Source organism: Tinamus guttatus, unplaced genomic scaffold (assembly GCF_059628265.1).
Source record: "Tinamus guttatus ecotype Peru unplaced genomic scaffold, ASM5962826v1 Tinamus_guttatus_pri_ptg000456l, whole genome shotgun sequence".
NCBI classification, from domain to species: Eukaryota; Metazoa; Chordata; class Aves; order Tinamiformes; family Tinamidae; genus Tinamus; species Tinamus guttatus.
In genome coordinates, this window is record NW_028288990.1 from 236546 (window position 1) to 308483 (window position 71938).

Genomic DNA, 71938 nt, shown 5'->3' on the forward strand with positions numbered 1-71938 from the left:
GAAAGAAATAAGAGGAAAAAGAAACAACTGTCAGTGATGTAGTGAAAATGAGTGAAAATTTGTCTTTTCACAATCTAAAGAATTTTAAGGAATTCTCCACCTGCAGAGCAACAGTACTTTAAGACCAGAGCAGACACAGTGCAGAAAATCTCAGTAGTCGCTGCCGAAAGGACGAGATATCAGGTGGAATTTTTATTTATTGATATATGTTTTTGGTGTCGATCCTGAATCACACTACCCTGGGAGGAAGCCTCCGCTTCGGGCACAGAGACTGGTGTCGCGGCCACGCGCCACGGGCGCCCTGCGCGGGGGCGGGGTGGACGTCACGTGCCGCGTCAGCCGCGCGGCGGTTGGGTGGCGCCACTCTCGCGCGGGGGCTGTTGGCGGCGGCTGGCGGGAGCAGCATGGCGGTGGAGCCGCCACGGGAGGCCGTGTGGCCTGAAGGCGCGGGCGCCGAGGCGGGCTTCGTGCGTGCCGTCCTCTCGCTGCCCGATAAGCCCGACACCACCGTGCGCTTCTTCGAGCGCGGCGACTACTACACGGCGCACGGCGGCGACGCGCGGCTGGCGGCCCGCGAGCTCTTCCGGACCCGCGCCGTCATCCGGCAGTTGGCGGGGGCACCGGGTGCGTGCGCGGCCCCGCGGAGCGCGGCGGGGGTTGGGGGGGGGGAGGCGCGAGCCGGTGCGCGGCGCTGGGCGCCACGGGCAGGAGCGGCCTCTGCGCAGCTCTGGAGCTCCCATGGTCGCGGCCTCCCGTGGCCTTCCCCTGCCGCTAGGCGCTTCTCATGTTCGTGTGTGACGTTTTGTAGCCTCGTTTAGAATAAGGTGTCTCTGGTGCTAGCTCTTAAAGACAGGTGCCTGTTTGTGGTGAGAGAACGTGAGATGCTGCTCACCTCTTCATGTTCTAGGCAGCTGTATAGTTACTCAGAGGCTCTGAGCTGCTGAAGGGTTGCTGAGAGTAACTGGAGAAATCTGTGCTGCTCTTTCCTACACCTGTAAGAGCAGCAAGATACTAGGCGAATTCTGGATTTTGAGGTTTGCTGTGATTCATTGCTGCTTCAAAGTGAATGTAACAAAAAATGCTCATCTCTAATTTTTTCAACCTCTTGCTGCTCCGAAATAGTAACTAGTAGCCATTCTGAGTAGGGGGTACATGTGAGGATGTAGGTGTACAAATGTAGAAGGTATCTCCAGCAGCACATGTGCATAGTTCTGCACATACACTACTCATTGCAGAACCACCAGAAGTGCATAACTTGCTGCAAGCACAACTTGCTGCATACGCTAACAGCGGTTACTGACATTTTTCTACACCATCAGTGGATCTTTATGAAAAGGATTGCGTGACACCTCTGTGATAACGGAGGACTGCATTTATATAGTTCTTCTATAGGATGGGTGACTGATGAATAATGGTAAAATGTAAATGTGTGGAGTTTCTATTATTAGGTACTTGACTCCCGTTGGCCTGCAGCAGGGAATTACATATTTAATTATGTAATGCGTAGGGCTTTTTCTTTCCTTCTCCCATGGCTTTTTATTTCTCTCTTGGTATAAGAGAGTAAAACTTTCAGACATCAGATGGATGGGCGTCAAGATATATATATATGTATGTATATTCATAAACACAAACTTTAGTATTATTCTATGTGTCAAGGAACTAACTGCACAGTTGTTGGCAAAGTGAACTTGATTGAAGCCTGTTCGTAATGAAAGACATTTCTTACACACCATTGTTAGAAGAGGGATGGTGTTCTCAAGCTTTTTACCTTCTAGTGCAATTGGTTGATACTTTGTGGAGAACTTGCAGAGCATGATACTTCCATGCCTAAGATTTGAAATGATACCTTCCAGACTAGAAATGCATACATTAACCTAGTTATTGAATTCTGCTTAAAAGTAACCACTTGGCAGATGCAAGCCTGTGGTTATCAACTCCAGTATGAGAATACTGCAAACTGTAGCATTATCTAGAATATGCAGTTGAAAGTCAGCATAGATGCAAAAGTAAGAATTTTGCCAGCTTTACACTCACTAAATTAGGTTTTAGGGTAAACTTTATTGTGATTAAGTTTGCATAATATGTTATTTTCTGTGGCAATAGGGAGATGTCTTGGCATGTCTTAGCTGTTTTTGGATGACAGGCTGTTTTGTGCGTTCATTAACACAAAATCCCATAGTTTGTTTCCATCATTCACTCGATTAAAAGATGTGAAAGATGAATTAGAAAAACAAATCAGGAATGCAAGAAGGGTGATAGCGACAAATCTTTTTACGTATGCATATGTATAAAGAAGAGAAAATTTGAATTGAACAATGAACATTGCTTTTTATTTGGCTATGGTGTGAGCTTTCTTCCTTCTTAATGTTGAGTGTTGTGATTTTTTTATTGTTTCATGGATTTCACATGCTTGCTTTATTCACTGCTAGAATAACATCCTTCCTGTAGACTGTTAACTCTATATCCTGTGGATTTCAGTTACAATGTTACTTTTTTTTTTTTTTTTTTTTTTTTGTAGGAAATCAGAAACTGGAGAGTGTTGTGCTTAGTAAAATGAATTTTGAATCTTTTGTGAGAGATTTGCTTCTGGTTCGTCATTACAGAGTTGAAGTTTACAAGAACAAAGCAGGGAGCAAATCTACCAAAGAAAACGACTGGTATCTGGCATACAAGGTGCAGTTTTCCTCTGTCTGGATCTCAGTGATTTTTCAGGGATTGACACTGGCAATTAAGGCAGGATGAGCTTGTGTTATGTTTGCCATAGGCTTGGGAGATTAAGGAAGCCTGAGATGGTTTGTGCGAATGGTATGGATAATATTAATAAAATTATTTTTTAAATTACTAAAACACTACTAGTGGAATACTACTAGTGGAATACATAATACATGTTACTTATTTTTATTCACTGATGCCCTTTGGGAAAAAAAAAATATGTATATGCACACACACACACACACTTGTTCTTTTAAAAGATATATTTCTCTCCTAAATAGGGTTCTCCAGGAAATCTTGCCCAGTTTGAGGAAGTTCTCTTTGCCAACAATGATATGTCAATGGCCATTGGAGTTGTGGGCGTGAAGCTGTCTACTACTGATGGACAAAGAGTAGTTGGAGTGGGGTATGTGGATACTACACTGAGAAAACTGAGCATCTGTGAGTTTCCAGATAATGATCAGTTCTCAAACCTCGAAGCTCTGCTAGTTCAGCTAGGACCTAAGGAGTGTGTGTTGCCCGGAGGAGAGACCGCTGGAGAGATGGGAAAGCTGCGACAAGTAAGAGAATTGCCTGTGGCAAAACCTTGTCTAAAATGCTGTATCCTAGCTTTTTAGCTGGGCTCCATAATTTGTAGAAAAAAGACAAAGGAGTCATTTGTTTGCTAACAGAAATTTTGGTCTATGCATCTAAAATGAATTATTTTTCTATTGACTTGCTTGCATTTTAGTCAGCAAGATATGTGGTAAGGCTAAAATCCTTTCTCTATGGAGCCTAGTCATAAATAGATGAACATCTTTGGTGTTTGCTTGCAAGGGATGAATGCCAGTACCCTGAAAATTGAAAGTAACTGATAACTCTTTATGCACAACAGGTCATTCAGAGAGGAGGAATTCTGATTACAGACAGAAAGAAGGCAGAGTTCACAACAAAAGATATTGTTCAGGATCTGAATCGCTTATTAAAATCAAAGAAAGAAGAACAAATGAACAGTGCAGCATTGCCAGAGATGGAAAAACAGGTTAGTACATAGCGTTGTTTGATGGGCCCATGTTTTCTTTCTGTTGACTTGTGCAGTGAGGTGTACTTCTCTGATACTCTCTATCCTTCCTAGTCCTTTTTATGTTATATTCCCACATATCTGTGGAAGTATGCTGTATAGCCCATGATTCATCAAGGTAAGCTCTTGCTGAGGTGTTTAGTAGTTCTGCTGCCTTTGGATCATTATACTGAAGTAGGATCCACAGAGCATCTGGTGGGAGAGGAAAAAAAAAAAAAAGCTTTGATTATTTCTTCAAAACACTAAACTCTGATAAGCAAACTGACAATATGCAGAAGATACTGCCTATTCATAATTCATCTTTCTTGAAGACTTAAATGCAACCCTTTAATTATTTTGCATGATGGGGAGAAAATATCACATGTAGAAATAAAGTACTGTTTATGCTAAAATTTGGGGAGTAGATTGTGTTATTTTTATGGTTCAAACATGATTAGTACCTGCATGTCAAATGAGCATGGTCAGCTGTAAACAAGAGGTAATTTGCTTGAGATAATATGTTTTAATTTGTTTTTAAATGTTTGTCATTGTACCTTGCATTTGCAATGAGCACCAGCTAAGTTATTCTCCCTTAACGTGTGATTCCATAACAGGTTCAAGTTGTTTGAAGTCTGTTACCTCTAAAAAAGTGAGTCATGCTTTTGTGCTGTCACTAGTATTTGCAAAGCCATGCAGTGAGCCAGATCAGATCCTTTCTCTGGCTGAAAACTAACCCTGAAACCATGGCCTCAGATCTCATTTATCTGCAACAGCTTGTTTGAGTTTTTTAACTTGAAACATATTGATAACAGCTTTGGAAAGCTGGAAAGGTGTGCGCTTCACATCTTACTTTGTTCATCAGATTATGCAGATGTCTAGTTTGTTGCTCTTGCACCTGCCTAGAAAGAAGGTGCAGTGCCCTAGAACGTGCCTGGGAAGAAAAAGTCCTGTCAAACGAGATGAGTCCTGTTTGTCAGTTCCAGCAGGGATGTGACTCAGAGACCTTTTCTGATTATGTTCTTTTTGTTTGTAACTCTATAGGTGTATTTATCGATTGCTCTGTGATTCGAGAGTATTTCTAATTAGAATAACTAGAACTTTTTTTTTTTTTTTTTTTAAACTTCAGGTTGCCATTTCATCTTTGTCAGCCATTATCAAGTTTTTAGAGTTGCTGTCAGATGAGTCTAATTTTGGACAGTTTGAACTGACTACTTTTGATCTTAGTCAGTATATGGTTCTTGATAATGCAGCTGTCCAAGCCCTCAACCTTTTCCAGGTAAGAAATAGATGTTTTAATTGAAAAACATTTTGCAATATACTTATTTAGCTTTTTGATAAGTAACAGCCTGACAATCCAATCAAAACTCGGCATATCTTCATTAATGGTGACTTACTTTTTTCTTTCTGTTTTATGGTCAGAACCTATATTTTTTCAGTTTTACAAAGAACAATTTATTTAATGTCTAGCTACATTTCCACTTTTTTTTTTTTTTTTTTTTTAAATTCAGCCAGCTAGATGCAAAACAGATAAACCTGTTCCTTGCTTGCTCTGTTCCTGGAACTGTAATATAACTGCTTCAGTGCTATGCTGTTTAATTTGTCTTTTTCATGGATGCCAAGTCAACTCAGAAAAGGCACTGACCTGTACTTAGGTAACCAAGTTGAGCTCCATTCAGTGGTCGCCAGTATTCTTCCCTAACTCTCTTTTTCCTTTCCAGAATTCTTTGGAAAACGCTAATACTGCACAGTCACTAGCTGGCTTACTAAATAAATGCAGAACTCCTCAAGGACAAAGGCTAGTTAATCAGTGGATCAAACAACCACTTATGGACAGGAATAGAATTGAAGAAAGGTAAGTGTTATATGTTTGATAGATGTCTGCAACTCAGTAACTATTTTAGCTTTTCCTTCTCAAGCAAAATACTCAATAAAGAAATAACTTTAACACTGGTTTCTTGCTGTCTTACAGATGTGACTGGAGTTTTGTGTGCTATTCTCTAGTACACTGTAGTTAAACAGGACAGAGTCTTTTGCTCTGTGAAATGCAAATTGGCAGGTTACTGTTAGGTTAAATACTTTACAATTATGGCCTTTTAGAGGGAGGGGGTGTGGTATGTGTAGATGGTCAAATGTTCACGTTGCAGACTAAGGCAGGTCTAGCAGCCATTTTCTAATTATTTTCCGTACTGGAAATACTCATTCTGTGCAGTTGTATCCTGAAGCCACTTTTAGTTTACCAAGAGTAAACTAAAGAAAGGAAAAATGAGAGAGAAAAAAAAGTGGTAGTAACTTTACTGTAATGCCAGAAACAAGCTACCTGTTTTTGCAGCTGGGTGCTCTTCTCATTCCTTGCCTTGAGGTTGTAGTCCATATAGTCTCATCTTTATCTTTTGTTGTCTTTCACACTGCTGCCTGTCACAATGTGTCTGCTCTGCTAACAGCCAGCAATATCGGTTGATAAGAGTTTTTACAGAATCTTGCAGATTTCTGCAGAAAATATGCAGATAATTCTCCATTTCACAGAAAGGAGTATGGTCTTTAGGTATTCCTTATGTGGGATGTGTGTGTGCTTCTTGGCTATATTCAGCATGCAAATAAATGTTACACTTAAAAACAAACAAATAAAACCCCCAAAACAACAAAAAAAACTCCCAGTAAAATACAACTATCCTCTTATCACCTCAAACCAGACTGCATGCAAACTCAGGTGAATGTCAGGTTAGTACCTTGCAAAATATATGCTGAGGTACATCTTAACAAAGCAGAAAAGTCCAGAAAACTCAATTTAACTTTGAAAGCTTCTCTAAGGTTCATTTTTCACATGCTGTAGGACATGAGCACGGATCAGTAATGCCAAAAATGACAATTTGAGTTGAGGACATTCATGCTTTAATGAAATTATACGCAAAGAGTAATTTCTCTCTAGATTTTCTGCAGATTGGGTTTTTCTACCTCTTGTTTTTGTTTGTTTGTTTTTTTTAACTGTTTGCAGAATGCTGCCCAGTAAGTTGCTGAAAGTACACTTAAAATATTATTAATACTAATACTGATTGTATTAAGGGAAAAGCTGTATTCAAAGAAGGGCAGTAATTAAATTAAGCTCATAGTGAAATTTTTTTTTGAAGTTGGTGCATCCAGCTGTTAGGACTGTGAAAGAGAGATCATTGGTAGTCTGCATTTTGCCCAACTGTAAAATCATAGGGATTGTAGTTTGTTAAAAGTAGGTTGTTTTACTCTGTACGTATGTGCACTCAAATTCTATAATCATATTTTTTTTCAGCTTTCCTGCAGCATTGTTAGTCTACCTAAGGGCATCTGACTCTCAAGTACTGCTTTGATTAATTTAGTTCTTTGGTTTTGGGATAAAAGTAATGTATTTCACTTATAAGCCATCAAAATCTTAATACTATTCTAAGTGTAGAAGACTGTTCTCTTTTAATCCAAAAGGACAGGCATAATGAAACAAATTGTTAGTGGAGCTGGTGAAATGTATTGACAGATTGCAAGTCTTTTGAAAGATATTTGAATTACCAACTTCTTCTCTGTACACTGCCATATAAATTATGGCTGATTTAAGAATTTAGAAGCACTTTAACTCAGAGTTCATAGATGCTTTGAGAAGGAAATGTCTGAACTCCTTTTTCTTTCTAAATTATACTGCTGCCAGAAAAGCAGTTTTTTCCTTGTCATTAGGATGGGTCACTTCCTTCTTAGCTTGCAGTATGCCACATTTGCATTTCATCCAGCACCAATCGGTGCTAATCTCACATCAGACTAGGTTAAAAAATCTAGGTTTGACTAATGTTATGTGACATTGTGCTTGTGCAGGAAATATTTTGACTTAAATTCCATTAACATAGAATTTAACAATAAGAATCTTGCAACCCTGTGAAACCTGTAGATGGTGCAAGTCATCTTTTGGAGCTAAATGGGGAAACTTCTGTACGCTGTTTGATCAGCAATGTGTTGATATTGTCTCATTCATCTGTAAATGTAACGTGTTGGTATTTCACATTAACTATAGATACAAGATACAGGACCAAGACAATTTTATATGCACAGTACTTATGCTTCAGATAAAATAATGTTTACCTAATAGAGCAGCTGCTAATGAGAGCAAAGAAAATGGGGGTTTCTGATACCTGTCTATCTTGAAAGACATGGGGTTCTGCCCATGCCTGGCTGGTTTTCTGTGATTAAAAAAATAATTATCAGTCATAAGTATACAAGATACAGCCCTGCCCTCTCCCATGGAATGAGTTCAGAAGGCAGGTAGGTACGTGAGGTTCTTGATTGTTGCCTTGTCAGCATAGTTCAGAAATTAAGCTGTAGTTGCAGGGACAGTAAGTGGAAAAGTGGAAATAAATACATTTTTATATATATGTATATAAAATATATTAATTGGATAACATGATTGAGTAAAATACAGCAAGCAACTTCAGTACATTTTGTTTCTTTTTCAGATATTGGGATGTGGTTGAATACTTGTTTTGCTCTGACCTTAGCAGAAAACTTATGCTGACCTGATGCCTTTTTGCTTTTTTTTTTTTTTTTCTTTTTCTGGGAGAAATCATTTTCTGAAGATTCCAACTAACCTTTTTAGTCCTCTGTATATCCTGTGGCTGAACTTCTTATGCATCTATAGTCTATAGCAAAAAAAAAAAAAAGAAAAAAAAAAAAAAGGTGGATTCCAGAAAACCTGCACTCTGTACCCGAATATGATTTGTTCTGAGTCAAGCCTTCACTCAACTGTATTCCTAAGCCTTACTTGGATATGCTACACGAGGGCCGTATTATAGAAACCAGTCCCATCTTTAGTAGAGTCAAGAAATCAGAGATTTCTGGAATTTCTTAGGTTAGGGAGCTTGAGTTGAAGTGGATGGCAGTGTAAAATTTCTCTACATATAGAACATTTTAATGAATCACAGTCCTGACTGAGAAATAAAGTAGCAGCTTGCTTAAAAAATGAAAAACAAAGCCAAAAAAGAACCCAAAACAACAACTTGTTGCTACTAGTGTAGGCAGGCTGGAATCTTTACAGCCCTTTATTTAGTCACAGATTAACCTAACTGCTTTCTGTGGCAGATAAATGAGGGGCAGAGCAGGGGAGTGCCCAACAGTGCCCTTGGGGACGGGGCATGAACAGGCCCTGGGCCAGGTGTGGAATATGCGAATACACAGCCCCGGTGAGGAATGTCCAGGGGAGATCAGAAGTCCCTGGGTGCTTGTGAGGCTGAGAGCGACCTGGAATTACAGAAATGGGGCAAGAAAGCTCCCACAGTGCGAGTACTGCAGTGGATGGTTATGTGCCCTGTAAGAGGGCCAAGCAGGGGAGATGAAGAGGTTGCACTTCTTGCAAAGGAGTGCCTGGAGTGCCCAGAGCTCTGTTTTGGAAAGGGCAGCTGGCCTGTTGAGTTTATGGGTCAGACTTAGAAGGGAGGACAGTTTAGGGGGATGTCACAGTGAGTATTTGCAGCAGACCGGCCCTCTCAAGATGAGGAAGCAGGTAAAGCTTTCTTTAGGTGACCAGCAGAAACATGCTGATTGTGGGCCCTGGCTCTCATGGAGGACTTGAACCACCCTGAAACTTGCTGGAGTGCAACATGACTTGTCCATCCTTGTGCATCCTGGCAAACAAGTCAGTTGAAGGTGAGTCAGCAGTGTCTTTGCAGCAGAGCGGGGTGGCTCTGCACAGGGCTGCGTTAGCAAGAGCAGAGCCAGCAGGTTGGGGACAACGTTTGTTCTCATCTATTTGGCAGCTACGAGACTGCAGCTAGAAAACTGTATCTAGCTTGGAGCTTTATGGTGCAGGAGGGAGGCTGACAAGCATCCCTGGAGAGATCAAAAGCCGTGTGGTCACAGTAGTGGGGAATGTGTTCTCGGTGATCCTGCCTGGGCGGGGGTGTGGGCTAGATGATCGCCAGAGGACCCTTCCATCAGTAACCCATTCTGGATTCAGCAAAATGGGAGTCAGTGCAGCAAAAAGCCACCAAGAATAGTGGGTTGGAGCACATAGTGTGTTAGGAAAGGCTGAGGAAGGTGGAGAAAAGATGGCTAAGGGGGGACCTACTTGCTGTTTTCAACAACCTTGTGAGTTATAGAAAAGGTGGTGCCAGATGTTTCATTAACGATGGGACAAAACTGTTCTATGCTGTAACAGGAAAATTCCAGTTGAGTGTAAGGAAAGAATTCTTCACCATGAGGATGGTCAGACCTTTGAAGGGCTGTGGATCTCTGTGCTTAGAGATGTTCAGAGTTCAGCTGAAATTAGCCCTGCTTTGAAAAGGGCATGGACCCAGAGTCCCCTTCCAACATAAATTCTTCTTGGGATGGATTTTCACTGTTTGTATTCTTTTGTTTTCTAAAACTGTCCCTGCAAAGCATTGCAGGTAGGATTTCTTGCTTCTGTCTTTGTCTGGCAGCTTTGGGAAGAGCATTAGTACCTCCCCAAAGTAATATATTGATTTCAAAGAGTTAAATTAGTAGGTGGTGGCCTGCCTCTTAGAGGAGCAGAGAATTTCTGACTAGCTTGGATTTTTTTCTTCTGAATGACTTAAAGTGTGTTACACATACACACTGGGAGTGCCCCTAACACCTGCGAAGAAGGTTCTGAGATGGAGTTTGAATCTGAGCTGGCTGGGAGACAGATGTTGTTTGCTGTCGTGCTGAGCATGGTACAATCAATATTTTGTGTGAATGAAGTCATTTCAGTGACACAAAATTGTGTTCGCCTCCCTTAAAAACCTTTAGAAGTGCTAGCAAAATCTCACCTTTGTCATTCAAAAAGTTCTAAGTCCATTTGTGGAATGTTTGAAACTTGAAGCACTCAATACTGTTTCTTTAACCCACTCCCCTGCCTTTAACTGTGCTTAATATTTGCAAGGTTCTTTTTAGAGCACTTATATTTTCCTTTGTTTTTCCTCCTAAAACTGAGGTTGAGGATAAGTGCACCCTAGAAACATTAAAAGATCTACCAATCAAGCACATGTCAGACAGGCCACTTCTTTAGGGAAAGAATTTGCTTCCAAATTAGAGGTGCTTGAAGGCCATTTTAAAAGTTTAGATCATTGTGTTGCAGGCTTCCTTATTTGAGGACAGTGCCAGGGAGATAGGAACAAGAGCTGAAGAACTTAACCACCTGAAAAAAAGACCTCTTTTGTGACACCTACAGGTGGTGGTGTTTGGGTAGGAGAAATACCTCAAAGCTGTTTGTTTTTGCATGCTTATCTGCAAGAATCAGCAATCAGCAATTCAAATCTGTAGATGATAGGTGGCATAGAACAGGCTAGTGCAGCACTGGAGCATGTAGTCATTGTGTCTCTTAGCTGGGCCTTTCAGCTGGCCCAGTCCATCCTAAGCAGTCCTTGCCTGGTACAAAACAAATACAAAGAATAAGTTTCAGTTTCGTTCACTTCTGAATTTCAGGCTTAAGTAAAATTAAATTGACATTTAATTGAAAATTTCAAAACCAAGTTTCCTTTCTTTTAAATAAATTTTGCTTTTTATTTAGGGAAGTACTCCTATTTAGGTGACATACAGTTCTATTGTTCCCAGCCTACCAAAAGGAAGTGGATGATAATTGCTGCTGTTAAGTTAAAAATTTAAACTTTGAATTTAAACTCTGAACTGTTGCACTGCTGCAGTATTTGCACTTTATTTATTTATTTTTTAAAACACAGCCGTAAGTGTATGAAGTTTCCAGTTTAACAAGTCAATGATATAATCCATGGCGTCATGGAAACTTTTACTTTGTACACGTGCAAAGCTCTCTGCTTTGTCACAGTGTTCTTGGTAGTCACTACTTTGACTAATGTATGCAAATAAAATGGTGTTCTGTATTTTATTTAAAAAAGAAAAAAAAAAGGATGAACACACTTTTGACCTGTTTATATATTCACAAAAACTGGAAAAGTAGCATGATAGGAAATGGCAACACAAGGTTTTTGCAATATAATTAGATGTCAAGACAAAATTTAATTCAGTTTTCCATGTATAAGAATTGTAAAAGCCTTTTAATGCTTTGTTCACACACAATTGAGACTCATTTTCCTGTGTATGGAATGAATATAAATGAAGAATTGCTGGCCTTTTCCAGCAAAGTGCAAAGAATATACTGAACAAGTTCTGATTCGAGTTTAAGGAAATACCTGGGTTAACAACTTAAAAGAGAATTAGTGTAGATAATAACTTTAGTCTTCATTTTAATAATGTAAGGAGCTTGAAAGGAATAAAAGAATTTAAAAAAAACATGGAAATCTCTTCCCTGAGTTGTCTTAGCCTTTGAAGAACGCGCAATAATGTTTTTATCGCTGGCTCCGCATGTGCTGTATGTAATTAGGAGGAAGACCTGCCCCGACCTCCCAGGTAAGGAGTCGCATGGAGCCGCCGCTCGGTCTCTTCTCCAGCAGGGGTTTCTCGGGCAGGTTTGGGGTGGGGCAGTTTCACTGCACACTCGGACTGTGACTGTACAGTGCTGGAGCACTTGCTCTGTTGCCCTCGTCTCTTTTTATCACATGAGAAATGGAAGTTTAGTAGCAGTTTCTGGGCAAGCAGTTTCTAGGCAGTTGTTTTCCAGAAGCCTAAACCTTACATTAAAAAAAGTATCATGAGACTGACTGTTTTCATCTCTTTTAAAATTAGTAGGGTTTCTTTTCATGTCCAGAGTGCTTATTCATAGATAGTTTTTTTTTTTTTATATGTACGAATTCATAGAATCATTGAGGTTTGTGGGTGTTTTTTTTTTTGGTCTGACTCTTGCACATCCTGCAGCAGCCTGCCATACTGAGAGAGTTGTTTTGTAAATGGCTGACACAGCCACAACTGCTTTAAATGAAAGGGTGTACTCGTGCTGTCCAGGCATAGGTTGTCCCCAGCTCTCTTGTATTGGCTTTGGCACTCGTGGTCATGTGGCTGCTCTGCTCTGCTCTTGATACGGTAACACTGGATAGCTGCTCTTCCCAGCTTTGGACTTCTGCTGCCCCCCAGCTTGGGTCTAGCTATCCTGAAACAAAAGTATAATTTAGTTCATCTGAGGAAAACTAATCCATGGAAAAGCAATGAAGGCTGTCATCTAAAATTAATCCTTTTGCTATTCTGCCAACTGGCCCTTGACCTTCTATTGTCATAAAAATAAAAAGATTAACATTTTCTTAATTGCAAGTCAGGCAAAAGTCTGTTCTTCATATTTTATCATTTGATTTACAAATGTTTACTTTCTATTGCTGTCTTTTGAGCTCACAGTTACTAATTTATATTGAGTTGGATCTTGCAATATAGCTTGAACTTGGATATTTGCCTATCCTAAAATTGGAAAAATGTCCTCTGAATTTGTTAGGTGGAATTATTCATAACCATTGGGAATAATAAAATTAATAAAAATAAATTTATAAATGCAGTGTCTTCTGAATTTATTAACACCGAGACGAAAGAAAGTATCTCCTGTTTCTTCAGAAGTGTTTAGGAGACACTTGGAGAATCTTATGTGAATTGTTTTTGTCTATACAGTTCCTTAAGGATAAGAGACCATGTAGTCTAGCAAGTGTCTGATACATTTTTGAGGTGAGAGAGGATTTAAAATACTTCATGTTCAACACTCTGCTTTGCTGAAGGGCTTCTCGTGTGTCTTTTTTTGTTCAATAGACATGTTTAAGTGCTGGGAGCTGTGGTTTCATGTGAAGTAGCTGTAAAGTGAGAAAATTTTGTTTTTATTCCAGCTCCTCTTTTGTGTCCTGGTCTTTAAGAACCATTTGGTTATTTCTGAACTAAGAACTAGGAATAGTGCATCAAATGTGACTAGTGCTGCCACATCGGTCTTTGCTCTGAGTGGCAATTCTTGGTAATAGTTAAAAAATGAGATTAACTCATTTGGGAAGCAAACCTTCATTTCCACTGCCCCAAAGTTATATTTCTTCTACCTGTAACTTAGGTGGCTGACTGTTACTGTAAGTAATCTACCTAGGCTGTGGTACAGACATTTGGTTCTGTTAATTAACTGCAGTTATGATGAACATACGTGTTTAAATTGGATGTGCATGTTCATGAAAGTTTCTTTTGAATAAAGATGGAAACACCTCTCTCTATTTTAGGCATTTGACTGTTCTCAGGGGGGAGTTTATATGTATGCCTCTGTTGTGCAGTTATTTGGACCTGCTTTCTGGCTAGAAGTAGAGCTGAGCTCTTGATGTAGAGATGCTGTTTTGTTTGCATGTGCTTACAAATGATGCCAGGTGCTCCCCTCCCTCCGTGTCCAAAAATACTGCCTGGCAGCACTCTGTTTCGGGAGCAAAATCCTAATTGCATCAAATAGTATCACAGAGCTAAGACTTGAGATTTATTTTTCTGCTCAAGTATCAGTTACTCTACCTTCCTAATAAGCCCGTATTAGATTTTTTTTTAATACCTTCTTGCTGGCCTATTTCAAAATACATAAGACTATTGTAAAGTGTCTGGGGAAAGAATATTATGTTGGAGGTAATGGTGCTTTTTCTGATAATCCTGTTTGTTTGCTTTTTTTTCTGAGCTCATAGTAAACCTTACAGTCAATACACAGAGCTTCCAAAGCTTTGCTTAATTATTATAGAAAAGTAATTATTATAGAAAATGGTGCCTGGAATCCTTGATGTAATTGCAGGGCTCTAATTTCCAATCTTTAGACTATGACAAAATATGCAAATAACATGTACAGCAGTTCATATAGGGTGAAGAAGAGTGTGTTAACTACTCCCTACTGCATATTTATTTTATGTTATATAAAGGTAATTGATGTAGAAGAGTGAACTTGAATCTCGAGTTCCTTTAAAAACTGACTTAAAAGCAATCCCTTCTGAATTGCAAATGTTGAGATTCTCTTTATGGTAGGATGGTTTGGAGACTAAATTAAGAAAATTAGAAAAGGCAGGAGACGGCTTGGATGTCTGTGTCTGTGGATTGCTTAATCCTTTGGGTTAAACAGCAGGTACCCTGCTATGAAGTGCTTTCCTCTAGCTGCTTCGTAGTCCACGGTGCACCCAGCGCTCCGCAGCAGGTCCCTCGCCTGGAGTTTCCTGCCAGGCTGCGGGAGGAAGCTGGGAAGGGTGAAGCGCGCCAGGAGGGATCTCTCTTTTGGGTGGCAGTGCTGGATTCTGCCAACGTAGTGTCTGGAGGGCTGTGGGCTGGAGATGCGGTTTCCTAGTCAGCTTGAGTCAATATGGGGCCATGTTGCTCATACCCAGCCATAGGATAGAGCCTGCAGGACCTGTGCTGGTAGGAAGCTGCCCCAGCCACAGGAGGGAAGGGTGCGTTTAAGCGGGAGGCTGCTACCAGGAGTATCTTGCCTTCAGTGTCAGCCTTTCCATGAGGGATGGCTGGCTGTGTGGCAGGCGCTGAAGAGCATCTGGTGGGCCTCAGCTCTCAAGCTGCGCCTGGCACATAGGTTACGGTTGATTTCCATAATTTTTATTTTATTTTCTATTCCTGCAGAGGAAAAAGTTCTGAAAATGTGGCTACTTCTAGAATTGGGCATTAACCCACAGTCTTTGAGAAGTTCTTCATAGTACAAAGATCACTGTAATTTTACTAGGATCGCAGCATTGTCTTTGTAAGAAAACAAATGTGTCGGGGAAGTTGTAAAAGATTTTACCATGGAGCACCTTGCTCCTGGTTTGCTGTTTTTGGCAATCTACTCTCTACTACTGTAACAGCGATGCACTTCAAACTGAATCCGTGATGTATGTATTTCTTGTTGTACTCTATGTGCTTCAAAATGATGTTGTATAGGTTAGTTACATTTTCTCTTATTTTAGTTCTAATTGTAACAGTGGTTTTCAGAGGGACAGAGGGAAGCCATAAAGAGATCATATGATAATAAAAGGTATTCATAATATGTTGTTACCAGAAAACTGCCTGTTTCCTCCTGTGTAGTGCGGAAGTGGATACGTTTTGAGAGGCAGGCAGCTCTATGGCAGAGGTAAGGAGAGCAAAACCTTGTGGCTTGTTTGGGTGCCCGCCTCTTGGACGGGCCTTGGAAGCTTGCTAGGCTGCCTGTTTGCAAACTACAGACCTCTGTGCGTGTAGCTATGAGGGAGGTGTGGGCAGGGGAGCTGAAAGAGAAGCTGGTCTAAGGACCAAAAAAAACTTTTACATTTTGGACCCTAAAAATTTTGGGATGCTAAATCATTTCCCTTTACTTAAAAGAAAAATTCGGATTGCCTACTTTGGAGACTCTCTTATATAATTATGCTAGAGAAATATGTGTATACCTCATCTAGAGAATAATTTTCTTTGTTATGTTACAAAAACTCAAGATCTTCAGAAGATCTCTGCTTAGGGCAAGTCCCACGAAGGTGCTCCTGCTTGCGAGGTAAGTATTGCCACCTGCTGGTGGTGACTCACTCACTTGCAGGAGTTGGAGCAATTTCTGCCTGACAAAAATCTCAGGTAACGGAAACTTGTCAAAGTGCCTGGAAAGCTAAGAAGGGGATGGAGAACCTCAGCAATACTAAGTCTATTGTGTTTGTTAACTTGTTAGCTCTATGCAGAGAAGGCTTAAGAAGAGACTTGCATTTTAAAGAAATGTGGTGGAGACTCAATAAGGGTCCACAAGGTGTTTTTAACTTTCCTCGGTACAAATGAAATCTAAAATTAAGCTGATGGAACTTTGTAGTGAAACTTCTATAGTGGAGTTAAAGCCTTAACCTATCTTAAAGCAGTCCTTAACATGTTTCTAATGGAAGTTGAGCTTCCCTGCCAAAATTCATTGTAATCAGATGGAATAGTAAAATAAAAAAGATTTTCATAAAACCATAGAATGCTGAAGGTTGGAAGGGACCTCTAGAGATCATTTAGTCCAATCCCCCTGCACACGCAGGGTCACCTAGAGCACGTGGCACAGGACTGCGTCCAAGCGGGTTTTGAAGATCTCCAGAGAAGGAGACTGCACAACCTCTCTGGGCAGCCTGTTCCAGCGCTCTGTCACCCTCACTGTTAAGAATTTTTTCCTTAAGCTCCTGTGGAACTTTTGATGCTTTAGTTTGTGGCCGTTTCCTCTAGTTCTGTCTGTTTTTTTGTATGAAAATGGCTAAGGTAAGTTGGCTGTTTAAGTAAATACTCTAGTAATAATTAAATATATCTTACTGATATATTATGAAATTGGAATCCATAAATATAATAAAAAGTTCAGGGTTCTCTTTCTGAGGAGAGCTGTTTGGAAGAAATTTTACATCTTGCTCTTCAAAAGCTTAGAAATACAGTTTAACCTTCTATATTATGGCAGCGTTAAGTGTGATAACCTTAAAATTTGGTGAAAAGGATGCATACGTGTTGCAGTGGAAGAAGCATGCTCTTGTGACGTCTAATGGGACGTAAATCTTGGTGATGAGACGTGGGAAAGAATTTCTTCTGTCTTATTAATTAGATGTAAGAGAGAGAGATTGCTCTCTTGTAGCATGACGTATCTGTTAATAGTAGATTGAGTCACGCCTCAAAGCAACATGGGAAAGGATGAAATGCTGGATGGATTGGATTTAGAAATCTAACAGAAACTTGGATATACTGTTTTATAGAAGAGTGCATTAAACTTAATGTTACTTGTTGCTAAATATAATTCAAAGAGGAGAAACAGTCATAGTTTTGAATAGCAAGAAGAAAGAATGTGGGGTATTGCTTCTCATTTCAGGAAAAGTATTTGCGTAGGTTTTGAATTGCATTAGTTGGGATGTTGTTTATTTTTGTGGTTTAATTTGCAAATTTAAACCTCAGTTTTAGAACAATGGTTTCATTTATTTCTTAATGAAGTTTCTCTTGTTATGGTTATCTTGACTGTGATTCTCTAGGTCTGTGGGAACAAGTCTGATTTATTTTCCTTTCCCTTTCTCCTTTGCAGGAGAGACACTGTATCCAATATTAACAGCTGTTGTTTGGTTTTACTTGGATGTTGTGGGGATTTTGTTTGTTTGTTTTGTTTCTTTAGTCATGTGTCTTACACTAAATAAAACCCGCTTGATTTCATTATTACTTACGAGCAATAGACATGGTTTATAGTTGCATTATCTTAATGTAGGCTTTTCTGTTCAGCATCCTTGTATGCATTCTAACAGTACAGGAAATTGTTATGCAAACCATGGAGGGAACATAAAACTGTCAGCCTTATATTTGTGGTTGGCAAATGTAGAGAGGGAGAATAGAACAGTAGCAGGAAGGTCATGAGATATTAGTCTAATTAGCATGAATTTGGCAGAGGGAAATTGTATCTTGCTGATCCGAGAACTCTTTGAACTTGTCATTGTAGTAGACGAAGGGGAGAAAAAAAAAGGAATAAATTAGACCTTTCAGGATGCGTCTGACAAGCTCTTACCCAGGAGGCTGTTTAACAAGCTATGGGATGAAAGTGGAGTAGTTGTTTGCATAGAAGTGTCTAAAAGGCAGAAGTGAAAAAAGTAAAAATAGAAGGTCAGTTTTAATCTTGGCAAAGGTAAACTCAGGGGTCCAAGAGCTGCATTTGAGATGCTCTCTAATGGTCGGAATAGGGAGTTTGCTAATAAGGTATCAACATTTCATTCATAGGTTGGTACATAAATAAGAGCCAAACTTTTTGTAGAAACCAAAACAGGCTGAGTAATTGGACAGAAAAGGGACATGTTTTCTTAATGAGAATAAATATAAAACAATGTGTACAGGAATATAGATTGTAATCTGGCTCTTAGAGAGCTTTGCATGGACTCGGAAGAGGCACTGGACATCTGCAGGGATCTGAACAAGCCTCTGTGCGGTTGAGTTTTAAAAATAAGATAATGTGGTGTTTTAGAAACTGTTGCTGCATTTTTTCTTCCATGTGCAAAATGTAATAAGATTCAAAAGATAATTGGTTATGTATATATGAGTACCAGGAGTATTGATCGAGTAAGGATCTCTTAGGAGGGTTGTTAAAAGAAATACTCGGGACAGAAACATAAATGATCAGAAACCACGATGTAATCTAAGGTAAAGGAGAGACATGAACGTTGCACATTTTGCATGAGCTTTTTTTTTTTTTTTTTTTTCTTTTGTAAACTCTACAAATGTCCTTCTACTGTCTTTGTAGTACTACTTTAATTGAATAAAGGTATTCCCTTTTGGTTTTGTGTGAGTTTTTGCTAAACTAGAACCTGATGCAGCTTTGCAGGTAAGAAAACATGGAGGTAATTGTGATTACTGGTCTCTCTATCTGGAGTGATGTGTGGTAACATTTTGATTATTGAGAAGTAATATGAATTCTGCATATCACCTGGAAAGTGAGAAGACATTCAGAAGGAACTTGACAGACTGGAGAAATGAGAAACCTTATGAAGTTCAACAAAAGGAAATTCAGAGTCTTCACCAGTAGAGAAGTAACTACATGTACCGGTACAGGCTGGGGGTGACCAAATGGACAGTAGTTGTGCAGAGAAGGACAGAGAGGTTCTGATGGGCACCAAATTGACTATGAGCCAGCACTGTACATGTGGCAAAAAAGATCAATCTCATACTGCTTGTGTGGGGAAGAGCGCTGCCAGCAGACCAAAGGAAGGTGATCCTTCCCCTCTGGTGAGGCCATAGCCTGAGTGGTGTGTCTAGGGCTGGACTCCCCAGTACAAGGGAGACATAGGCATGCTAGAGAGGATCCAGCAAAGGACTACTAAGATGATTAAGGGACTGGAGCAATCTGTCATATGAGGAGAGTCTGAGAGGGCTGGGAATGTTCAGCCTGGAAAAGAAGAGGCTCAGAGGATCTTGTCAATGTATAGAAATACCTGGTGGGAAGGAGAAAAGAAGACTGAGACAGACTCCTCTGTGGTTTGAGGTGAATGGACAAAGACGGGAGGTAGAAACTAAAATATGGGAAATTGAAAACATAGTCTTATGTTTAATTTGAAACTGAGAGTGGTCAAACACAGGAGCAGCTTGCCCAGAAGGGCTGTGGAATCTCCATCCTTGGAGATACGCAAAACGCAACTGGATATAGCACTGAGCAGCCTGCTGTAGCTGATCCTGCTCTGAGCAGGACTTTGGACTAAAGGATACCTGGAAGTCCCTTCCAACCTCAAGATTTCTGACTCTGTGATTGAGGGTTGCACAGCTGTGCTGTAACAAAGCCGGCCTTGAGCACAGGCAGCTGAACTCTGCCAAGGACTCTTGACAGTTCAGCCTCTCCCCCATACACTCAGTGTCTATTCTTCCACAGATTAGCAGATGACCTTCTGTGAAGGAATTAACCTCAAAGAAGATTCTGGGCTTCAACATTATCTGCTGAACAGATATTGGTATTTGAGCTTGAAACACTTTGACTCCAAAGTTGTTCATTAGTTATCCCAATTCTGTATGTTGCAAAAGTATAACTTAGTTTAAAACTCCATACTTTCTCAGCTCATGCATTGTTCTAGTTTCATTTATTTATTTTTTATTGTGGAAGTTGGCTGATGAATATGTCCATAGAGAAGGGATAAATAGAAACTTCCAGATAGGTGTTTTCAGTTTAATTACACAAAATTAAACAAAAGCCTTACCACACTAATTCATGTTCTGAACTTTTCGTTTAGGTTGGATTTGGTTGAAGCCTTTGTGGTAGATCCAGAACTACGTCAGTGCCTTCAAGAAGATCTTTTACGTCGCTTCCCAGATCTCAACCGGCTAGCAAAGAAATTTCAGAGACAGGCAGCAACCTTACAGGACTGTTATCGAATGTATCAGGCAATTAATCAACTCCCTAATGTTGTACAAGCACTAGAAAAACATGAAGGTAATGCCATCCCTTGTCTATTTTCCAGTGTTTTATAATGGTGTGAGAGTGACAAGAAATAGTGTGTAGATTTCCAAAGATGACTTATGTGTATTTTTCCTTATCAGGAATAAGGCATAATGATAAGTGAAACGTGATAAAATTGTGAAATGCCAGTCAGATACTTAACAAAATCTTTACACCCCCTGCCCCAGTGTTGCAAATAATGTGCAGCTAAAATACTTGAGCAGTCAGATGGTAGTTCTGTAGTCTTTGAGGTTGACTTATTTACTTATTTCTAAAAAAAAAAAAAAAACCAACTTGGCTAAATGCGTGTGTGTTATGAAATCTCTTTGTACAACATTGTTGTGTTCCTTTGTAAGAGAGTTGTTTTATTTGCTCTTTGAGTTGTGATTAACCTTTTTTTTTCCATCTAAATTTTATTGGTATACTTTGACCTGCATTTATTTATTATTTCCTTTAGGAACTAATTTTCTTCTGCTCTTCATCAGTCGAAAGCTCAATGTTATGACAATTACTAGAAATTAGAAGGATTGCACTTTCTTTATCTTTTCTATATGTTATCGAGAGCAAGCAAGATAAGGTACTGTGCCAGTGTGGTAGGCAGGGGATTCAATGTAGCAGTAGTAGTTCTTTTCATGCCCATCCTATGCTGACAAAAAAAAATTTTTTTTTGGTAGAAGTCCATTCATGTGTTTTGAAATCTCTTTATATGTAAATACTTTTTTCCAAGTACTCTGCCACAGTTTATCAGCTTCAACTCTGTCCCTTTGACACTTGCAAGCAGACTTTGCTTGTTTTTTCCCAGCCTGGAGCTCTGAAATGTCTCCCACAGATATTAGTTCAGCATACTCTCTTGATGTCTCCTCTCCTTTTTCCTATTACTCATTGTTTGAATCAACAGAGTTTCTCTGTTGTTATACTTGGTTTTGAAAGCAATCCGCTTTTAGATGTCTTGAGGACCAATCTGTGAGGCACCTGCTAAGCTTGCTTTATGTGTAAAGAATTGCAAAAGGTTCTTGCTGTTTTACACATAAATTAGTTATCCTTAGTAGGGCGTTTATCAGCAGTGCATCTAAAATAACAATTTAAAATAGGTAAAGTGTGTTGTTTTTATTTTTTCTTTGTATTTGCATGCCGTTGCTTAAAATACAAGAATGGCCTGGTAGTTTCAAATGTGACTGATTCAGACTGCATCTCATGATTTTTCCTGTTTGAAACTATACAAAATCTTTTAACTTACCAGGAGATGGAAAGTCAGAAAATTTCTGGCCTCTGAAAGCATCTGTGAGTTTTGGAACGTTTATTAATTCGTGTTTTTTGAGAGTGGGGGAAAGGGGGAATGAATCAACTGCAACATAAAGCAAGTAGCGGTGGTTGCTGTTTCCTCAATATAAAGCACTGCTTTCCTGAGATAATTGTTTGTATAGGCAATGAAACTTGAGGAGGAGGGGAATGAATGAAGATGACTTTTGTATTTGATAGGAAACAACAAAAAGCACTGAATCATCAAGTTGTTTTGCTGTTGCTGGCAGAAGGGAGCATTTGTTCATTGCTCAAATTATTGGGGCATAAAATCTAGCTACTTACGAGAAGTTTGTCTTTAAGAACCTACTTAATCTTCATTCTCAATTCAGTCTGATGCTTTGTTTCAAGCCTGCATGCATGTAGGATAGAAAAATTGTATGCCATGTTCCAGTGGGATTTCTACCATACTCTGTCCAGTGACTTGAATAGCTCACTATTGCTTTTGGAAATATTTTGGCTGGCGTATCCTAATTCTGTACCTTTCAGGACTGCATTACATTGGTGTGTCTGTCCCAGGGATGATCCATTGTCATTTTTGGCAGATTATTCTCCTGCTTATAGTGGAATTCTTTTGTTTATGGATGCATCTCCTTATTCAGTATTAAATTTAATTTCATTTCTATTAGTCCAGTTTTCAAGGTAATTTAGTTCTGTTATTTTGCTGGTGGTTCCTCCACTGATATCTTCCACAATTTATATAAGCAACCTTCTTTCATTTGTGTGTATATCATTAATCTGCACTTTTTTAAAGGTTTAATGCTTGTATGAGTCCTGGAAGAGCTATCCTGCTGATATCCTTTCAGCACACAGATCTTTTGCAAATCACCATGTCCCCTTTGACTGCCCTTTGATCATTGCATTAACCTGAGTCTTACGTTTTCCATCTTATAACCTCATGTAACACCATGGTGAATGGTCTACAGGAGCCCAGCTTAGATATGCAGGATTTGCTTTGTCTTGTCTCTAAGACAGGCTTTGCATTATTTGGGTGGAATTTACCTCTGGTAAACTTGTACTGTACTTCATCCAACTTCTGTTTTGCTCCCTGTTCTTTCCTCGCTGTTTTTTCAAAGACCTTATGTACCATCAAAATGTCAAGTTTAAGTGCATCACTGTGATATAAATGTGTGGTGTTTTATATGTGTTTGTTTTTTAGTTCTATTCACTAGTCTGCTGACTGGATAAATGTTTAAGCATAAAGTGCCAGGGCTTTTTTTCTTCGGTTTCTAATAAACATTTTAAATTTATGTAAAAGTCTTTAATGCATGTAATAGGCTCTTAACTGTGCTCTAGTAAGGAAGTTATGGTTTAAATTAAAACCTTACCCGGAAGCAGATGAGGTTTGTAATCACTAATTGCATCTCTCCATGCTTTTGGAGATATGTAAAATATATCGTCAGGTATCTTCTATGTGCAGTTCACGTACTAATGATATCAAGGAGGTATAAAATTGGGATTTTTTTTCCCTTTTTTAATAATATCTCTTTTATATGACTTTAGAATACAGGAGCAAAAAAAGTGGAGTTTAATTTAGAATTTTTCAATAATATTTCTTGCTCAGATTCTTTTAATGTAAAGTATTGTGCTTTGATGGACAGCATACTGATACAACTTCCATAAATCCTCAGAATCACCAAATTTTTTAATTCCCCCAGGTCTTGAATATTGAATTTGGATTGAAAAGTTCAAATTACTTCGATAATGTTTCAGTTTGAATTCTGTCATAAGTATATGAAATAAACCAGTATGTTCTAATTTTGGAATTCAGCATCATCCTACAGTGTCTGAAGCTATGCTCCTCTAATCCTAATAATGAAGTGCTCTCATGACACTTCCCTACTTACTCCTTTCAAGAAGAAAATGGTTATTACTGCTCCAAGCTCAAGAACAATCACTTCTAGTTCAAGTATACTTGGCATCCTTACTTGGTGGGTGCTCCGGCATCTCTCTGACGGTGTCTTGGTAACCGTCAGATCCACTCTGAATAGCGAATGTGAAACTCTGCTCTTTCAGTCTCTGCTTCCTTCTTTACTGTCTCCTTTTATTTTCTAGGTTGGTTCAGATCTGTTGTCTTCAAAGTGGGGTGTAGGTACTGGAGCCAATACATAAGTGAGAGAAAGAGATATGAAATAATAATTAAAAGGACTATCTTATTTCAGAGCTCTTAGTTGCAAGTGTTTACAGTTGATTAAGCTCTGTCATCATAGTTCTTTCTTCTATTTTCATATAATAAAAGCATGAATCGCTGTACAGAGGAGACAGAAGCAGCTGTGGATGAACTGAAACAAATAACTGAAGTGTACATAGCAAATGGTCCATTGCTGATGCTGTATTTTTCTTGTATTACTCTGTTCTTCAGTTGAATTAAATATTTTTAAAGACTCCGTTTTTACAAGTTCAGTAGACTCTCAATAACATGAACTTTTTTTCCCCTCTCTCTTAATAGATACTAATCAGTTAAGAGCTTTAATATGAAAAGCTGAGGAAAAAAATGTAAAAGGACTTGGGAGGAAAAGGAAGCAAAAAAAAATATTTGAGTTGCAGAGCTGAGAGACAGAAAGAGAAGGGATAACCTTAAACAATCCTGTCCTGATCATGTGACTTTTATCAATTACTGACAATTTTCTTGGGCAAGATTAGGATCTTTTTCTACCTAGTCTAGTAAGAAATTGGGAAGCTCAGGAACAGTTGGAGCTTAATTCTGCCTCTCTCTGCCTTTAATTTGCAAAGGCTTATCTGTGAAAATCAGGGGCAAATCTTATAATTCTGTACATAGTCCAGTGACTATAGGCTCACAGCACTCAGTTTTCTTTGAGGTATTTCATAAATACATAGTCAATAATGCTAATCTTGCTATGATTAAATTAAAATTCGAAGCAGAAGATTTAAACGTAAATTTATTGACAGTTTTCACAGCTGACTGTTGAATAGGTGCTAATTTCATAGAATCATAGAATGCTTAGGGTTGGAAGGGACCTCTAGAGATCATCTAGTCCAACCCCCCTGCATACGCAGGGACACCTAGAGCACGTGGCACAGGACTGCATCCAAGCGGGTTTTGAAGATCTCCAGAGAAGGAGACTCCACAACCTCTCTGGGCAGCCTGTTCCAGTGCTCTGTCACCCTCACTGTTAAGGAAAAATTTCTTAAGTTCCTCTGGAATTTTTGGTGTTTCAGTTTCCGGCCATTTCCTCTAGTCCTATCAGTGGCCACCACTGAAAAGAGACCATCACCGTCCTCTGCACTCCCTCCCTTGAGGTATTTATATACACTGATTAGATCCCCTCTCAGCCTTCTCTTCTCCAGGCTGAACAGGCCCAGCTCCCTCAGCCTCTCCTCATAGGGCAGATGTTCCAGGCCCCTGATCATCCTTGTAGCCCTGCGCTGGACTCTCTCCAGCAGCTCCACATCCCTCTTGTACTGTGGAGCCCAGAACTGGACACAATACTCCAGATGCGGCCTCACCAGGGCTGAGTAGAGGGTCAGGATCACCTCCCTCGACCTGCTGGAGACGCTCTTCTTAATGCAGCCCAGGATTCCATTGGCCTTCTTGGCCACGAGGGCACACTGCTGCCTCATGGTCAGCTTATCATCCACCATGATGCCCAGGTCCCTTTCTCCACAGAGCTGCTTTCCAGAAGGTCAGTCCCCAGCCTGTACTGGTGTCTGGGGTTATTCCTCCCCAGGTGCAGGACCTTGCACTTGGCCTTGTTGAATTGCATGAGGTTTTTCACCGCCCAGTTGTCCAGTCTGTCCAGGTCCCTCTGGATGGCAGCGCAGCCCTCTGGGGTATCGGCTACTCCTCCCCATTTGGTATCATCAGCAAACTTGCTGAGGGAGCACTCCGTGCCTTCATCCAGGTCATTGATGAATAAATTGAACAGGACTGGACCAAGGACTGACCCCTGGGGGACCCCGCTAGCTACAGGCCTCCAACTAGACTCTGCACCGCTGATCACCACTCTCTGGGCCCTGCCATCCAGCCAGTTCCTAATCCACCTCACTGTGCACTCATCTATCCCACACTTCCGGAGCTTGCCCAGGAGGATGTTGTGAGGGACGATGTCAAAAGCCTTGCTGAAGTCGAGATTGACGACATCCACCGCTCTCCCCTCGTCTATCCAGCCGGTCATTTCATCATAGAAGGCTATCAGGTTAGTCAGGCAAGATTTCCCCTTGGTGAATCCATGCTGACTACTCTTGAGCACCTTCTTGTCCTCCATGTGCCTGGAGACAACAGCCAGTATGAGCCGTTCCATCACTTTTCCGGGGACGGAGGTGAGGCTCACTGGCCTGTAGTTGCCTGGGTCCTCCTTCTTGCCTTTTTTGAAGACTGGCGTGACATTGGCCTTCTTCCAGTCTTCCGGCACCTCCCCCGTTCTCCAGGATCTTTCAAAGATGATGGAGAGCGGCTTAGCTATGGCATCTGCCAGCTCACGCAGCACTCTGGGGTGCATCCCATCAGGGCCCATGGATTTGTGGGTATCGAGGTTCCTTAGGTGCTCTCTGACCCAATCTTCCTCTACCCAGGGCAAGTCTTCCTCTCCACCAGCTTCTTCTCTTGTCCTTAAGGCCTGGGGCTCTAATGGGCTGCCCTTGGTAAACACCAAAGCAAAGAAGGCATTCAGCAACTCTGCTTTTTCTGTGTTATTTGTAACCAGGGTGCCCATCCCGTCCGCCAGTGGACCCACGTTTTCCCTGATTTTCCTTTTGCTGTTAATGTATTTGAAGAATTTTTTTTTTGTTATTTTTAACGTCCTTTGCCAGCTTGCCTTCCAGACGTGCCTTAGCTTTCCTTGTCGCATCTCTCTTTGTAGGCTTGATGAAAATATGTCTTTCACAAAATGGGCAATATATGTGTGCAGTAAGTGAACTGTGAACTGCATAAGTGCATTTTATTGTTGGTGCTCCTAGGTTGTTCTGTGTAAAGAACAATACCTGGCTAGAGCAGGTGATGGGGTTTTTTTAAGCAAGAGAAGGAAAAACTGAAAAAAAAATCAATTTCTGTTTGTGTCCAAGTATGACTTTAATAAGTACTCCCAATTCCTGGAAATTTAGATTTAGGACAAAAAGCCCTTATGTGTAGCTGATCCTTTTTTTTTTTTCCCTCCTCCCTTCATGACTTCATGTTTTTAAAATGGGTCGCTGTAGAAATACAGTTGTAACAAAGCCATTTCAGCTTTCTGTGGGGCAAGAAGAGGCAGCAAATTTGCTTCTTACCTGTTGTTTGCCCATAACTTTTTTCCTATTATGGAGTTAATACAACCAGATATAACTGAAGGTGATAGAATAGGTATGAGCTTAATCAATATAAAAGGGATAATGCCATTAAAAAAAGTGTGCACAAGTGTTGCATGAAATAATTGTGAACAGTCTTAATGGGAATTAACCATTTTTATGGTTGTGCTAATTATTTTGGATAGGTGAATTCTGGTTGACTGTTGGGAAAATTGTGGATTTCTTTTTTTGTCAATGATTGTTTTTTTTTCTTTCTTTCTTTTTTTTGCTTAACAGGAGATCACCAGATGTTGTTGTTGGCAGTGTTTATAACACCACTTAATGATATCAACTCTGACTTCTCTAAGTTTCTGGAGATGATAGAAACAACATTAGACATGGATAAGGTACAAGATGGCACGTGGGAGGGGGTTTATTTAGCAATAGAAATTTTTATTGAACTTTACAATCTGCTCCACATTCACAAAGCTAATTGATCATCTATATTAGGCTATTTTATCTTAGCAGTAAATGAGGACAGATATTGGATAGCAGTTGAATATTAAGAGGATGTTCACCCAGTGACTTAATTATCTAGTCCAGTAATAAAATGGTTGAGATACATGGATGCTATGGTCTTTTCTTGTTTTAAAAAAAAATATTAAAAGGGAAATAGTTTTACCACTCTTTTTTTGTTTGTTTCTTTGTATGTTCAGTGATGTTACTGTGATGCATCTCAAACCTGGGTTATTTAACAAACATACTCTGGCTGTATTTCTCTGCTTCTGTAAAGTTCACTAGAGTTTGTTCTATTTCATAGGATTTAGTCTTCAAAATTAACAATTTACCTCTCTGGAAAATGATTGACCTAGAGATAAAGCTATTTAACTTAATTTGCACCCATACCCCAAACTTGCTTATAAAATAATACTGATAAATCTAAGCTTACACATAGAGAGAAAAAAATGGCCAAACTAAGCCAGAAGGAATATCTCTGGTTCTTAAATCTGTACCAGAGAGGTGATGAGATGAGTATAAATGACTGATTTATCATTGCTTAATATCGAATACAATTCATGTTTTTGGCTGTGTACTTTCACTAAACTGGGTGAAGCAATGTCAAGATTTCTAGAGCATTTTGTATGCATTTTTCCACTCACTTTTTAAGAGAATCTGTTCAATATATTTTCAATTTTTTTTAACAAAATTACTATTTCTTCTAGTTTTGTATAATAACTTATTTAATGTTCCTTTCCCAATAGGATGTTTCTTTTCAAAAAGTGGGGAAGCTTTTTAGGATTGTCATAAATATCACTCAGCGGGCTGAGGAATATGAAATCTGCCCTCACTACCACACTTGGCAAAGGGGTAGGCAAGTTGTGGAACAAAGTAACTTATCAAAACTGGGCAGGCTTCAGAATTTTTAGCATAACTTATTTTGCTGCAAAGGCATGGGTTTTGATACTGCTATCAGTTGCGCTTTACTGCTTACTTGAGGAAAGACTGCTTGACTGACATGTTTCTGTAATTTGTGATATATGCTAATGAAGAAGTTTATAGCTCTATACTAGTTACAGACCATCTGTTGATGCAGTCCCTCAGTCTCTGCTTTCTATAAAACTAACAGCTGTTCTAAGCCTTTACCCTTCATAGTCCATCTCTTCGAATTTCTTTTCAAGTTCTACTTTTAACATGTTTTGTTGTCCTTCTAAACAGAATATTGAGTCAATTATTTTTAATTAAGTCCCAGGAAATCTACTCTTTTAGATTTAGTGTAAGGGGTTTGGTGCTTTTTTAAGATACTGGAATTGATTAAAATGACTATAGATAAATCAACACTGATTTTACTGGAAATATAATATTCTTCTGTTTGAACATTAAAACCTGAATCTTTGACTTGCAATGCCTCTTAGATTCTTAGGAAATTCAAATAAAATACCCAGCTCTATTCTGAGTGTGATTGCAGGATGGGTTGTCAAAGCAACTTAGTTATGTCACTAATCCTTTCAGGATAACCATTGCAGCATAAAAGGAAACAACTGAGTTGAAAAAGTGTGGGATGTGGTTATTCATTTACCAGCTGTAGTAAATGTTGATAAACTGTCACTTCTGTTCCTGTATTTCACAGAATCATGAAATTTGGTTGGAAAGGGACCTTTCAAAGTCATCTTCAGCCATCTGCTCAAAGCAGGGCTGCCTTCAAAATGTGTTAGCAATCCTCGTAAAAGGGAATTGGAGTTCAGATACTAGGAGCATAGCCCTTAACAGAAGGATCTGCTTTTTGTATCATTTAGCTATTTTAGGATACTGCCAGAGTCTTCAAATAATTTTTGTTGTTTCATGTGAGTAACCCCTTGGAAATGAGACTCGTGTCTTACTCCTTCAAGTAGACATATGCAGTTATCAAATCTTGAGAATCTTAAAAGAGGCAGTGGATATTTATTAGAACAAAAGAGAATGCGTAGCTTCCTTTTATCCATATTGAATTAAAGAGATTTGCTTCCAGTATAACCCCTTGTGTTTGAATAATTGCTGCCAGTGTCATGTTATATAGAGAGTGAAGATGGTAATGGAGTATTTGGAACTGTCTTGGGTACCTGTGCCTTTTGTTTTCCTTACTTTCTGAAGCGTACTGAAATTTAGAAGAGCACTGAGTTGTAGTTTAGACTTCAGTGCATTTTACCTGCAAGATCTTGGTGAAGCACCAAGAAACCAAATAGTTGCCACTCTACATCCTTGTTAACACTTGTTTTGCCAGATTGTTGGCCACATTCACCTGGTCACTTCCACAACTGAAGGTCGCTTTAAGCAAATCTCCTAATTATATCTTCTGCAGGAGAAGCACAGCTTGAAAAGAATTTGAGTATAATACAATAATGGATACCCAATGTTGTTATTTAGTAACATTATTTTTAATACATTTTTAAATGATGCTTGTTTGATTTTTCTAACAGTTCAGCTCAACTTTTCATATTAAAATGTTGTCTATTAATCACACCGATTTCTCTTGGATGATGTAATCAGATGAAGTAATTCTGTTCGAACTAAAGATTATCTAACAATTTCTTAATGATAAAGGATCTGCCGATAATAGTTGGCAATGGGTTGTAACAATGGGATGCAAGACATCCTAAGATCTTGGTAGCTACGCCTGAAAATGCCACCAGGCAATTGAGCTTGAGGCTGGAGCACCTGGTGTGCTGTGTGGCTCCTGAACTGCCAAGTTATGAAGGTAACCAGCAACTGAAATAATACTATTTTAATACTGTAGACCAGAAGCTTTGTAACAAACGAATGAAACGAAACAAAAAACCTCCAAACCTGCTTTTCACTTTGCTGTTAACTTAAATGATCAGTGTATGTAAGTACCTCAAGGGAGGCAGTGAGGAGGATGGTGCTGGCCTCTTTTCAGTGGTGACCACTCATAGAATTAGGGGAAACGGCCAGAAACTAAAGCATCAAATGTTCCACAGGAACTTAAGAAAAAAAAATTTTTAACAGTGAGGGTGACAGAGCACTGGAACAGGTTGCCCAGAGAGGTTGTGGAGTCTTCTTCTCTGGAGATCTTCAAAACCTGCTTAGAGGCAGTCCTGTGCCACGTGCTCTAGGTGACCCTAGCATTAAGCATTCTGTGATTATCTCATGAAGTCAGTCATTACTGCAAGTGGCGTGTGGCTGTGCAGTCGGACCTTTCTAGTGTCTGTTTCGGAAACAGTCTTGCAAAACCAGGAATGGTCTTTTCTACCATATGTTCTGTCATAAGCTATTCTTTTTGCAGGTATACCCTTTATTGAGGGGAAGAGAGGAGCAGACCTATCAACAGGGATGTTTCTGGAGAGAATAAATTTAAGCTCCTTTCTTAATGCCTCCATTTCTTAAGATGGCCCTCTTAAAAAATAAACAGAAAAACAAACCTCATGCTTCATCACTCTGTGAAGCCCGTGTATCTCCGGTTAGGTTCCTGGAGAACCGTGCCACTGCACTGTGGGTGCACAACAAAAATGGAACCAAAATATCAGGCTGAGTGAAACACTTTGCAGTGCTGGTATTTGCATAGAGGAAACCAGCACCTTGGTTCAGTTCTTCCTTACATATGCAGCTTCTGTGGAAGCTTTCTTCCTTACATATGTAAGGAAGAACTGGCTTACTTGTCTGGGGAAGGTCATTCCCAGAAGACACTAGCAATCCTTTGAATATACTGTATATTCTGCACTTTCTTCATGTGGTAATTTACTTAGCCCCCATTCCAAATTCAAAAGGCGTAAGTAATCCTGAGGCTTTAATTTCCAGATTGCATTCTCAGAGCTTTGTCCCAAGTTGCTGCAAAACCTGATAGTTTGCAGGCTAATGCTTTTAAAGTTTCCTAGGTGCATCCAGACTTGAAGCTTTTTTTTGTGAATAAAAGCTGGATACCTGCAACTGTGGTGCCAGCAGTTACAGCACCTCTTGCTCGGTTGTTTTTAGTGTGATGTGTTTGTTTTTTAAGGGAACAGAAAAAAGGAACTGCAAAACCTACCCTTTTTTTCCCACCCTTCTTCTCTCGCTAACATGTACTTGTGGATAAAAGTAAAGCTACATGTAAACCAGTATCTTGTTCAAGTAGTTGCAGCAGCTAAGCACAGTTTTGCAGATAATTTCCAGTCAGAGGAAGCTTCATGAAAATAACGGCTTGGTTTAACTTAAATGAGGGAAATGTTTAGTTTCCATGTCACAGAAAACTGCTAATACTTTATTGACTGCAAAAGTATATATATGTATATAATATTTTCTTTTTAGTGACTATAAATATGGGTCTGTAAAGTAAACTAAGGTCCTTAAGGGTGCTCATAATGTCACTGAGAATGCGTAACTAGCAGTGGAAGCATGGGGAGGAGAGAAGGAAAAGGATGAGGTACAACTTAATTCATCAGCACCTCTGAAAATGTTTAGTTGGTGGGGAACTATCTATATGCTTTTCAGCTCAGAATTGGATTGAAATTGGAGAAGATTTTTGGTTATAAAATATAGGCTTACATTCAACTTTCATAAGCTATTAAATGTGTATTGGGACAGGAAATATTCTCAGAAGCTTCCATTTTAAAGACTTGTTTTGAAATGCTCTTTCCTCTTACAGTCTGTCCTGATTAGTAGCCTAAATCTAGGCTGGCAAACAGATTTTGTGGAAATATGTAACAGTGTCATTTCCACCCACTTTGTTTCTTTTTTCTCTCTGTTTAGTACCGCTGTTGCTTTTATGCAAATGAAAAAATGTGTAAACAACTGCATCCATTTCAAAGTAAATGACTCAGTTAAATTGGTATATTTTACTTGTACAAAGTATGTCCTCTGAGGAAGAAATGTTTGAGTCTCATTTGTTTCGTAAGTGAATCAGACTCCAGTCAACCAAGAATACAGTTATCACAAATACTAATGCATTGCAAAATTGTATTTATTTTTGATACATAGAAACACACGTGTAATTTTTAAATACACACACACACACACACATTAAACTAAAGGATTAAAATAAATTCATTTCTATGTGTATGCAAAGGGTGGGAATTATTTATATATTTTTCCCCTAGGTGGAGAATCATGAATTTCTTGTCAAGGCTTCTTTTGATCCTAACTTGACAGAATTAAGAGAGAAGATGAATGAGCTGGAGGAAAACATGCAGTCCGTTTTGAAGAGTGCAGCCAAAGAACTAGGTAGGGTATGAACTGCCACTGCTTCTTGTATTCTTTGTAAAATGCTCTGAGATGAACTAGTGAAATCTATTATAGAGGAGTTCAGGGCTGTTTATTTTATAACTAGTTTTTGGGTGACTTTAATTGTTGCATTTAGTACAGCCTATTGAAAATGGAGTAATTTGGGGGTTCCAAATTGACCTTCCTTAAGGATGGCATCACAGCCTATTTCATAGGTAGCCTATTTCATATTTGCAAGGTACTGTGGAACTTCTTTTCTAGAACCACAACTCATCTAACTCTTGGTTAAATCTTATTTTATTTTTCATCCTTTAAGGATGTACACAGAAACATTTTTTGTCTGCCCATTCTTTTGAATGTTCATTCAGGGCATGCCAGTTTTCTGTGTGAAGCTCTTTGCAAAATGTAATGCGTAATTCTTGGACACAAAATGAGGCATTCAAAGGGTTTTACATAGTGTAAAGTTGTATAGTGAATTGGACATTCAAAGAGCAACTTTAATTGAAATACACTTTTTACATTTTTAATGAAAATATGGTGGCAAGGAAAACTGGCAACACCATAGGTATTTTAGGTTACACCTTTAAGAGCTTGCATATTTTTCAGTCTTGTTTTTTTAGTTTAAACAAGATACCTGGATGCAAAAGAAGGGAAGACAAGATTGCATAGGGATGGAATGAGAAATCTCACCTGCAGAAGTATGTGTTGGTAAAAGAGTCACAAGGCTAAATGTACTGTGCTTATTGCATTAATATAGAATATTCTTCTAATGTGCTCTGAACGTTATTCTAGTTTCTGGGGGAAATGTAAGAGTGCGCTGAGGGGGTACTTGATTTGAATACACAGTGTGAGGGCTTATGAAATAAATGAACCAGTAAATTTCTGTTAGGTCTAGTTACTTCTCCTATGTGTGCAGACCCAAAGCAATATGCTTAATAGCATATCCTAGGTGTGCTATGTAGATGTTATTGAGCAGACATAGCGCAGACTACAGGCTCTTGGGTCATGATTTTCTTCTTTCTTTTTCCTTCTGTTTTTTTTTTTTTTTTTTCATTTAAAAGGTTTGGAAGCTGGCAAAAGTATCAAACTAGAGTCAAATTCGCAGTTTGGACACCATTTTCGAATCACTTGCAAGGAGGAAAAAGTTCTCCGGAACAACTCCAAGTACAAGATAATCGATACCCAGAAGAATGGCGTGAAGTTTACTAACAGGTATGAAAGGATATTGATGCCTTTTTATGCCTGCTGTGAGAGAAACAATTGTTCCTTTCTCGATAGGTATCCCAATAGGCTATTCTTCCTCCATCTTCAGTGGCTGAATTTTCATCTTTTTTAATTAATTCACATATTGAAATGTTGAGCAAGACTGGCATGAGGGAGTCATGCAGTAATGTCTATTACAAGCACATGTATTCATTCCCCTTGCCCTGGTTTCCTTTGCCAACAGTTCAGCTATTCTTGTTCTTTTGACTTTGGCTAATTTCTCAGTTTTAGCTGCCTAATTGCATTCACTGTAACTGTTTACACAGACAGTCTCACAAGCTGCAATAGGAAGAAAGCTACTTATGGTTATCACCAAATGTGTTTTGTTGGTAGCTACCTTTCCTGTTCCAAACTATGTTGTAGCTAATGTTGCTGCCATGCACGGGACTTCTGTTCTGTGTCTCTATAGCTTAGACTATTTCAGTCTGAAGGTTAATTGCCTTGATGTTGTTTCAGTGCCTCCTTGACCAGAGAACAATTCTGTTACAGATCATCCTTGCAAAAAAAATACACTTTTTGCTGTTCTTGTAGGTCTACTTATTTGTTTATTTGTATTTATTTCATGATTTAAAAGTTGCTTTTGCAGAATTGCCATAGAATTAAATCCATTTTCAAAGCTGGACGAAGTAGTTCTATACTTTGGCCAACTACCCATCCTCTAAGGATTAAAATTCACAAGTGAAAACTTTCTTTGATAGATCTTATCAGAATGCCCTTTGTGAGATCTTCCATCTCTGCACCTGCTGCTTTTGCTGTGCAGCTCCAGGAGGAGTCTAAGTCTTCTGCTTACATCCCTTGGATTAGGTAGTCCATGGCAGCATTTGCATCCTCATTTAGCTTCTCTTCTCCAGCGTGAATAAACACAGCTCTCTCAGCTTCTGCTTGTATTTTGTGTGTTCCAGCCCCAAATCATTGTGGGGCCTATCTTGGTTCAGCACCTCTTAAGCTGGGGCTTGAAGCTGGACCCAGTACTGGAGATGTGGTCTCACAGGTGCTTAGTGAGGAAGGATCCCTTCTGTCCACCTGCTGGGTATCCCCTAGCCCATACAGCCAGTATGTGACTGTGAGTCCCTTGGCTGCAAGGGACTTGCTGTTGGCTCCTGTTTGGCTTCTAGTCCACCAGGAGCCCCCAGCTCCTGCTTTGTGAAGCTGCCGTTTGGACACCAGCCTCTGCTCTTGCCTGGGGTTATTTCATCCTAGCCGCTGGATGTCACATTTTACTTTGCTGAAATTTCTGGTAGCCTTTTCTCTCTACTATTTAGATCCTACTGAAGAACGCCCCTGCCTTCTAGCATATTGAGTGCTTGCCTGGAAGTGGTTTTATTCATGAGCCACCAACTGTGTTTGAGGTGCATTCTGTCCCATCACCCAAGTTGTTAGTGAGGGTGGGAACAATATCAGCCCCAGGCAATGCTATGAGTAACCAGCAACCAACTGGATGGTTTGTATGGCAAACCACTACTCTCTGTAACCCTGCAATCCAGTTGAAAAAGCTAATATCCACTGTCATTAGATCACTGTTACTCTGCTGCTTGTGTTCCTTATTTCTCTCTGGTTTTAAGCTCTCCATCATACAGGATGCCCCTAACAATTAAATATACTGTAATATTTTTAAGAGTGGCTCTGTTGAGAGATGTTAGAATTGCTGGTTTGGCCCTTTTGGATGATACTCACCTTGGACTTGATCTTGTCTGATATCCCAACCTGAATGACTCTTAGGTTATCTTCCTAGTTGTTCTTGCATTGAACCCTCCTATTAAAGCGGTTTGGATGACTGGATCTGACTCATGGGTGAGGAGGCCAAGAGTTGTGTGTTGTGGCAGTGAAGACTAGAATTTCACAGCTTCCAAGTATTGTGGTTTTGTTCACAGCAAACTGAGCTCCATCAATGAAGAATATATAAAGAACAGAGAAGAATATGAAGAGGCTCAGGATGCAATTGTCAAGGAAATCATTAACATTGCTTCAGGTGAGTATAGCACTATTGCTCTATATTGCAGTCTGGAGTGCTAGAGGGTTTTGCGTTTTTTTCTACTTCCTTCCCCACAAAATTAGTGTAAAAGTGATTGATTGCATTTAAAAGTTGCTGAAGGCTTGAAATGTGTTGCTCTCTTCTATGGTCAGACCTTTTCCCGGTGTTGCTGCAAATACGCAGCTATTGAGCTGGGTACAAATGCATTAGAGATAGGAAAACACTTTTAAACCTTAAGTATTAATATACTTGAATGTATTAAAATATAGCGGAAATCTTAATGAGCTTTATGAGCTGCTGTCGTGATGAGGAATTTGCTTGATAAGTATGTTGCAAAATCAGCAGCTAATTGGATCTTTCATTTTTCTCTTAGCAATTGTCAGGTGGTATTTTTTGTTTGTAACACATTAAGGCTTTTATATTTATGTAGAAAGCTAACTGACAGGATTAGCTACAGTATGCCATCTGCCTGGTATGTTTCAAAGTAAGATTTCTGCTGCTGCAAAAAGCTTCTGTGGTGTGCATTCATAGACTTAGAAGTGTATACATGTATTCAGAAAGCATTCTTCTCCCTCATGCCTAGAGTCAATATAACAGAAAAGATGCTGGATCATGTGTGTAATTCTTAGGTAACTTAGTCTGAGCTATACCTAACCCATTTTAGGGACGACCTCAAGAGGCAGATTCAGACTGCCTGTCACTATATGGTGAGGTGCTGGTGAGGCACTGCCAGCTCTCCATAACATCATTCACACAAACTTCAGTAGTTGCAGAGTGCTGTCTCAATTGCCTTTGCTTTCATGCACATCCAAATTCATTGTTCCACGAGGAAGGAAATTTACAGGATTTCCTGCCATCTTGTAGTTTGAAGTACTTGCTTTTCCATACTAAAATACACACGTATCTGTCTAGTGTTAATGTGAAACAATCAGAATGGCCTCACCTTTTCCTTTTTCCTAGTCTGAAGAGAAATCTCTTTTGTAGTCCAAGCATGGTAGGTTTGGAATTATGGTGATGGTGAATGCTAACTTGAACAAAACTGAATTTTAAGGCAAATTAATTAGTTAATTTTGTGGGTTGAGTATAGGCTTTAATTTATCTCTTCAACAAGAACAAAAAGTATCTGTGTTGGATTTGTATTTCTCTAAACAAAAACAGGTTATGCAGAGCCAATTCAGACAATGAATGACGTGATAGCTCAGTTGGATGCACTTGTCAGTTTTGCTCATGTGTCAAACGGAGCTCCGGTGCCATACGTCCGTCCTGTCATTCTGGAGAAGGGACAAGGAAGAATTGTGCTGAAAGGCTCCAGGCATCCTTGCATCGAAGTGCAAGATGACGTAGCCTTCATCCCCAATGACGTTATGTTTGAGAAGGACAACCAGATGTTCCACATTATTACTGGTAAAAGATTATCTTACCTTCCTCACTTTCTAGTTAGGTTCTAAATATCTTAAGTATTTTCAGTCATGATGTTTTTTCTTAAAACCAACAAGCAAAAAAAATCTACTTGGTCAAAACAACTTTAATCAATGAAGGGTGAGCAGCTAGCAAGTTATTCAGGTGTCTGTCTGTGGGATAAGATTTAGTCCAGGGGGGAAAAAAGGAAGTCATTTGTAAACTATTGTTATTTGTGGCATTTTTTTTTTCGAAAAGCTGCCATGTTCTTGTCGAATGTTTCCTTTGATGTTGAGTGTTGTGTATGCTTATGCACATATGCCCATATTTCTCATCTATCAAATTCCTAGTTTTGGAATTAGGTGTTACAATTATAATTAGAGCACAGTTTTTTGGAGAGGGTTATCACTAATTTAAAAACAGTAGTTTCAGAAGAAGAAAAAAGCTACTTGTTAGGAGACTACAACCAAGAAATTAGTTAATTCTTTAACATGTATATTTTACCGTAGTGAATTTCAGTCAGTGAGCCAGGCAACCTCAAGACTTAAAGAATCTGAATCTATTTAAGTGCTTTGGAAAATTCCATTAGGCATCAATTGTATTGTAGCCACGTAGGCACCATTTGTAGGTAAACTTTAAACAGTTCATTAGAGTTAATGTTTCCTTCATTTAGCTTTAAAGTGAAATTTAAATATAAAATATGTTTTAATGAATGTAGCCTTTCTCCCCTATTCGCTGGTGCAATTAAGATAATTCTGCTACACAGGAAAACATTTTTAGTGTTTATATGTTTAATTGAATTTTAATTTCCATCCAGATGTTCTTGACACATTCTGATTAGGAAAAATCTTAAATTAGAGAATGATTAATGAACCACTTCTAACATAAAAACAGAAACTAAGAATCTTAAAAGCATGGTAAGATGCATAATACAACAAACTTTTTTTTTTTATGGTTTGCCAAAGCATAAAATTAGTTTTAATGAACAGCCTTTAGGAACATACTTTTTATTTTGTTTGTATTTCAATTAAAAATAATTATTTTTTTGTTTGTTTGTTTTCGCAGGTTCAGAATCCCTTTAGATTGTAATTTAAATCTCCAGCTAGCTCACCCTGTCTGTAAATAAGATACTTATTATTTATAGACAAATTGTAGTTGTTGAGATGAAAGCAAAATTATTATCATTCTTAAACAGTGATACTGATGACTGTCAAATGAAAGCTTATTAACTTCAGGTATGAACATGCCTTTTAGATGACTGCTTATACTTTTAAGAAGTCACAAAAGTTAGGAAGCTCCTCATGTTCCCTTTCTTTTGAAAAACCATTCGGTAATATGTCTGAGCAAGCCATGTAGTAGCAGAGCTACTTGTTGCACCTGCTGGACAAGTTTGCTCCTCTTTCCTGGCAGAAGAACGAGAAGTTTAAATATTGTTTTAATTTAGAGCCTTTTCCCTTTTAAAGGGGTCTTACAATGTCAAAAGATGGTGTTTTTAATTCATTTAAAAAATTTTATTCTTTAGGTCCTAACATGGGAGGAAAGTCAACGTACATCCGACAGACTGGGGTGATAGTTCTCATGGCCCAGATTGGGTGTTTTGTGCCATGCGACTCTGCAGAAATAACCATTGTGGACTGTATTCTTGCTCGGGTAGGAGCTGGAGACAGTCAGCTGAAAGGTGTATCTACTTTCATGGCTGAAATGTTAGAGACTGCATCAATCCTTAGGTAAGTCCTGTGTTCATCTGGTTTCATCAGTTGGGGATGATGGGAAAGGATGGGTTCTAAATATGATGCAACGTAAAATTTTTATCTTATGTAGAGCTGACTAGTGGTTATGACTCAAAACAGAGGATCTCAAGACCTTTTTAGCAGGATCATAAGTTTTTGGATTAATCTTCTGTAATTTCAGTGATTATATAGAGCTGTTACCAGAAGGCCACAGTCTAAATGAGCTAGAGATGATCTAACTCGGAATAATTTTTGTAATGCTTTGTATGTGCGTTATTCATATGTTTTTATGTAAACAGCAAGTGTGTGCCTGGTATGTCTCTTATACTGTATGTCTATATCTCAAATATCCAGAGTTCATATTGTTCTCTGAAGTTATAAAATACCTTTCTGTTTTTAGGACAGCATCTGAAAACTCCCTGATAATCATTGATGAGCTGGGAAGAGGAACTTCTACCTATGATGGCTTTGGCTTAGCATGGGCTATTTCAGAGTACATTGCTACCAAAATCTGTGCTTTCTGTATGTTTGCCACACATTTTCATGAACTGACAGCACTTGCTGACCAAGTGGCCACAGTCAATAATCTTCATGTCACTGCTCTGACTAGTGATGACACACTGACGATGCTCTACCGTGTCAAGGAAGGTAAGACTTTTGTAAACTGTGAACAGGGTAAATTTCATGTACTTGGAGATATGTAGGGGCAAATCTTAAAGGGAAAGAACATGAAAATATATTTCATACGCAGTCCTGCAGCTTAGTTTTTACCTAAATGCAATGAACATGCTCTTTCCTATGCAACTTGCATGACAGGATCCTTTCTTTTTTTCTGCTTTAGAACAGAAGTAGTGTGAGAAGCAATTGTGAGAATTTTTCTCAACCAAATGTTATAAACAGTATATTAATTGAAGTAAATACAAAAATTAAAGTTGAAAGGTTGTGACATGATTAAAACTCCTGGAGACCAGAGAGTTATGTGGTACTGATGTAAATGCAGAGGAGTGAGTGTGTGTGTGTGTGTATATTTGGTGTGAGTGACTGCATCCTATAGATGGTACTGAAAGTACTTAATAAAAAACACCTTTGGTTTCATTCATTCTCACTTGCCATTTCTTCATGAAGTGGTTTTGGAACCTGTTTGAAGGGAGCTTAATTAAACAGCATGTTCTTTAGTCACATGTGGTCCAAAATGTCAATCATAAAATGTTAGAAGAACCCAAGCATATTGTGCACTCAGTTCTTCAGAACAGAGAATTATTGCAAGATTGTTCATATAATCTTTGTTGTGTATTTTTACTTTTTCTTGAGAATTCTTTACCAATTGTTCTTCTTTCTCACCCCCAGGTGTTTGTGACCAAAGTTTTGGAATACATGTAGCAGAGCTGGCAGCTTTTCCAAAACATGTAATCGAGAATGCAAGAGAGAAGGCATTGGAGCTGGAGGAGTTTCAAAACATTGGCAAATCCAAGGAATGTGAAGGAGAACCACCAGTCAAGAAGCCTTACAGAGAAAGAGAGGTTTGTTAACCTAGAAGTTTTTTGGTTTACCTGGAGTAATTCAAGCAAAATGTTTGTAGGATTCAGATTCCTGCAAAGCTTGAGGATAAAAGCTGTTACCTCATTTTACCCTAATGAAATAGTTTAGTTAGCTCATGGGGAGTTGAAGACAGGTTGAAGGATGTAGTGGGTTTTGGTTTGGACTTGTTTCAAGTTGACATAAGGAGAATTTCATCTAAAAATTTAAATATTCATAAGAATTAAATCTATTTTTTTTTCCTTTTAAAGAATAGTAATCAGCAGTTAGTATGACTGGTAAGAACTAAAGTCATATAAGGCACTATGCCTCCAGCTGTCCCCTAGGTTTTTCTATATGCTGTGAACCAAAGCCAGTATTTTGTGTTCTTCCCTTTTGATGGCTATTCAGTGTGCGCATGCTACATTTCATGGGACTTTTTAAGTTTGTAATTTTGTGTTAATTGTTGTTGATACTATTCTGGAAGGCTTTATCTATTCTTGCTCCCTGTTTTTGAGGGATCAGCAGTAATTCCGTGAAGCATCAATTCAGATCTGTTAACATCAGAAAAAAAGCAGAGTGCACAGCTTTCACCTTTGCACTGCTGCCTGTCCCGCCAGAACCACCATCTCTCACCAACTCAGCTTATCAAAGGGCTCGGGAATGTCTGGTTTACGCTTGTCAGATTTCCTCCTGTTTAGCACAGTCTGTGAGAATCTGAGTTTCATTCTCTCTACTCAACTGTGGAGGAACAAGCTCTTGGCTTTGCACAGGCCCATGGCAACTACTGGGAAAATCCACACCTGGCACAGACCTGAATGCATCTGCACTGCAAACTACACAGTCACATAAAGCCATATGAGATTTTTTAAATTCTTGAATGAACTTTTTTTTCCTCCTGTCTTTTCTTCTGCACTAAAAGCACATTGCATTAGCCCTAAATGATTTTTAAAAAATGGATAACACTAAGCAGGGTTTGCAGTGAGGTTCTAGAATGCAGAATGGTCTGGTCAGAGTTCTGTCCTCTTGGCAAATGCTTTATAATATGGAGATTCTGAACACTAAACACTGAAAGGTTTGTCCTTACTGTTGAATTTGGATCGTTTAGAAGTTTCCCCTTGCCTGTTTGTGCAAAAACATATGTGCAAAGCTTAATTATCATCTGCTGTCCGTGGTGACAGCCAGGCTCCAGTTGCTCGGTAACAACTTGTTCTTTCCTTTTGCTTATTGAAACATTAGTTTTGGTTTATGGTTCCTTCAGAAGTAACTAGTTTGGATAACAGAGTCATTCCTGTTCTCTCACTGCTCACAATGTTCACCTCATATGGCTGCGCACAGGCATCAAATGTGGAATATGCATAGGAACTCTCCAGGTTACATATTCCGTTAACAACTATTTCCGCTGATAAACAGATTTTTTTTGTGTATGGATTCAAAGGGAAAGGAACTTATCATGCCAGTAACTGGATTGTCCTGGTGGTGTGACCATGAGAGCAAGTCCGGAAGTAATAGTCCCTTGCCTGCAAAAGTTTTAATATAAGCTAAACATCTTCTTTTTGTGGGTGTTTTCTTTCATTGTTTGTTTGTTTTTTAAAGTTATTGATTTATTTTCTGTCTCCAGCCCTTTCTCTCCTCTGTTCCCTCTGTTTCAGGAAGGCGAAAAAATAATTCAGGATTTTCTTTGTCAATTGAAAGCATTGCCCCTGGCAGATATGTCAGAAGAAGACATCAAAACCAAGCTGAAGCAACTGAGGAATGAAGTATTGGCAAAGAACAACAGTTTTGTGAATGAAATAATTTCCCGAACAAAAGTTACATCATGAAACATGTGAGAACAGGATACAACTTTTGAAGTGTTTTATGTTGCAAAAACTTTCATTTTCTTGTTAGTTTTTATACTTGATGATATTTTTATACTGATTTGGGTAGGCCTTTTCTCTTGGATTGTAATTATTTTGTGGAAAAAAAAAATCCCTCCCCCCTCAAAAAACACAACTCTGAGCACATTCTATGTCAGTTCCTACTTTAGTTGTGATCATTTGTGCCCTTTCAGAAATGTTGAATAAAATTCTTTGTCATTATTAAGAGAATTGTTAACTGTATAAACAAAACACATTTTACCAGAAAAGCTGTGCTAGGAAGTATAACAGTTCAGATGGCAAACAGCTATCAGGGACTTGGAAAGCAACAGCCTTTATACCGTAATTTCTTTTTATGTGATGCAATTGCACCCATTAAATCAATGAAGTTTTAGAAGTGCTCTATAGTGTTACATTAGGAAAAATTGTGTGATCTCAGGGACTAGTTACAAAATTTTTGTGTGTGAGTGGAGCTTCGGCAGGGGAACAGAATTACTGGGGTTTTTCTGTTTGTTTTAGTGTTTGCACAGGTGATGTTTGACCCGTATTGAAAACTGACAGTGTTGAAAGATTAGTGGGAAAAATGTTTATCACAATCAGAATACAGGAACAAAACTGTGCTGAAGATGTTTCGTGCGAGACGCTGGCTCTGCTGTGTCCTTGAAGCAGAGATAACCCTAGCGGGTGTGTGCTGGGGGTTGCTGCTGCTCTTGAAGCTCTGCCGAGGCTCTGCGTCAGGGACTGGGCTGCTGCAGTCATTGGTATGTAAATGTTCCAGCAGTGGTTTTAAGAGTTGTCTTGCTCGACTTGGTATTGGATAATTTTAATTGGTAATTAGACTAGAATTTGGAAAAGAAATGTTCTTCTGAGTGGAGGAAAATAAAGGCTGGTTCAATGTGAGATGAGTTTAGGTTCTGCCATAATACCTTTTTAGTCTTTAAATTAGAAAACGAAAGTGAAGACTTGCATTTACAAAGAGTGAAGTAGTCATATGTACTCAGTAGCTCTGTCTGGACAGTGTTTGAATGGAAAAATCCACTGTAATTGTAGCTGTTTTGGCAAATTCAACTGATAAAGTACAAGTTATTTCAAAATACAGAATGATAGATAAAATAGACAAGGAGAGCCAAAATACAGAATGATAGATAAAATAGACAAGGAGAGCCAATTTAAAATTACTGCAGGAATTCGTGTGGATATGCATTTTGTATTAGATCAAGGTGTTTAAACCGATGTTAGAAACAAGCAGTTCTTGTAAGTACCTGCCGTTCCAATCACTTACACCTTTTATGTAAACTGAGCTGTCCTTGGGCACTCAAAGGAGCCCCCATCCTGCCTCTAAGCATGACCGTTAGGGAATAACATGGGATAAGAGTAACTATTTAGACATCCTCAGTGGTTTTCTTTTCCAGCATCCTTTCTGTTCTTCCCTTGCCCCTGTGTGAAATTCTAGCACCTATAGTAGTCTTGGCCAAAGGAGCTGTGCACAGAAGTACCTCACACAGGAAGGACGAATTCCTTTTATTTGCTTTGGGCCTGATTTCTGTTTATATTTGGTGCCTCTTGTTTTATATTCTGTAAGTGTCCACTCTGTGTGCTGGTTGTAATGTGCAAGCACAGCATGCTTGCAGTATCATGAGATGTTGCTTTTATTTTTATGTTGAAATTGCATGCTGATAGAGCTGCTTATGTGAAACCAGATTATCTCCTGGCAGTGACAAGGACCTGCTCCAGGAAGCACCTTCTCTGTGCCACAAAGCAGGAGTTCTGCCAAAAAGCATTGGCTTGTATTCTCATACCCCGTGTCTTTCTGCATCCACCAAAGAGGAAAGGTGCAGGCCCCAAGTCCAGAGAAAACAAGTAGCACTTATCAGATAGGCTATGGACCCCGAAGGATATAAAACACTTGCAGAAAGGAATCTTTCAGAAATCTCACTTCTTTGCTTGTTTTATTTTTGTTTCTGCTTTTCTTCGCAAGGGCTGGATTTTAAACATGCTATATTATGATATAACACTGAGCATAAGAAAAGTGCAGTGCTGTTCATCTTTTTGCCATAGACTCAGGAGTAGCTCTTGGTAACCTCTGCTGTAAGGTATATACTCATCTGGTGTGAATTGGAGAAGCTGTGTGAAGTAAATGGCTTTCTTTTTTTTTTTTTTTTCTAGAGATTATCCTGGCTGTTGACTTGACCCATGGGTCCATGCTAGTGATGTTAGGCTCTTAATAGTTCGTAGTGGTTTAATATTTCCCTCTTCAGAGTGTGTCTGTGGATAAAAGTGTAATTTTCTTACAGGAAAGGAAAACCTCAGAAGCTGATTAATATCTTCACTGTCAGAATTGCAGAGTTCAGTTTTTCTCATTTTTAAGCAACATAGTAACAACTGGCTTAGGTAGATGATCAGCAACTGGTTTGTGCTGTGCATTGAGAAAGAATAAAACATCCAAGAATTTGCACCAGCAACATGTCTCTTTTTCCATTTTCCCTAGCAAGAGGATTCAGATAAGATGCTAATCTGCTTAAAGTTGCTTTCTGTGAATCAGAGTTTTTTGGCTTGTTCAAAATATCCCTTCCTCATCATTTTTGTTCTAAAGAGGTCTGTAAGAAAGGATGGCGCACTGCTGGGCAGCTGCTTTTTGCTTCTCTGCTGTTGTCCCGGGCTTGCTTGCAAAGGTGAGTGCCCGGCATCTGCTGGCCTCCTTGTCCTGAGGGAAACCGAGGACTGGTGGAAGTGTCCTGGGCCACCCATCCCTGGGGTGCCATGAGCTGCCGTGGTTGCACAGTTGGGCCAGCTGCCGCTCTGGCTGATGAGCAAAGACGGTAGCGTGAAGTCCAGCTCTCCTCTGGTGCTGTCACAGGATCAGTATGGCTGGAAAAGACCTTCAAGATCATCAAGGTCCAACCATCATGCAGAGCTTGGGCCTTGATGATGGTCAGCACCACCCCTATGCTCTGGTACCAGCGCTGAGTGCCATGAAGCTCCTTTCTTCCCTTGTCTGAGTGCCATCTGCCAGTGCTAACGGCTTCTAGCCCCCCTGCGGGTGAGACACAGGAACATTCATAAAATCTGAAATGGTTTGTGTAGTTTCCTTGGTGGGGAGGGAACTGGTGTTAACCCTTTGATTCCTCGTAGAGAGGTCCCCCTCCTTGGCATCCTTCCCTTTCTCTGTGACTGCTGACATGTTCGGACAGGAAGCACTGGTTCTCACTAGCTCTGCAAATACCGCTCTGGTGAGCAAATTGAAATCCCTTTCTCTTTCCTAGCACTACCCTCATTATATGCAACCCTGACATTTGCAGATAATGTCTGAAAGTTTGCTCATTAGCCCTTCCCTGAGGAGAAAGTGGCAGCATGTGAGGTGTTCCTCAGTGTGAACCCTGGTGGATGGCTCTTCCCTGCCTGAGGCCCAAGGATGCTTTTGTCGGATAATAGCAGTAACAAGCCCAGTTTGTCACCCAAATGCTGTAAATACTGCTCTTAGTGGATGTTCATAAGGATAGCAGGTTTGTCCCAGTCCTGCCCTGCTCACGGCCTTCCAGTTTCCATGAGTCTGCTCCCGCTGGTTGTGTCGTGTCAGCAGTGTCATGCTGGCCCCAGGCCGCGCTCCATGGATGCGTAGCGTTGGAAGCTGTACTTCCCGAGGCCACTGCCAGTGGGCAAGGCATTAGTTGTTGGCGATGTCTAGCACCCTGGTTTTGGCCCTCAGGAACTTGCTGCTGCAGAGTGTGCAGGTAAGTAAATCATGTTAGTGGATGCATTATGCTCTGTGCACCGTATGGATGGAGCAAATCTGCCCTCCTGTTACATGGCAGGAGACCAGAAGGAAATGGTGGTATCACTGTGTGCACAGTAGGTGCTGAGCTAGGTAAAAGTTTGGTCTCTTGCTTTCACTCCTTAAACTCAGGTTTCTTTATCTGGCAGCAGTCTGGCCGCCACGATTTTACACAGAATGAAGGCAATATGTGCCCCAGTCCTTGGAGTTGGTCCCTCGCCGATTCTGCAGAGAGGCCTTCACTGCAGCAGACGATAAGGGCACAACTCTCAGCTCCAGTGTGATCAGGGGGCTGCAGAGATGGGACAACACAAAATGCCCATATGAATGCAGCACTACAGCTGAAGTCTTTGCCACACGTGCAAGCAAAACCTGGTGCTCTGTGAGGGGATGTGTGCAACAGACACCAGGAGAACTAAAGGAAGCTGGAGAAGTAACTTAAGTTCAATTTGATCATTGTCATGTTTGGATTTCAAAGCTCTTGTGAATATGCAGAAATTACTCCTAGCAGCTCCTGGCAGAGTCAATGCCAACAAAGACAACCTGAAATCATCTGTCTTAAATAACATATCGATCTCCTATTCAAATATAATGAATTTCACTGCTTCAGAGTGGTAAGCCAGAAGTGTACAACATGGCAGTCAATCGACAGATGTAAGGATGATCTATTGCTTGTCCCTTATTGCTCTTCCCAGAGTCAGAGAGGAGGTGGCACTTTGTAGCAGTCGCATAAGTCGATGGCTTATTGTGTAAGCATGAACAACCTCATGTATCCTAGGGCTGGGGTCTTTCATGCAAATGTGTAGTGCAAGAGGGGACAGAGTAACTGTGCTTGCTGTACCATACAAAGGAAACTATCGCTACTACATTTGCTTCCCAAAGCCTGTGGCAGCCGAACTTCCTCATATTCAGCCGTTTAGCTGGTGGTTAACTGTGTGGGCAATTTTCTTTCATGCAGGCTCTGCTGCCTTCTCCTCACCCAAGAGACCCTGCTGGTTGCAGCTGGGCTCACCAGCCCAAGGATTACCTGGTGCTTGCTGTGTTTTCAGCTGACCATTTTCACTGCTCTCTGCGTTGGCTTCCTCTTCTGGCACAAGCTTGCTGCACTGGGGCTAAGCTGCTTTGTAGCAAGTGAGGTTTTAGCTGCCGTTCCAGCTATGGGCCCTAGAAGCAGTGCCAAGCAACTGGGATTGAGCAGAAGTAGCTTGGCCTGGAACTTGGACTGGAAGAAACAGTCCTAAAAAGCTTTTAATGCTAGTTATCAGCAGTTACTGAGTTAGGCTGCAAGTATGGTTGCTGAAATAGGCTCAAATAATGCTAAGAATAGTCAGTGCCCTCTGCAAAGGGGAGCTCATCTCTAGCACAGCTACCTACCTGATTGCAGCACAGCTAGCTGCAGCCAGCCGCGTTGCACTCCACTGAGACTTTATAAATAGAAATCCGTTGTTTGTGACTTTGAATGTAAGCAAAACACACTTATTAGAACAGCAGACTGCTGTTCATGCTTAAAAGACTTACAAGAAATATTTATTGATCTCTAGGGCTTGTATGTTTTTTCTCAATGTTCAGTTTGTCAATTCTGACAACATAGCAAGATCTACCTATGTTTCCTTGTTCTACCCCTCTACTAAAAGACAGCAGCCTTCCTTTAGCAGGTCTTTATAAACATGGCCTTTATCCAAAAGGGGAAGTTTAGCCTCAGAAATGGATTTCAACACATCTGATCCATAGAAAACCAAGGTGAGCCTTTCCACAGCCTGACCAGCCCTGAAACCCCACTCTTCCTGCTGCTATTGATCACAGGAGAAAAAAAAAAAAAAAAGAAAAAAGTAGAATAACCGGCCTCTGAGAAGCACTCGCGGAAGGGGAAGACGTCATCACCCCAGAGCAGGAGCCTCAGCAGGCTGCGCTCTGAGCAGGGGTGTTACTGCTTTGCCATCATCACACTGAGGGGCAAGGCCAGGGAGGCCAAAGAGCTTTTTAGAGTAGAGTGCAGGATCAGGAACAAAAGGCTTGTTGACTTTTGTTATGAATGCACTTGGCTGGGGGTGAAAAGAAACTTGTGGAACTGCCTGTTAGGCAGGTTTGGGGAAACCTTCCTGCAGCTTTAGGGGGCTACGTGCCTTGTCTGGTTTTAAGATTTCTTTGGTTGCTGAAGCAGAGGGTGCCTTTTGTTTCTCCTAAAATTGTGTATCCCCGAACACAGGGTGCTTCTTTGCATTGTACTGTGGTTGCTGGGCTCCTATGAATAATTCCTCTCTGTTCAGCTCTGCAGAAAATAGGAAGATCAGGAAGAGCTGATCCAAGCAGAGCATGGGCTTAAAGCACTGTCCTGCAAATAAGGAACAACGGTGTTTTGGGGTGATACTCCTCAATTTGAGTTTGCTATTACTGGTATCAGTGATAACACTTGCATGGATTTGAATAGAGCAGGATGAGGTCACCAAGCACCTGTGAGAGGTTGGTTTTCACTTCCTCCTATCTTGAAAATGTGAACACTGAAGCCTTTGAGGCTCAGCTGGGTCCTAAAATTTCAGGCTTAGGAATGGTGCTGCTGCACGGCTTTACAGTGCAGGAGAAGGGCTGGTAGCTGGTGCAGAGCGGGAGGAAGGGCAGTGCAGGCCCAGGAGTGCCCTCTGTGCTGCCATGGGGCTGCAGATTCATCTCCTGGAGGAGCTAAGACTGAGAGGGAAGTGTAGGGCTGTGTGGGTGTTTGTCTGCAAAGGGGGCAGGTGGCTCGGCGCAAAGCTCTGCATCCACTAGGAACTACAGGAGGGACAGGCTGTGTTGTTCTGTGCAGCTCACACCCTGCTCTTACTTTAAACACCATGGAAAACAAAAGACTTGTTTGCAGTCGGACATAGTCCATTTTCTGTTGTAAGGAAATTCAAACTCTGGTAAATTCTTTCAGTTCTAACTAGCAGGGAAAGTCACTGAAACGCATGCAGGCAGGATGGCTGAAGGACCTGGGTGAGGAACTCTTCATACCATCCACCTTGTTGGATTGAAACATAACATTTACAGAATTGAAGTCAGGGGAAATTTAGGCCTGAGGTAATGCTTGGAAGTATTCATATTGAAGTATTCATATTCAGAGGACAGCCTAAAGCTCCCTTAGCAAGTTAGAAAGGAAAGCGTTCAGGAGACATGTAATACCCTTGGAGACTTGGGTGGCCCACCAGATTAAGCTGTAACAGTAAATAACCATGGCAGTATGTTAAGTGCCTATACTAAACTTGCATAAGTGTTTTTTTTAGCAAATAAGACTCTTGTGTCTTGTGTCCAGATGAATAAACAAAGTGATCAGACATAATGAGTACACCATCTTCAGCCTATGTTGCCGTTCTTGACAGACAGTTGGGGAGCACTTGGAGAAGGAATATAGAGATGAAATAATGTGTTAAGTATGTGTTTACAGGGATAAATTTCTAATGAATTGTTTTCCTGCAACAGTCTGTCTCTTCCTCTCAGGCTGTATCAGAAAATGTCCAAGGGAGCAGACTGAAGCTGCACTGAGAAGCTACTTACGAAGCAGCTTTATTGGCTGATACATGGGGTTTTCCTTTAAATAAAATCATTCAGGTGTCACACTGGCACCTTCATTCAATCCTGCTCTGTGGACAGAGCCAGTTATTTTAACCAGTATTTTCAGTTGCTTGCAGCTCTATTCACTTCCCAGACTGAAGTGTTTGTCAATAATATATAAGGATTTGAATGACTGAACTTGTTGAACAGCATGCGAAGAAGATCTGCAGGAGGATGTGTCATTTACCTCTCCCCAGGGCAGGAGGGCAATGCTATACCCAGAGGGGAAAGTGAAGTGCAGCTGATGGTCTCACTCACATCACTCTGCTCAGGAGGCACTCTGGGCCCAGCGGAGGAGCAGATGGGCCGTGACGCAGCCTCGTGTGTAACACCAGCAGTCTGGCAGCGTGCTGCCTTTCCCTGCTCTTCTGTTACACAGAGATAATGTCTTTAATCAAATTGTGCTTTAAAAACGTCTTACCTGGGTCTCTATCACTCAAGTTATTATATATATATTTTTTACGCTGGCTTGAAGGGCTCCCAGAAACACTTGTTGGGACACCTGAGTCAAACTAGTGCCTACTTGCAAAGAGGTCCGCACCCTGGCTGTGCTTGAAGGAGTACCTGGTTGGCACAGGGCTGGCACCAGCTCGGGTGTCTCCTGCCCAGACACCTCCAGAAGTCCTCAAGAGCTTCAGTGACTCAGCTACCTGGGAGCCCTGCTCATGCAGGCGGCTTGAGTGTCACAACAGCCCCTGCTACCGAGCCCTGTTTCAGGGTGCTGAGGTGGCCTGTAGGCACTACACAAATGTGGGGTGAGGGGGTGGTGTCCAAAGCGTGGTGACCAGAGGAGCAGAGCCTGGCTGAGCCTGTAGCTCAGTGCTGTGTCTGTCCCACGGGGACCCTGGAGACTTTTCCGGTGTTTAAATACAATGCAAAGAAGAAAATTATGGCTGTTCATGAGTTACATGTCTTTCATTGGCAGTAGAAGTCCCGTGGGAAAGGGGGCAAAACATCTAATTCATTTGTGAGATCTCACTTAGTGACAGTGTTCAGAGGAGTTAGAGAACAGCGGTGGCACTTCAGATGGAGGCAGTCACTAAGAAGTGATACTGCATGGTTTGTTCTTTCTCTGAAGGGCTCTGTATAGAGCCTTTTAGCTGCAGATAGCCCAATTTTAATATAAGCTAACTCCTGTTCAAATGATCTTGCAAATCTCAAGGATTTAACCATTGTTTCTTATCTTTAACCATCTTATTTTCTATGGGAATATTTCACTTGTGTGAAAGTGCAGCTGATGCTCATGGGAGGTTGTTTAATTTTATCTACATTTTGGAAAATGAAAGAAGAAAAATAAGTATAGGTAAAACTAAGCTTTTACTTCCAGTCACAAGAGTCAAGGGCAAAGACTTCAGCCCCATTATGTGGGTATGAACAATCTCTTCTGCTATGGGTTTATTCCTTTATAATTGCTGACAGGTTTTACCTGATTCGCACGGATTTCAGGAATGGCTGTTTATCTCTCCTTATAATACAGGGGAATTGTTTTGATTTTGCACAGAGGAGGAACGTGATGAGACATTATGAGACACAGATCATTAGGACTCTTCTCATAAATGCAGCCCCGGGCAGGAGTGCGGGAGAAGACTTCAGAGATTGCCTAATTGGCGTGTGAGCAAAGAGAGTGCAAAGCTGCCGACTTCTGTATTGTGTTTCCTTCATGTTACTGCAGATGCAGAGGAGGCCTGCCTGGTATTTGCTCCTCCACTGATTTCATCTTTTTTTTTTTTTATGTGTGTGTGTGTAAAAATTAAACTGCTGTAGTGTACTAGGCTGACAATTTTCCCTTCCTGGACACCGGAGGTTAGCCAAAACCCCTCCTTTGAAAGACACTTATTATCATGTTGCTATGTATTGCCTACTGAAGTGCCTTTCTGAGTGACTCTGAGTCCCTTGTCCCGAGTAGTTTCCCTAGGAAGGGGCATAGGCAGCAGTCTGTGACTCGGTGAGAACGAAGGGTTTAGTGCCATGGCCCCCATGTTCATCTGCAGGTCCTCAGCAGCCTGTGGTGCTGAGCTGCAGCACCAACACTGTATGACTGCTGTTATCAAAGCAATCTCAAGCACAGAACTTACAAATGCATTAGATCCATTCTGCTTTCTTCGTTAGTCCCCTTTGCACTGTTTGCCTTTGTACACAATTAACCAATGATCTAAATATAAATTAAACTTCTACAGGGCTAGCTGATTTTAGATGTGTATGTACAACTAACTGACTTACACTAAAAGTTCATCGGAACATCTGACAGCAAAATTAAGTTATATGCGTCTTGTGGAAGTTTGCTTCCTATCAAAATAAGTGTTTTCCTTTCTTGATACTTGAATTTTTAAACCTGCACTCCTGAGAGGATACAAATTTAAGTTTTCTGTATGTCAGACGAGTCACTTCACTTTATACTGAAGCACTAACACCTCTGCAGAGGAACATTTTAACTATTGAACAGCACGTGGGAGTTCTGCCAGACAGTCTGAAATAGGCAGTGAAAAACAATATAATTTCCTCTTGCAACTACGGGAAATTTTAGGCAGACAAAATATAACTACAAAGCTAGAGCTTGAACCATGTCCAATAGCTGTAATAACTTTGGGCCTCCAGGCATCTGAGGAAAAAAAAAAACTTAATAAACCCAGAATCCAATAATACCTTTCAGGTTTGATACTATAACAAGCTAAAGAGTTTGCGAAGTGGAGTACCGTTTTTTTCAGGTTTCACAGAAACTTTTCAAAGGTGAGCGGCGAGGCGAGCTCAGGGGGGCCGCACAGCTTCCGCAGGACGCTGTGGAGAGCTACAGATCTTCTTGTGCTGCAGCTTTGTTAGCTGAAAGCCTAACACCAGTCTGTGCATATGGAAGCTTCGCTTTCATATCCCCTGGCTTTTGTCTGTGGTGAGATTTTACATTCCTCACAAAGTTCCCAGACAGTCAAAGGACACAAAGACAAGGACCTGCCATCATAACCTGATTTGCAGCTCTTGATTTTAATTACTGTCTCACCAGCGATGTTGTTTCATGCCTGGAAGAAATTGTCTGGGGACCTGGGGGGTGAGATGGGGGCACAGAGTGGTTCACTGGAAGCTCCCATAAAGGTGTTTCACACAGTACTTCTGAATTTGCCTGCAAGATGGAAGCCTGAGGACAGAAGTGGAAGCCTGTGTAACAGACCTGGAACAGGGCAGCAGAATAAACTGGGTTAAGTGACCAGTCAAGCTATTGAGATGCAAAGAGACAAACACAAAGGACTTAATGATTTCTAAGGCACATTAAAGGATATTTCAGGTGAAACTTTTTTCGATTCACTCACCAAAATCATGTCATTTCTACAAACATAACTAATTACACAAAAAAATGAGTAGGATTTTAATCTGCATGTGATTTTCCTCTATGAGTTGAATAGTTGTGTATACCTGTAGGGGAGAGACATTTACCAGAGCCATTTTCCATGCACTGACAGGAGGGCATGAAACACATTTCCACGCAGGATCTGGGGTTGCTGAGGAGGAGGCTGCCTATTCCTCAGCATGTGGCCGCATCTCCTCCAGAGGGAGAAGGAGAAGGCAATTCCCATACACAGGATGGCAGCAATTCTGCCACAGCCTGGTGGCTGTAGCAACTAAAAATATAACACCCATTTAGGCCCAAATGATAATATTACACGAAGTTCCATGAATCATCCCTAATGGCCTCATCATTTGAGCATCAGCCCTGCGCAGTACATTATCCATCACCCTTGTTTATCCATAGGGAATAGGGGGACCTGTCGTGGGCCACTTGCCCCACAGCCGCCGGGGAGCCGTTTTGGGCAGGTTGTGAAGGCAGAGCTCAGCACACAGTGACTCCCCTTGCCCCTGGCTGCCTTGCCCCACGTCGCCTTTGGCGGTGGCCTCCCTTTAGCCCTCGTCCTCTTTTCCCAGAAAAGACTCAATCTAAATTCTGGCAAGCCGGAGCTGTCAGATCAGTACTGCAGCTCCTGCACCGGGCATGACTGGAAACTGGGAGATATAAAGAGCATGCTTGCAATATCATCTCTCCTCGGACCTTATTTACATTAGTTTTGGCTGGGGTTTGTGAACAGAGATGGTTTGCACTTTGGCTCCCTATTCCCTAGCAAACTTCCACATGCAACTCAGTGACATTTCTCTATTTGTGGTGTGATCAGTTTTAAGCATCTACCTAATCGATACCAAGATTTTCAGGATTTATCTTAATGTCTTGGACAGAAGGATGCTATTGATTTGAATGAGCGCTGAGGGTGGGGGATACACAGGGAGCTTCCTCATACCTGGTTAACAGAGCAAACAATTTCCATCTGTTCTCCATTTTACTGTAATGCAAAGCATTAGTCAGCTGCAATCATTAACTTGTAACAATAACATACATTATATGCATGTAATAATGCTGTCCTCCCATCTCTGCACAGTCATACGTTGGAGAATGAATAGGCTTTGCACACGTGGCAACTTTTCTCTAAGAAAGAAAATAATAAAGCGCAATTAAAAACAGAGTGACTGAGGCTCATCCAGCCTGTGAGGCGCGAGGTGAAGGGGGGCCCTCGGAGGTCACAGGTGCCCAAGGAATGCAGCAACCAAAGCCTGATGCCTGTGTGCAATCTCCCCTTACGGCCCCTGTCAGCAATGTTATCCTGAAATACAGTATTTTTAAAATGGCCACCTTGGGTGGGAGATGCCTCCATCTCATCTTCTGCTTTTCATGGTCAGAAGCAAAGAGGACTTGCATGCAACACCCAGGCAACACCTTTTTTTTTTCTTCTTCTTTTTTTTCTGTTTATTTCAAAATTCTTTTTAGTAGCTTAATTGCAACAATCCAAATGTCATTTGGCATTTGATCTCCTTTCAAGTGTACAGAATTCATAAGCAACTGTACATTACATCATTAAAAACACACAGGAATGTTCACTAAATACAACCAGCAGGTGCTTCTCTTTACTCATGGACTATCAGCAATGAATTTTCTGTCAGTGTCTCTGCAACACTTTGTAATGTGTCTGTTGATGGTCTGTTTTTTCCTCTTAACTCCATTAAATATATTTTCATGAATGAAGGGGTGCAAAACTGAAAATACACACATTTTTATTTGCGAATGTATATATCATACCAGTAGAAATGTGACCCATTAATTAGCTAAATGTATATGGCTTTAAGTTCTCTTCATTCCAAGTTTTTAGAGTGGAAAAATCCTGAATTGACATCAAAAATACTTATTGGTCAAAAACAATCACAATTAATATATGTGTTGGAAGCAATGGTCCTGTCAACCCAGAACTAAATTATTTTTTAAAAGATATCTAGTTTAAATAGATTTCAATCTAGAAATTCATTCAGCGTAATGTTTTGCTAGGAAGCATCCTCTGAAAGAAAAAAATGTGTATTTTCTAATCAATAATTTAGAGGAATTAGTATTTCATTATTTCACCTCTTGACACAGTAACTGCACTTGAAGTTGTGCTAGGAAATCTACACAGCTCTCTGACTTTTACCCAACACTGAAAAGTAATTACGTATATTTAATTAGTGTATATGTATAGTATAAAAGTAATGATGTATATTTAATTATTTTCTGGAATTCTTCAAAGTTATTCCAGATTTTGCCAAATTCATCTGAGAGCAGCACTTGCTTCCTAGATACTATCAGCTCTTTCTGCTTAATCATATAATTTCTCCACCCTGTATCTCTTTAGAACTATATTCAGTTGCTGAGTAAAGTGAAGAAGAACACTTGTTTGTTTGCTTTTGTCACTTTTGCACTGAGAGAATTGTTCAAATCTGAGGCTGATATAAGATTCCAGTCCTCAGTCCACAGGAGAGAGGTTTTCTAAGAGCTTGTTGAGGGGGAAGTTAAGAAGTGGGCAGGTTTCCAGAATTTCACTTGTCTGGAAACAAAGATTGGTAATTGGACACCTGAAACTGCCAGGACTGTTTCTGGCCAGACAGCTGTTATTCTTCTGTTCACGGATCAGCTGAATTTCTTCTCAGATGTTACAATATTCCCACTAACATCCATATTTACCTGCTACATTTTGTTTTTTAATAAGCATGGGCCTATATAAGATTTTTCATCTTCATGAACTACTCCAATTTCAATCCATGGGTGAGGAAAAAATTCTGAACAATGTAGAAACTAATGTAGAAGCTCTTCTTTTTCAGAAAATGCTCTTTTTTGCTGCTGCAGATATTCACAGAGTTGTGTCCAGCACCCTAACCATGAAGTCCCTGGTCTCATGAGCTAGAACTTTCCTTAATGCCAGGCAAGCAGCTGGCTTATATGGAGAGGGAAAGCTTTACTCAGAGCTTTTGCCTGTGTGATTACTGTATCATTCATTTAGCATTACACTGCTTTTCTGATACAGTCAGTGATGGTGGTAGGGTTTTTTTTTTTTTTTGGCAAAACTATCAAGAGCTAACAAGGCATGTTTGGGTAATCATCTACGCAGATCTTTGACAAAATTGGCAAGGCAATTGAGGTCCATTGTGAAGGGGACTGAATGATCAGCTCAGGAAAACTGAGATTCAGGACATTTTGTGTGTAGGCTGTGAATAATGGGCAACACCCTTTTTAATCATCAAAGAAGAAAACAATCTCTATACTTTATGATGATTTTAGCCCATTAAAAAGCCAAGAACATGACCGCATTGCTGATGATTTGCACCAGTTTACTGGCAGCACATCCCTTGGCTACAAACCAGTGGATGGCAATGAGCTGCCTCCCACGCTGCTGCCTGGTCCTTCAGCCATGACATTCCGTTTGTCCCCGCAAAATGCAGAAGCCCTCCAGCCCTCACAGCATTGCACTGGGGACTGGACCAGTATTCATGGTCCCAAACTATAGCAGTGCTTAAACTGCTTTTGCCTCAATCCAACACATCCTTTTCAGATAGATCTTGTTCAGACTATATATGCCCTGAAATATATTTTCCTTTCATTTCAGAAAATGTCTTTGCCATCCCAGTGCTGCCAAAAGCAGAGCCTTCTCCTCAAGCAGTAGGTCTGGTTTGCAACAGAATGTACTTAAATATTAAAAACTGATGGCATTGTAACTTTGGTTCATATTACTGAGGTTTTGGGCCCAATTGTAAATTTTAGCACCTTACTTTCTGCCCAGAGCACCACTTCTTCTGTTGCTGCTTTGTAACTGTACGATGATAAGATTAGTCTTCCATTTTTACTGCTAAAGACAACCATAGACCTCTTAGCAAATAAAACTAGACTTGGTAACTGACTCATTGTGTAATATTTATATATGTGCTGTCATCACAGAGAAAGCAAAAAATGTCTTTTCTTTGCAGTGGGTCTCTCAAGTGTGTTGCTACATAACAAGCTGGTTCAATGAGCTGATTAAGCAAGCTTTTTTGTCATTTTTTTTTTGCCAACTACCCTTTTAAACTAATTCATCCTGTGGCTGCACAAGCGCTAGCCCTGATGCAAGGGCAGGGGCAGGAGTTGGAGGTAAGGCAGGGCAAGATGAGGATGACCTTTATATGTCGCAGCAGCCTGTGGTGACACCAACCCATGCCTTGAGGCACAGGGACACCAAGTGCCATTATTTGGTAGTTGCCAAATGGGTAAAAATACTCAATTCTGAGTGTTTGTAAATACAATTGTGTTTACAGCTATTTGGGATGCTCTATTTTATTCTCTTTGAAAGTATTATTAAGAGGGATTAATGTATACTGTAAGGCATTTTTCAAATGGAAAATCCTTCAATTTTTTTATAAAAATTTACCCAAGTTAGGTAAAAAAGCAAATAAAATAGGAATGACTTTATATAAAACTATGTCTCTAGCATCATTCACTGAGTTAATGTTAAGTAAAACATCTTAAGTCTATTAATTCCAACAATCACATCATTAAAAAAAGTTATAAATAATTAAATTTAACAAAAACTATTCAGAAAATTGTCTGGTGCTGCTGTTTCTCCTAAATCTATGTAGGAACATTTGCTGATCAGGCCAATATTTTAGCAGCTTGTAAGCAGCATGCAAAGAAGAAAGGGATATCAAGTAGAAATCAACAGAGAACTGGTCATTCCATTTTTAATTCACACTTATTGAAATGCAAGTAAATATGTACCAGAAATAGTAAACTTATTCACAGAAGCAAAATTTGTCTGATGTTCGTAATGGGAGATAATACTAGCTAACTAGCTAGCTAACTGCTAGCTCAGTTAAGCGTCTCTGCCAAGCTATGCCCTTTAAAACGAAATTGAAATGAAACAAATACTTTTGAGCAGATATATTTTTATATAATTCAAGTCATATATACTTATAACCTTAAAGCCTTTTTAATTGTCTTAAAAATTGTGCAGGAAGTCTACAACAAGGTAGTATTGTAGTGAGTTAAAAGTAGATTTGTCTGTATATGTTAAGCAAAAGTGTTATTTATTTTTGTATATAAATTATGTCTCCATTAAAAGATAACATTTTCCAGATGTGCTTTCAAATACTGAGATTTACTGTAAAATTAGAACCAAAGATTTACATTGCTTGTACAGCCTACAGATATTACTATATATGCAATTTTTTTCTGGATGTACTTTATTTTCAGGAATAACATTGAATCTATAATGTAAAAGCTAGGAAATGAGAGGCACCGAGCAAATACTTGCCATTTGAATTGCATGTGTCAGGATTATCAGTGATCCTTTTCAATTTATTTACTGTATTATAAAAGCATTGTTTCTCTAGCTTTAGAAAGTAATCTTAGAGTCTGTGAAGTAAAAAAGATTATGGGAACGTTACACTGTGTTTCTTAGAAGGCCTGAGAAAGCTTCTGTTAGGCAGTCCATGTGAAAACACATGGGCTAAGTCTTGTCTGCCTGAAAATCCACCTCTATTGCCATGCCCAGCATTTCCTCGTGCTGGGTCTAGGCTTGTGAGCTGTCTAGCCAAGGCACAGCAGGGACATGGGGATGGAGGTGGAACCTGGCGTGGAAATCTTGACTTAGAGCGCACCTATGTAATGCCTATCTCTGTAATACATCCACATCCGCATGGTTGCTTTTTAGATTTGCAAATCAGGCCTCAACAGTGTTTACCTCTCGAACCAAGCAGACAGTACGTGTAAGTGTGTGTTGGCTGTTTCTTCCCTTCCTACTGATATTCCAAGAGAGCAGGAGAGCCAGTGATGCAATCGAGCAGTCATGGGCTGTGCTGGTATCTCAGTGCTGTACAACACAGGCAAAATGCACCTGCTTCTATTTAAAGCAAAACAAGTCTTGGTTTTTTGCTGGATTTGTTGGAAAATACTTTCAAGTCTTTGCCTTTCCACACACTTTTCATTCTTCTGGGGACCACTGTGTTATGCTATCGTCATAACAACAGAAAAACTGGAGGTGTGAGTATCTGAGGGGTCTGGAAATGAAAGGGGATCAACAGCTGGTAGAAGGCCTCTTTCTTGATATACCTTGATAGAAATCTGTATTTTCTTTCTCAAACTAAATTGCTAAACTGCTGGGTATTCCACTATAAATTTTATCCCTAATTACAGTATTTTTCCTTTCCCAAGGAAGGAATTAATGTGATTGATAGATATGAAGGCTGCAAGTCTGCTATAAGCCACAGGCACACTGCTCCTTCAGAGCACAACCATTTCAGCTCCTGGGAGCTGAGAACAAATCTTTCATCTGAGCCTAGACCTCTTATTGGCTATGTTCTACCTCTGGAACTGGCATCTTCTTCTGGCTTAAAGGTATATTTTAATTAAAGGGTGGAAGTTAACCATTTAGTAAATAAGAAAAGTAAGAGGAAAAAACATGCACCTTTATTGGTAGCTGTCTTCTGACTTCTGTCTTCTGTGTCCATGTAGATTGGAAGTACTATGTTCTCTGTGCCATTGCTACATAGTATATTTATGATCCATAATGAACCATTTACTGTGTATAGGTTAATATGCATATCCTATGAGTCAAACCTCAATAGAATTGGCCATATTGTCATGCACTATCCATAGATAATTTAATGCTTATTTTCTTAGCATTAATATTCACAAAAGGAGAATGTAAGCTCAAAGGTGGAAGTATTCACAAAAAATTAAATTGCATATTAGCTATAAAATGTGCAGTTTACACTTAGTAAGTTAAATTAGTATTTTTTTGTAAGTCAAGTATTAATAGGCCCAATTGAATTCAATATGTAACATAACATTATTTTTATTATTTAAATATAGCACTGAAAATGTGTGTTGGGTTGGAAAGGCACATTAGTAATCCAATTAGAGCAGAAGCCATTTGAGCCATATCCATAGGTTTTCTCTATGCTAGCAATCAGCATCACCCAAAGCATGACTTTATTTAAACTATGTCTGAACATTCATCAGAATAATTAGCCACGGAATAGTTTTTTCAAATTAAAAAGTTTTGAAAACACATATACACAAAAATGAGAAGGGTCTCCATGCCACAGATAATTTCTGTATAATTGTAAATTTATCCCATACAAGCAATCGGGCTTATATCCAACCTGTAATATATGCCTGGCTTTATGGCTTCTCCGTTGCTTAGGTTGTCCTTTCAGTAACAAGCAAAAAGATGACTGAAATAGATGTAAATGGTCCTAATACAGCCAAATTTTCACCCACAGAAACCTAGGGAGAAGGAGAGGAGGTTAAGGCCAAATTGGAGGCCTGAAGCTCTGCTAGGACTATAACACTAAACCAACAGGAAACATCACAACACATGTCTGCATAACCACAGGCAACGGTGAGTTCTCCAAGTACTTTAAAATGATTCTTACACGTCTCTTGGCTTTCCCCAATAAGTTGGTCTGCAAAATGCTGGCAATTATGTTCTCAGTTAGCACACACATGTCAAAGAGGCACTGATTTCCTTTGTAACAGACCTTCTTGCTTCTGCTTTCATTCAGCTTTCTACTGCCCCAATTACCTCCTGAAGTATATTTGTAATTCTTGTTACAACTGATAGGAGTTATTTATGAAATGCTTCTTCTAGGGGGAGACAGGCAAACTAGAACTTGTGCTTCAAAAACTTCCATTTGTTACCAAGGTTGGTAAGATTACTTATTTGAACATTTATATCGTCAGAAGAACATGCTTTACATTTTAAGGAAATAATAAGCAATGTGTTTTTCTTTTTTTTTCCCCCCACAAATCTTGAAGTGTATTTTCAGATGGGAAAAAAAAAACAATCTAATCATATGTCAGTGTGTCTCTAAGATTTGTTTGAGACACACATGGGAAAGAGAAATACCAAAAAGTAAATTTATTGACTTTTTAAAGCCACCTGAAGCATGGAAACACTTCAGGTTTTACAAGAAGTTGGTAAATACTGTCTTCCCTAAGAGAAAGAAAAGACTTCAGTTGAATTTGGTCTTTGTACCTTGTTATTTTGCACTTACATTTTAATTTTCATCTGCAAGGTACTAGAGTATGGGTCGGGTGAATAGAGGCTTTCCTTCCTTCTTGATGGAGGGCTGAGCAGTGCCTGCCTATGCAGGCACTTTTCTCATTAGGTGCCAGCTCAAAGGGCGACCTAAGTACTGTAGCTTTCTGCTGCTCCTCAGGCTCAAAACAGCAAAACACTAGTTTGGAGCACAGCATCTGAGTAACACTGTGATGGCTGCATCTGGCTCAGGTAGGAGTTACTCCTGCTATTTTGCACCATGATGCAGAGGGGAGGATTAACGTTTTGATCCTAGGTTATTTGCATTTTTCATGGAAATTAGTTTTACAAGGCTGTCCAAAAATAAAACCTTGTAAAAAACAACATAGTGAGAATGTAATATAACCCTAAAGTTACCTGAAAAGAAAGTGCAATTTAGTGCAGTGTGCTTTCATTTTCCCACTCTGTTCCTTCAGTTTCCTTCTGCATTTCTTGTGCTTCAGTCTGCGTCCAGGTATCTGCTCTATCTGTGAAAACGCAATACCAGCAGGAATTGCATTTCATGCAGCTGGTGTGTGTTTAGTGTTGAATTCACAGATGGAGCCAATTGCCCTGGGGAATCCTGTGTTGCACCATATGCAATAAATGGAAGAATAACGTGACCCATTTTTGTAAATTCCATGGGAATTTGCCATAAGAAAGCTAAAGAAAGGGCAGGATGGACTGAGAAAGACTGAACCCAGAATCACCTATTTCCTCTTGGCTAGTGTACTCATGCATACAATGAGAGTGCCCAGGCTGGGCAGATAAATAGGGATTTGGAGTCAGTCTCCCTGCATCCTTGAAAAATAATTTGGCTAATGAATATGAAAATGAAGGAACTATAAGGCCACTTCTTGTCAGAAGCTCTCCAGTGAGACCCAAGTCAGTAGTAGGCTCTAAATCTCACAATAAGTAGGGCTTGCTGAATTAGACAGCTCCATGAAATTTTATCAACATAGATACAAGATAGAGGTCCACATGACAGGAGTGTCAATAGTTAGGGATATTTGCACTGAGAAGCAGCAAAATTGAGTTTTTCGAGGATCTTGGGAGTGATGAAATGTCAGACATAAGTGCATAGAATAGCAACCAGCTGCCCAAATCTCTTGGGGAATCCAGATCTGGGAGCCAATTTAACATCTACCGAAATCAACAGGAACTGCAAAGGAACTGCCCTGAGTCCATTCAGATCAGATGAACAAGAAGAATCAGAAACTTTTAAATCATGTTACAACAGCCTCTGTCTGCCTCAGTATTGATTCAGAAAAAGCACAGAAATAGCAGTGGAGGTTTGTACAATTTCATATTACTTCATCACATTTTGCACGCAGGAATAATATAAGTAGTTTGAAAACAGTTTACAAATATTTAAACAAATCCTGAAGGACAGTTATAATAGTTATCTTTTTAAAAAATCTTACTGAAAAAATAAACCCCCTCATTTTGCAAAAACATACACAAAATATAGTTCTTGAGAACACAGAATGCTAAACATATTTTAACTTGTTTTTAAGAGTAAAATGAATAAACCTTAGTATCTAGTTACCAAACCTATGTAATTATGCTGTGTTTTGGAGTCCTAGCTATTTAAATGGGAAGTCCTTTGGGATGGCATCTGTCTAATAATAATTAGACAGACAGAACTATTATCATAAATAATAATAGATTTACCCCTTGGGGTATTCCTGGGGAGGGGGAAAGGAAAAATCCTCAGTTCTTTCAGTTCTCTGCCTCTGCTGTTTCCAGAGATGATCCCTGCAGCTTTCCTGTAAGTCTTTGCAGTTTGAGTCTTTTGAGTCTTTCACAGAACAGGACCTAGACCTAAAGATCCAGCTTAATCTAAACCTTCAGTGGACTTTAACTGAGCATCACCAACCACTTTGACCTTCTTCTCCATCACCTCTGAAAGAAGGCTACTAAAATGTAGACTTTGAGACAGCAAGTGCACACATTCAGATGGGTGCTATTTAGGGGTCTTTCTGTCATGAAGGAAGCTCTTGTCAGATGAATGCTGCTTGAATGCTGTCTCTGAGTGTTCTTAGTTATGATTCAGTATCGTAGATACAAAACATAAATTACTGAGCATTTTTTGCCACACGTATCTTGACAAAAGTGCTGGCTGCATTTACAGTATGATCCTTGCATTATGTTTTAGCTACTGCTCCAATTCCTTTTCCTTTAGACCAAAGATATAATAATCTCTGTTACCCTTCAGCTGGCAGTCACAATTGTGCAAAACTTCAAGCGGTGTAATTAAAAGTTAATTTTCCAAGTTTAAATGCCAAATTTCCAAAACATTTTGCACTCTATAAATTTAAAGAAAAGCAAAACGGTGGAGGCTCCACTAACAAAATATCTGTATGAAGCTTAGTGGAAATATTTTCAAACATTTCCAATATGCCAACTTTTTTCACTCTATTCAGCAAGAAACCTTGACTATTACTATCCAGGCAATTTTCAAGAAGAGGCCCCCCGGTTTCTCGGACTTCAAGCTTGGATTGTGTTTCTTGCACAAACACAATTCAAAGCCTTTTTTACTATCTTCACAGCATTAAGGGAATAGTACATAAGTAAGCATAGTACAAAGAGTTTAGAGAAATTACTTAGAGCTTTGCGAATAGTTCTAAAAGAGATTTGCAGAATTTTTTCTTCAACTGAAGAAGCTGAACTAGAGACCTAAAGCAGCTTTCTTTGAAGACGTCTCATGGTACTTAAATAGTTCAGGCTACTATGATATGACTTAATACAGTAACATGGACCAATTTATGGTTTAATATCAATATTTTTGGAAGAAGTTAGCTTTTGGGGAAGTTTTGAAGCAATGCTCTTTCCTGCAAGCTTCACTGTCAGATTTGTTGAAAACAAGTACTGTGCTGGGGACCATCAAGAACTGCCAAGAAAATCTTTCACGAACCTCTGCAATAATATTGCTGAAAATACAATTTTATGACAACAGAACTTACATTTACTTTAGCAGCTTTTTCTTTTTTTTCAAAAAACTAACAAAATAAATAAACTTTTTAACTTACATTTCAGTGTCAATGCAAACACTTGGCATCAGAGGTGAACACTGGCCTCTCTTGCCTTGAGTAAGGTCAGTGCTGGAGCTGTCAATTACATTTTTCAGTTATTCAGCAGGTAGGAATAGTTTTGCATGTTCTAATGTGGTGGTTCTAACTGATAACTCCATGACTTTTAAGGAGTAGGTAACAGGTAGTGTTTCAGACAAGACTGGTTGAAACACATCATTCGTAGTCAGGAGAACTAAGTCAATCTGATCTTCTATCATTGAAATCAGTAGTATTTATCAAATGAATAATCAGAATCACCCTGAAGATGGTGTAATTGCAGTCACCTACACTGATGTTATATACAGGCCTGGCATGAGGAGTTAGTGAAGAGCACGAAGTGCAAATTTCACAGCCAGATCCATCCTTCACCAAACTGTGAGATACTGGTCCTAATCCCTCAAGCTTGAAACTGGAACTGTTTGCCCAAAATTCACTTTAACCCAGTTTGGTTCAGATTATTTTCTGAAAAATAATATGTTGTTTAGACATCATCATAATTATGCACAATGTCCCTCTAAAATTGCATCAAATTCTGTACAACGTCCTTCCCATCACCTGCTTTGTGGAAAATTGTAACATTACAGTGAAGATGTTACTGCATATTAGAGAAGACTCATTAAAAAAATAGAAACTAAACTCCTAAATGTCCAATGAATACCAAGTCTGCCTCTGTATTTAAGACTTTCTAGGAGGTTATGGCGATAATTCCACTCTAATCACCATTTTAGTTTTATTAAAGAAACAATAAGAAAGCATCATTTTCTTATAGAAGAAAATTTCAAAAACTCTACCTAGAATCACTTGTTTCTGCCAATCTGTTGTTCATGATGGCTAGAGCACCCACCCCTGCAGAGAAACCATTTTGTCTGGTATTGATGCAAATGTTTCTTGGGTAGCCATTGGCTGTCTCAGACAGCTGCTTTTGCAAAATGGCCAGTGAAACTTTATTCGATGCTGTGAGCTCTCTCATAGAGATCATCTCTCCAGAAAGCCTCCTCCCTTCCGTGTCGCTGTCATACTGTCCATCAGTTTCCACAGAAATGTTATGTCGGCGCAGGCGAGCTCCTGGGGTAATGGCATTGCGACGTCCAAGGCGGGCACTTGATTTATGGCACTTTGGGCAACATCTGCATTCAAATTTTTTCAACACCCAGTTCAAAATTTGCTTGATTACAATTGAGATTACATTAAAAAGAGAGTATATGCAACATACTCCCATTAATATAAATACAAAGTTTCCGAATCTGTATAATCCCTGATTTTGGTATACAGCATTCTGGCTGCTTACCAAATCTCCAAAGCCGATGGTGCTGAAGGTGACAAAACAGTAGTACAAGGAGTCAATGTAGTTCCATCCTTCCACTGCTGTGTACATCGCTGAGGCACAGCAAGAAAGTGTGATAGCAAAAATTCCAAGGATCAGCATCACATGATAAACAGATGGCTTCCACCCAACAAGGCTGCCAACCCCAGAGATAGCTGACCCTCTTTGGAAGTTGGGAGGTAGGAGACCACTTCTTCGCAGCTGTCTCTCATGACAAGCCTTCATGATAAATGCCAGGAGAGAGATAATACGCTCCAAGAAGAGGTTGAAGAAAAGAATAGTCCCAGCGCACCCAAAAAGGCCGTAAACAATGAGGAATACTTTTCCAGCCACGGTTGCTGGTGTGGTCATTCCAAAACCTGCAGAAGCGTGGAGATAAATGGGTAACATTAATGCTGCAGTCATTTCTGTATAAATTCTGATCATAGGTCCCATCTCACCAGAAAGAGCTCTATTTCTAAGTCAGCTTATGTCAGCCTGAAAACAAATTTTGTGAAGAATGACAAAAGACACAAAAGGCAAACAGATGACTAGAATTCAAGAAAGAGCAAAAAGTCTTGCTGAAACGAAAGGCAGTGTATTAGCAGAGTAACATTACAGTATTTGGGGAAACTCTGCAAATTCAGGTGGAAATCTTTTCCTAAAACCACACTACTTCGTGGTGAGAGCAGGTGAACAGGCCATTTCCTTGCTTCTCCTCATGTGAACCAACATGGTATATTGGAAAGTTTAAGTACTATATCCATAAGCTGCAAATCAGTTCAGCCTCCTTGTTACCACAGTATGCCACTTCTTCTGACAAGAGGGAAGATTTCAATTTGTATAGCAATTCTCCCTCAAAATTGATTCTTTTTAATAACAGCACTTTAAAGGCTTAGCCAAACATAAACTGCTACCCACCTGATACAACAATAATAAAACAAATGAAAAGCCATGGCTTGGTTTAACTCTGTGGCAAGATATCCATGCTGCAGAGCCATATGTCGGACTGGGAACACCAAGTTCTCAACCTTCTAATTAGCACACTTGCACCCAGATAATTAAAGTAATGCACAACACCGCTACAAAGTTAAATAGAAAAAGCAGAGCGTACAATTTTTGGTAAGATCCAGAAGCAATATTAATTCACCTCTTTGTTATTGAAGTATGTTTTGATACTACTCATATACATTATTTTAAATATAAGCAGTAATGGCTTATAGCTACAGATGCTTAAATAACTGCATTTTTAATGCAAATAAACATGTTAAGTTTTCTCCATGTTATGTGTTCATATTTATCCGTTTTTCATAAAAAATGAGTAACACTTACTTTACATACCATTTCAGGAATCGTCTTCAGAAACTTAACTCTGTAGGTTTTGTCCTTGCCACTGCTGCTATTCTCTTTAAAAATACTTAGTGATTCAGTCAAAAACTGAACTGATAGGACTGAAGTGCTTGATTATGTCCTATGAATAAATAACCTCATATAGTCAAAATCCATAGTCTGCCAAAATCCATATGCTGGAATTTCTTTACCTCACTGTTTTATGAAAATGGTGAGCAAGGAATATATTCAGAGAAGTAAATATCACCATCAGACCACATCAACAGAATTTTGCTAGGAAAGAAAAAGAGGTACATTTAATAGATAATGTCCTTAGAATGAAATCATTACCTCTGGTTTATTATGATGATGCATCTTTAAGCAGAATGAGGAAAATATTTCCTACATATAATTAGTTGAGAGTTCTGCTTGATCGCTATTTATTTATTTTTGTAAAGGCTATGTTTTCTGAGAAATATTTATATGTATATTTATATTTTAATATTTCATTGATACAAAACTTTGCATTTGTTGATTAAAGAAATTAAATGCTTGACAAATAAACTTTGACATATGTCTCTCTACTAAATGAAGGTATGCAAGGAAAAAGATGTTCCTGCTCTCTCAATAGATTTTATATTCTTAGAGACATCTGTGTTCCAGTAATTCAGACTCTATTGCATCACTAGTGCCTTCACAGCAGAAAGGGAATCTTGTCCATAAAAGAAAGTGACACATTTGCAGAATATTAGCAGAGGAGAAAAGAATAGATAGCTAGATTTTGGTTTTGGACCCATGGACTCTCCATTGTGTAATGTTAATAGGATACTTCTTAAGTAGTCTCAAGTCTAATTTGCAGGTCCTAGGCCTGATATGGCTGGATAGGATGCTCTTTTTTTTGGGGGGGGGAGAGAGGGGAGGCGGTACAGCTGTTATAGCCCATTTTGCTGCTTGGGGGAGCCTTCTCATTTCATTGTCAATATCCATTAGTGCCTGGTCCTCAGTTATAAGGAAGTCTGTTGCAGTTGCCAGCTAGGAATACAAGGCGAACTAATTACAGAGCTGGCATCTGTTAGCCCATGCCTTGTCAACAAAGCATTTAAACTTGTGTTTTATTCAAAGCATGCAAACATCACAATCAAAATAAATAGACTTATTTTAACCCATATGGCTAAACACATCTAATAATTCAAAAAAAAGATAGCGACAGTTTAGATCAAGCTGAGAAGCCACTCTCGTTTTTTCGAATTTCCTGGTGATCGATCACTGGATCGATTCACTAGGAGGTGGTGAAGTTCTCTGTTTTGATAGCTTGTTTAATTGAGATTTAATTGAGATTTCTGAAGCACATTTCACCAAAATTCAGTACGTCAGCTATGCAAGGTGAAAGGGTGTTACATACGACTGCAGCAAGAGCACTAAGACTTATATATAGCAGGCAAAGTAAGACCAAGTAACTATAGTATCTTTATGTCCTCCTTCAAAAACTAACAAAAACAAGTGGATTTATGTACTCTTCATACGGGGTCTTCCTTCATTATCTTGCTTGTCCCTGTGGCACTACTCGGATCATGAGGAGTTAGTCCTGATATGTTTGAATTCAGTCTGTACTCAGGGATAAATATGTCATGATCTCTGGAAGAAAGAAATGCATTCAGATATAACTGACTGTGCTTCTGATTTAGTACACAAAAGCAGAAATGTGCTGTGCAGTTTGCATGGCACTAACATACTTTATAGGTACCTTGGGATTGATTTTTTGTGGCTCAGACACTAGTATTCAGTATTTCAATCAACACCGTGTTAATTCTGCCTTACTGTGACCTACGGCTTCAGATACAAGCTCTATGGCAGTATTATTTTCAAGTACTCAATACTTCCTCTCCCCAGACAAACAGAATTCGTAGACATGAATGATCTGATAAAACCTCTCAAATATCTTTCAGTAGCCTCTCATGGGTAAGTGCCAGTCCCTCACCCTGACTTGCACTGATACATCTTGTAGTTACTATTCAGGTTATTGGGGGTTTGGTTTGTTTATTATACTTGGTGATGGATACAAGAGACAGTGCAACTGGACAAACTTGGACAGGCCTGTGTGCCTATGGTTTGCTTCTTAATTGCACTTGATTTTTTTTTCCTTCTATGAGTAGCTCTCTGTTTTTCTAGCCATCTGAACCATCTTCATCAGCTTGGTATCTGGCCTGGTCCTCCTTACTAGGCTTCTACCAGTCTGAGTATCAATAAAAATCTCAAGAAGTAATCTCAATTCATTTTCCTTTCCCCCAGGTAGCAAACAAAAGACAAAGTTTACATTCTCTTTTCTTTCTGGCCAAAACAACTGGAAATTGTGTGATATGGAGCTACACAGATGCTAGCAGAATGGCAAGAGCAAATATCAGCACAGGATTCCCAGTCATAATGTAGCAGTTTCTTTTTGTGGTGGCTCTAGTGCTTTCTCAACTAAAGGGGATCTCACAAGGAAATTTTGTATAGCATGTGTGTGCATTCATGCATCTGTAAGGCAAAAGAGGTATAAAAGAACTAGATTAAACAAAACAAGAACAGTACAGGTTATTCACTACCAAGGTAATATTAACAGAGAAGAAAAGTTAGTTATTATATTCTCAATTTTGAGACCGCAATTCAGTTTCTAGTGCTGCCCTCACCCCTTTTCATGTGTTGGCATTTCATTGCTATTCTCCTTGACAGGATTATATGTGTACGTTTCACAACTGCCTCTCATTTATTCTATAGATCCTTAACATCTAATATCCAGAAACAGTTGCCTTGGAGACAGGGTCACAGCTTAGGACTGATAAAACTGCTGCAGATGGAAAACCCTTCTGCTGCATTAAGCACTTTTACCCAAGGTTTAAGAATACTATGAGGTAATTTCTCCATCTGGGTATGAATTTTCAGACTATGAATGAAAACGTTACTTTTCCTTTATATTTTTGTTAGATGGCTTTATTGAAATAGTGCCCTCTGGGTGCAAATATTAAATTTCTTTGGATCTTTTTCATTGAAAAAGCATTAACACTTAATGTCACTGTACCATTGCACTTAGTCTCATTGACATTATAATCTGAACACCAAGCTTCTGAATGGGGCCTTCTGTATCAGGCAGATCAGCGTTACGTGCGTTAAGAAGCTTAAAATGGGCCCGTGTTAAGTTTGAGGCCATGAGATACCATGTACTGTATTGTACATGAGCTGCAGCCCTCAGTGATCACCTGCCCTGTACATAGTCCTACTCTGCAGTAACTGCCAAGAGCATCAATGAAGGAACTGAGTCTGCATTTGCCAAAGGATACCTCAGGACAAGAATGAGACATTCTCTATATAGGGTCAACTTCTACCACAAAAGAGAAAAATTCTGCAGGTAACAAACACTTTCATGTCCTCGAATGTGCTGCACACCTGAAGATCCCATGTACTGGGAGAGTAGATTATTCATGGGAAAAATAACAAATGGCCATGTAAGTAAAGACTTCCATAATATATAGGGTTGGTAATGTAAATACCAAGCAAGCAGGCTGCTGCTTCTGGCTTTTTTTTTTTTTTGGTAACTGCAATACTATTTTTTTCTTTTTTTTTTTTATTACAGAATCGATCTCCTCAAAACCTACTGTAAACAGGTAGATGGAGATCCTGAAGATTTGCTTACTGAACTAACTAGTCCTGTGCAGTGTTGGGCCAGAGCATATATGTGTCTATATATGTATATATCTTCATTTATATTTTCTAACTCTTATGATTGTTCCCTATATAAAAATGTGCACACATTCACCGACTTTGCCAGACTGGAGAAAAGGACACCAAGTTTACGACTTGAAAGAACACGATGACCAACCCAATAAATGCAATGGAAAACCAGCCAGATCTCTTCTATTGCTCTTTATTTTATTTCCACTTTTGAAATACCAGCCAGGTGCTTGAGACAACTGCTGTTCACTAGAATCGACGCTGGGGCCAGAGAGCCAGGCACTGATTAATTGAACATTAAGGAGCTTCAAGGAGCTGCAGGCAATTATTAAAGGGTTGTCTAGAGTACCTATTTTGTTTATACACAACTGTATAGTGGTTATGCACAGTGTTGCCCTGCATAACTGCTCAAATCAATCCTGTTCAGTGCTGTGCTGGCTAGATGTGATTTAAACCACAGCCAGAGAGGTCATGGCCACATTTTCATTGCTCTTAAAGAGTTCTCTGGTGTTCAAAAGAGTTAATCAAGCTGTTGGCCCAAAATACCTAGGCCTCCTTGCTAAACAAGTGACTAAATTTGCAACCATAATGTTGGATAAATAAACAAAAGGCAAGGCTAGTAAATAATTGTGAGCTTTCCTGTGCATGTGAAGAGGATAAAAAGAGACTGAGAGCTACAAAGCTTTTCTGCAGAGGTGAATATAAAATGGTCTAACACAAAATTATATAAAACTGATTCAAAGAGCTTAAAAGCATTTAGTTTTGGGGACTAAATATAGGGGAGATGGCGAGCTGTGCAGAATGTGTGTTGTGTCCAGCCTGGCGTAGAGATGAAGCCACTGTGATGGGCTTATTTCGAGCTACATGCTTAGCTAAGTCACTGGGAAGTCTCTGCCTATGAGAGAGACCCTGTGAAGTGGGTGCCCAAAGAAATGCGTAGGGACTCAGTCACATTTACTGAGCAGAACAAGGAGAGAAAAACCCCTGTGTGGAGGCCCGCTTCAAGGACAGCAGTATGGGATGTCTTGTCAATAGATAACCAAAATCAAGGACAGCAGTGCAGGTGTTCTGTCAGCAAACAAGGAGAAAAAGCAACTGTATGGCTGCTATGTGACCCAGAAGCTGATTGGATAGTTTTAATGCAAGCCTTTAGATTATTGGTTTATTTAATAGCTGTGCTTCGTATGCTTGTAGACAAATAAGGCATTGTATCCGGAACAGTACAGTGTATAAGTATTATCTGATGCTTAATAAAATCTTTAGTGTATTACACTGGAGTCTACTCCTTCACAAGTTGCAACAACAATGCTGGTCTGTCTTTGCCTGCTGGGCAGCAGGGGATCTTGGTAA

At 39.7% G+C, this 71938-nt stretch overlaps 2 protein-coding genes across 3 annotated transcripts in view; one reads left to right on the forward strand and one right to left on the reverse strand.

Moving 5' to 3' along the window:
* The first annotated feature begins 387 nt into the window (after nt 1–387).
* Nucleotides 388–42832, forward strand: MSH2 (mutS homolog 2). Its single transcript, XM_088532154.1, has 16 exons — nt 388–624; nt 2519–2673; nt 2994–3272; nt 3587–3733; nt 4878–5027; nt 5470–5603; nt 20281–20480; nt 27303–27412; nt 32570–32693; nt 33755–33905; nt 35828–35925; nt 37087–37332; nt 38849–39053; nt 39457–39704; nt 40404–40576; nt 42224–42832. Exons 1-16 carry the CDS (start codon nt 405–407, stop codon nt 42392–42394), a joined length of 2811 nt encoding a protein of 936 aa, XP_088388280.1. The 5' UTR covers nt 388–404; the 3' UTR covers nt 42395–42832.
* An 18592-nt stretch (nt 42833–61424) lies between these two features.
* KCNK12 (potassium two pore domain channel subfamily K member 12) overlaps nt 61425–71938 on the reverse strand; it is a 22864-nt gene continuing 12350 nt past the window's right edge. The window contains exons 2-3 of one of the 2 annotated variants that reach the window (XM_088532164.1): nt 65040–65931; nt 61425–61662 (exon numbers count right to left, since the gene is read on the reverse strand). In XM_088532164.1, coding sequence (XP_088388290.1) covers nt 61659–61662; nt 65040–65931 — 896 coding nt within the window. In that variant the 3' untranslated portion in view covers nt 61425–61658. Of the gene's footprint in view, nt 61663–65035; nt 65932–71938 lie in introns of those variants that run through there. The other variant, XM_088532165.1, reaches the window with a different exon arrangement.

Coding starts and splice junctions, on each gene's coding strand:
- MSH2 (XM_088532154.1), top strand. CDS start 405: ATGGCGGTGGAGCCGCCACGGGAGGCCGTGTGGCCTGAAGGCGCGGGC. Junction 3,734..4,877: donor TGCCAGAGATGGAAAAACAG/GTTAGTACATAG, acceptor TTTAAACTTCAG/GTTGCCATTTCATCTTTGTC. Junction 5,028..5,469: donor AAGCCCTCAACCTTTTCCAG/GTAAGAAATAGA, acceptor TTTCCTTTCCAG/AATTCTTTGGAAAACGCTAA.